Source organism: Diceros bicornis, chromosome 33 (assembly GCF_020826845.1).
Source record: "Diceros bicornis minor isolate mBicDic1 chromosome 33, mDicBic1.mat.cur, whole genome shotgun sequence".
In the NCBI taxonomy this organism is placed as follows: Eukaryota; Metazoa; Chordata; class Mammalia; order Perissodactyla; family Rhinocerotidae; genus Diceros; species Diceros bicornis.
In genome coordinates, this window is record NC_080772.1 from 35,926,075 (window position 1) to 35,998,163 (window position 72,089).

Sequence of the window (72,089 nt, forward strand, 5' to 3'; positions counted from 1 at the left end):
TGGAGCGCACCGGACTTAACCGTTACACCACAGGACCAACCCCTGTTTGGACGTTCTAAGTAGAAAAATGTGAGTACGGGAGGGAAAAGTTATGCAAGCCCCTCTACAAAATCTCCACCTCCACTGAGCACGCCTGCTCTTAGAGATCTGCCACCTGCTATCCTGACCTTTGCCCCCAGGGGGGAGTGTGGGGCTGCCACATCACCTGTGGCACTGCCCACCACACTACAGAGACTGCCTTTTTGTGAACACGCATTAAGAATCGCAGTGTTAAACCAGAGCTCCTAGGAGAAATAGCTGATTCCAGGTCTGGGCAAAAATTGTACAAAATGAGCATGTTGTTACAGAAAGCAAGGAAGTTACCAAAGACAACCAGGGTTACAGCGAAAGAACATGCTGACTGTTTAAATCCACAAATTAATATTTTTTATTTAAAAAAAAAAGCCCTTATTGGTCACTTCAGAGAATGTTATGGAACCAACTCATTATCTGGAAAACTGGTAAGTAAATGGAATGAGCTAAGCATTTATCCTGCCTTTCTTATACGAACTGTAAACTAGGGTAACCAATAGTTGATGTCGAAAAGTTTCTTTTTATAGAAGTATTCCAGCTAATAAATGAAGAAGGAATGATAAACTGGAAAATAATCATTTTGTTACTCTGAATGAAACAGTGGATCTAGGTGGTGATCATAAACGGCTGCTGACATCAAAAAAAAAAAGTGAGAGAAGATGTTACTTGTATCCTGATGGAAATACTCAATACGGCTGTGAAGAGCTCTTGCAAAAAAAATCTAACAGAAAAGCGATCTAGTCTCCAGATCTAACTACCAACTTATAGGAATACAGGAGACAGAGCAAAAAGTTAAATGACACTCAGGATACAATCAGCAAGTTCCAAACCATGGAAAACTCTAGAACTATGTGGCTCAGTTTCTTAAACAGAAAGCAGGGCTAGTGGGAGGGGTGGTGTACCTAAAAGAAAGTTAAGAAACATATGAACCAAATGTAACGTCTCCTCATTCAAACAAACCAAGTGTAAAAAAAATAAAAATCATGTTAAGAAAATTTGAACATTGACTGGGAATTTAATATTAAGGAATAACTTTAAATATTATAATAGAATTATGATTATATTGTTAAAGGATCTTTTAGAGATACTGAAATATTTATGGTTAAAATAATATGATATCTTGCGTTTACTTGAAAATTCAGGATGAAGAGGAAGTGGGCAAGGTTATAGGTCAGAGATTGGCAGACTATGGCCCAGAGACCAAATCTGGCCCACCACCTGTTTTGTAAATAAAGTTTTATTGGAACACAGTCATGCACATTCATTGGTGTATGGTCTATGGCTGCTTTCCCACTACAATAGAAGAGTTGAGTAGTTGTAACTAAGCTGGGTATGGCCCACAATGCCTAAAATATTTACTCTCTGGCTCCATACAGAAAATGCTTGCTGATCCCCGGTAAAGCTGAACGAAGACTGGATATGAGTGGATAATGATGGAAGCTGGGTGATGGATACATGGGGGTTAATTATAGTATTGTTTCCTTTTGTAATTATTTGAAACATCCCATGCTGATGCAAAATAACCAATAACTATTCTACAGATAAGAGAAATAAAAAGTGAGTTTACCTGAGCCAGAGTGAGGATTGTACCCCGGGAAGGCCTTAGAAAGCGTTCCGGAGAAGCACGGTTTTCAGTACAGTCATATCGTATTAGAAGAAAGAACATACATTAAACACACCCAGGATACATTTTCAAAGTTCTCAAAGAGGTATTTAGTTGCAAATTAGCAGGTCAACATGACCCTGATGTCGAGAAATGGACTAATCTGGGCATTACCAGTAAAGTGCAGAAGGGAAAGGATGCATTCTTATCTTAAGAGAGTCTACTCTTTAATGGTTAAGCAGACATATAATGTACATTTGATAGGCCATAAGTCAGGCTTTATTTCAAGCTGAATCAGTTTTGAACCCAAATAGTTACCCCGTATACCTCAATACGTGAGAATCTCTTGTCAACCATAATAAAAAGTTTTAAGGTTAAAAACAAAACAAAACAAAAACAGTGCTGATAGCTTTAGGAAGGGCCCTTGACTTGGTCATTGGAGACGGCACCCTGTGCCCCAAGTGCCTCCTACACAACACTCTGCCTCTGAAGACACGCCCAGGGACTGTGAGGGTGGGCAGGGCTGTCCACCTGGAGAACCACCTCACAGTCTAGTACGGCCTTGGCTTGCCTCAGTCGGCTGCGTCCTGACATCCAGAGGACTGCTCACGGGAAGTAGCCTGGGTCTCCTTTGCTTCCTCACTGTCCCTTGAAGGGCCTACTGCATCTAGACAGAAACCTTTTATTCTCAGGGTAAAAGACACTGGACCTCTCCAAGGACTATCTCCATTCCTTGGAAGACTGAGTTGATCCTCTAATGCTATCAAACTATTGACTCTTGGGAGCTCTTAAAATTTACAGAAAGTCTCGGTAAATCCTATATTCCTATACAGATAAGCATACATACACACACACATATATGTAGATCATGCTACAAAACCACAAAATACCCTCATTCTTCAGATACACTTACCAAATATAGTATTTCCTAGGGAAACATGGAACTAAAGATTTTGTAAGAGCAATTTGAGGTCATTTTAGTTAAACATTTTAAGGATTTTATCTCATTTAATCCTTACAACAAACTATGAGGTCAGTGTCATTATCCTCATTTTATACATGAAAACACTGGGGCTGAGAGAGAGGAAGTAACTTAAACTCACCCTTTCACACTCTAAAAACCACTCTCCTAAACATCATTGGTAGTTTAAACACTGAAATGAACATTTTTATTTCCTTCCCATCATAAGGACCCATTTATAAAGAAGCTCCATATACTTGTCACTGTGATGGGTTCCTCTCATCTCTCCTGAGTTTGACTCCATTCTTGACAAGCACCTTTAGCAGAAATGAGAGTGTGAGGGATCAGAATTGGCCACCCCAAAATGTGTCTCTTTAGCTTGATTATTTTTAAGAACAAATGACTCTGAAAGAAACTTTGACCTTCTCCCTAACTGCCTAAAAGAATTTAAGATAGAAGGCCTGTTCCAGGAAGGAGCTAATACCAGAAGATAACATTGTCTACAGCCGGCCCAACAAACACTTGTTTACCAAACATTTGCTCTCCATCTCCATGTGAATTGCCTTCCTCCTCTTGGAAACCCCAAGCCACTACCCCCAACAACCTCCTTTGTCTTTAGCTGAAGATGATGTTTAAGGTGATGATTTCTGCCGTTCTGGCTAGTTACTCAGTTTTCCTGGGTTTCTCCCCTGTATACATGTTATAAAGCTTTGTTTGATTTTCTCTTCTTATTCTGTCTCATGTCAATTTGATTCATAGACCAGCCAGAAGGACCTAGAGGGTAGAGGAATTGTCTTCCTCCCCTACAAGATATTTTTGCTTCTGCCAGCTTAAAGAGATAATGTGAAGGAAGGGGAATACTGATAGCAGAAAGAGTAGGTGTCTACCATTTTAAAGAAACATGGGAACTTGTCTCTACAGAAATCTAAAGTACGTAAATCTAAAATATGGCAAATTGAAAATTATTTTGTGTGCACACACACATAATCCATTCTTTTTTAAGCATGTAGACATGCAGGACTGGCTCTAGGCAAAACTATGAAGATTTTGTGTTGTGCTATAAATGTTTAACAACTAGCTCTCTCCCCCAAAAATGTGTGTAGAGGTTTATTATAAATTTTACTAATAGAAAGGATGTGTATCACCCAATTTACAAATAATAACAAAATAATACACTTTATTGTAAATTCCATATAGTCTCTCCATTTTCATGGAATGCTTTCATTGATCTTTGTTTGACTCTAATATCTGTAGCCAATCTATGGCTGCAATTGATAAACAAGTATAGCTCCCACATGAAAATTGGCTCATATTTTTATTTACATTAAAGAGTAGGACGAAAGTGAAACAATGAAGACACGTCAGACATAATGTGAGTGACTTCTTTGCTGAATCAGATAATAGTTTTTGAATACTGAAAGACTATTTCTTCAAGTTTTCTGCAATTCACAATGTAACAGCTACAGACACCACACATTTTTAAGTTTGATTCGCTTTACTAACATTTTCTCCATCACTTTCTGAAGTCCAAACAACCAACAATGAATTAAGCCCTGATTTGTAGTATTTGCCTATTTCCATGGTATAAATACTCCCACTGTGGTCAACTTCCAACCACCATCTTGACATCATTAAACTCAGAGTTAAGAAGAGATGCTTGGTAGCATGCCATTATGTAGAATATCTACCAGTCACATACAGTAGACAGGAATAACCTCAAACGCATGAATAACAGTAGAACAATTGGGAAATGACGAGTTTGTTTTTATAATTTATTTAATAGTACATTTGTATTAGTTTGAACTATATAAAATTGCTGATATGCAACCATTTTTTGACCTACAAAAGTGGTAAGTTCACATGATTCAACCCAAAACATATTCAGGGAGTTTGAGTACGTTTGAGTTTTGAGTTGGAAGTCTGAGTTTGAGCACGTTATGGGAGGGGGTGGATAATGATAATGAAATAACCAGAACCTCTACTATTTATTGAATACTTTCAAAGCACCAGGCAGGGCGTTAAGCTACATTGGGTTCTCTGTGATTTTCAATAACTAAAGCAGAATTTACATTGATTCAGTCTTAGCCAGCTTCTCCCAAACAGTTTGGAAATACTAAGACAGAGACTGGAGAATTTCTGGCATTTTAACTTCAATGAAGAATTTCATACAATATATATGAAAGTGAAACGCTATATGTGTAAAATAGCGTTCAGGATACTTGACACAATTTTTGAGCTAAGTATAGGAGAGAACAAGCCCTCCTTTTTGGAGCAGGAAACTCAACAATTCAGTCCTGGCCTAATTAAGTACTTACTATGCTACTAGCTGTGCATTTTGAGCTGCCTCACAGCTTCTGAGACCTGGTTCCTCATCTATGATTCAGGTAGTAATACTATTTGTTCAGATACATGTCTCAGAGAAATCGCGAGATTCAAATGGGAAAAAGAAAATGAAGAGCGACGTGGAAATGGTCCAATTTTGCAAAGGTGGCTTATTATTACAGAATCACAGCGCTGTGCACTTGCGTCCCGGATTGTTTTCTGGGCTCTGACCCCAGACTGGGGTGGGAAGCAGCTACCGGCCTGTGGCAATGTTAGGACATTACTAACCATTTGTTGTGCAAATAACTGTGTGGCTAAATCAGCTTCTCAGGATTCTTCAACCTGCCTGCTGGCACGCATTTGATCTATTTACATAAATTAAAAAAAAAAATAAACTCTCTTTCTTCGTATTAACAGTCCTCGGAAAATTTAGGACCAATGGGATTTGCAGCTGGAAGGTCAGACGGGCGAGGAATGTGGACAAAACAGCGATGTTTCAGGTCTTCCACAGCAAAGCTGGAGGGGCCGCCGCTCCGGGAGGGAGAGCCCCTGACCTTCCCTCTGACCCTCGGCTCTCCTTGCCCCAGGGCTGCCTTGCCTTCTGGTTTACGGGGGCGGTGGGGCTGACTCACTGTTGCTGGGCAAACAGGGCTGAGCCCCGTGTGGAAAGCCACTGAAACCGGAGGAAACCAGTCATGCAAACCCTGACTGTCAGCTGATGGAGGGCTCCCTGATAAGCCCTGGGTCCGGCCGGCGTTTGCCCAGACCAGCGCAAGCCTTGGGGGCCTGAGCGGGACACAGCTGTTGCAGCGCAGACCGGCGCGACCCCTCTGTCCCCATGCTGCAGGGCGCCGAGCTGCACTTCAACGCGGACCACGGCTACCTGGAGGGCCTGGTGCGCGGCTGCAAGGCCGGCCTGCTGACCCGGCAGGACTACGCCAACCTGGCCCAGTGCGAGACCCTGGAGGGTAAGTGCCGCCCCTCGCACGTCTGAAAAGGAAAAGGAGACGGTGGAGAAGGGACTGTGTTCCCACGGCCTCCGAGTCCAGAGCAGGTCTTATTCCTGGAGTCCACCCTTCAGGGACTCAAGTTCCATGAGCTTGGTCGTGGAAAAAAATTACCTGCCTGCTTTGGGCATTCTCTAAGTGGAATTGAGCATTTCCTTTCATCATGAAGGTAGGCAACACATCACAGCGGTTGGTACTTTGTCACCAATAGACATTCAGTATTTTCACATCCTGTCACAGTTCTTGGAGATACCCTGAAATATCCTTTCTGTTTTCACTATTTCAAAATTACACTAGTAAGGTATTTATTCTTTAGTCTTGATCTTTAATGTCTTGAAGTACAGTATTACACATTTTAAAAATATTTTGATAACTGTATTTTAATGTGTTTGGTTTTCTTTGTTATCTTATATATTTTCTTTTCCTTTTTTCTCCCCAAAGCCCCAGTAGATAGTTGTATGTCATAGCTGCACATCCTTCTAGTTGCTGTGTGTGGGACGCGGCCTCAGCGTGGCCGGAGAAGCGGTGCGTGGGTGCGCGCCCGGGATCCGAACCTGGAGCGACAGTGTGGGAGCGCGCAGTTAACCGCTAAGCCACGGGCCGGCCCCCTATATTTTCACACTACATATTTATAAATATTATTGGTAGAAGAACTGCACCAAACTGCCCAGGGGTCTATGGAAGAAAAAAAAAAGCTAAGAACCTAGTCTAGAGAAATTTATTCTATCGCTAGTTTCTCAGTGTCTATTAGTTTGAGAGTTTATTTGTGGTTTGTCTTTAACTGAAGCTTAAGAAAAAAATCAAGAGACAGGCCTGTGGTGAGGCCAGCCCTGGATTCAAAGTCCTGACTTTGGCCTCTGCGGGGTCAGGTAGGCGGCCTGGGCTCAAAGCCGCTGAGCCTCAGATGCCTTGTTTGTAAACTGCAGTGGTAACACCGGCTTTGCCGAGTTGTTTGGAGAAATAAATGAGATAATACAGGAGAGAAGAAGTTAAGAACTTCGAAGAACTTCACAAATGGAAATTATCTTTTTTTAACCACTTTATTGAGGTGTGATTGACATACAAGAAACTGCACAATGTGTACAACTTGATGAGTCCAGAGATAAGTATACACTTGTGAAGCCGTCACCACAATCTATGCCCTAAACCTGTTCATCGCCTCCAGAACTCTCCTCCTGCCTCTTGTTTATTATCATTATGTGTGTGTGTGTGTGTGTGTGTGTGTGTGTGTGTGTGTGTGCAGGAGAGAGAAGGATGCTTCACCTAAGATCTACCCTCTTAGCAAATTTTTAGGCATACAATACAATATCGTTAACCTCTAGGACTTATTCATCTTATGCAACTAAAACTGTTTACCCTTTGACTAACACCTCCCCATTTCCCCTTCCTTTCTGGAAATTAACTTTAAGCCACAGTATTTTCAAAACCTTACCAAAGCGTTCACACCTATAATATGGTATTTTTATTATTAAAAACAGCTACACTCACTCATTTTGAAATGTGCTTATAAACTCACTATATGTCAATAATAAGATGCTTTAAAACTTCCAGATTATTCTAAAAAAAAACAGAAAGTAATAAGGATCAAGACTGCTAGGAAGAGTATTAGAAGGCCAAACAAACAAAACAAAAACTTCTGAAGGTGACTTTGCAGGCTTCTCAAGTAGGACAAGGGTCCTGAGGTCACTTGTTTATGGTTCTGCCAGTTGAAGCCAGAGTGAAGGCAGAACTACCCAAGCTGAGATAGACCCTCTCCTTTCTTTAGAAAAGGAAGCAGCTAGAAAAATCTTTCAGATGATAACTAATTCTGTTAGCTACAAATAATTACAGTATAATCCCAAATCCGAAATCATTTCAGCATGTTACATTAGGAGTTTGGTGACTGGAGAATGTTAATCATGTATAGAAAACCTGCAAAAATTGAGGTAGAAAAATTAAAGAATACAAGGCAGAATCAATGCTTCTTGAATGAGAAGAAGCCGTTTGAATGACTTCTATATAGTTTTCAGTCAAGCTTTTAAATGGACTGTGGAATACAAATTACACACAGACAATACATCAGATATCTTCATAATACAAAGCAAGGTTTAGCCAGCTCACTAAAGAGTTCGGAGAGAAACCATGGGCAGCCATTCTAAAGCCATGTGAAGAATTCTAGAGAATAAAAAGGTGAAAAAGATAAAAATCAGGAATTTGAAAATCATTCCCAAATATTTTCTGCCAGGGGTCCTTTTGACCAATAATTCAGTTAAGGGAGGAGGAAAGAGAAGAGATGGAAGGAGTGAGGTGAACAGATCCATCAGCTAAATAGGAACTTAGCTGAATTTGGTACCCTCAGCTTCAATTTGGGGGAGAAGGAAAGGTTTCAGACCTTTTTGAAGACCTGAAGAATGAACTTTCTTAGAAAAATACACACAGGTGCATACAAACAGAATTTGCCATATAATATCAGGGGGTCATGGACTACCCAAAGCCATCCCTGCACCCTGGTTAAGAAACCCTGCCATATACACCATTGGTGTATTATCATTGTATCTCATGGTTTCTCCCTTTCTCTCCTCCCAATAATGTATTTTTTTCAGCTACTGGTTTCACAACTAAGTTTGAATCTGTGTGCCTGTCTACTGTTTGGGGACTCCCAGGAATATCAAGTATGAGTCATCAAACAATGGATTATAATGGCTGCAGAGAAAATAAATCTAAATAAGGATTTCATGTCCTCTGTTAATGGTTGAGGACACTGAGGCTTAGAATGGCTGTGACCAATCTCACAGGCTGCCAGCAATGGAGGATAGAGATAACGGCATCTCTTTTTCCACTAAAATGTCTCTGCCTCTTGAGTATGAATTGAAGATATATGAATAGGTCCATGTTGATGTCAGCTCCATTTTGATATAGAAAATAATAAGGTCTGCGCTACCTAATTATTTCATAGCATGTTGTGGAAAGCAATGCAGCTGTTGTGTCTGAAATGCGCTTAAAGAGACCCAGCCACCTTCTGAGCTGGGCTGAGTGTTGAAGAGGAGAAATCAAGGACATTTATTGGAGTAGAAGTTAAGGACTTTGGGATTTCTGTTTACTTTTGCACAAGATATGCACTATACCAATTATGGATAAAGAAGTGTAGGTAAAACAGTGTCATTATAGCACTATATGTTGAACCAGGCACTTTCTGTGAAAGAAAAGCTAACTTGGCAAAGATTAAAGATTCCTTTAAGGAACACATAAGGTTTCAGCTAAATTTGGAAGAGAGAAAACAAAGATTGTCCAAAAAAGCTTTGGAAAGTCCTAGTATTCATAATTGGCTTAACTGTGTGCATAATTGTGCCCGTGTGATCAGAAATACTCATCTATTCCAAGACCTGCCCTTGAGTAACAGTGACTTGAGACAGTCGCTAGTACCGTCTGTGACTCAGTCCTTCCCAGAGACAAAAGAGGGAAGCTAGTTCACATGGCCTACGCCACTGGTACTGCTGTATAGAAACTTTAGTCTTTACAAGTGACTTTGCACAAAAATGATAATGTTAAAGAGGCATAAAATATTCTTTTAAAGAATTAATGCTGTTATTTTTTTTATTAAGACTATTTTTTTAGAGCAGCTTTTAGGTTCACAGCAAAATTGAGGAGAAGGTACAGAATTTCCTATATATCCTCTGCCCCCACACATGCGTAGCTTCCCACTACAGTTGTACATTTGTTACGATCAATAAACCTACACGGACACATCATTATCACCCAGAGTCCGTAGTTTACATTACAGTTCTCTTATTGTACATTCTGTGGATTTGGACAAATATATGATGACATGTACTCATCATTGTGGTAACATACAGGGTATCTTCGCTGCCCTAAAAATCCTCTGTGTTCCGCCTGTTCTTCCCTCCCTCCACCCCCACTTCTGGCAACCACTGATCTCTTTACTGTCTCCAAAGTTTTGCCTTTTCCCGAATGGCATATCGTTGGGATCATACAGTGTGTAGCCTTTTCAGAGTGGCTTCTTTCACTTAGTCACATGCATTTAAGGCTCCTCCATATCCTTCCATAGCAACACTGCTATTTTCATCAGAATTGTTTTTAATTACAAATAAGACTACTGTAAATATTCTTTCCTCTTCAAAAAAAGACAGGGTGGTAAAATTAATACTCTAGAGCTCTAGAATTTACTAATAAATGTTCTTTTCTAAAGTATATGGTGAAAGTGTCCACTAGCTCTCAGAGTGAGATGAGAATACTCTGGGTTGAGCCTTTATTTGCCCTCTCTGCTCTAATTTTTTAGAAGAGAACGAGGGGAGCTGATTTATCTCACTAGCAATTACGTCCCTTTCAAGGGACATGACCTTCATTCCCCTCCAGCTGTGCCTTCAAGTGGTAATTAATTCAACGACCATATGTTAAGCACTTTCTAGCTAGAGCCAAAGAAGGAAAGATGAATAAGATATAGTCCCTGCCCTAGAAAGGCTCCCACTCTAGAGAATAAAAATATTGGAAAACTAGGAGCCCTTCATTGGGGCAATGGGCCAGCACCTATCAAAATTCCAAATGCATATACGCTTGGCCTGGGACTTCATGTAGCCTTGTTTGGAAGAGCAAAAATGGAAACAAATCCAATGTCCATCTGTAGGGAACTGGTTAAACAAATTAGGGAACATTCACATAATGGGACATTCTGCAGCCATAAAAAAAGAAAAAACATGAGCATGCCATTTAAGAGAACTGATAGGGAAAGATGGCCAAGATATAGTAAGTGAGTAAAGTAAGGAGAAGAACTATGTGTGGCGAGGTTCTCTTTAATAAAAAAGATGAATAAATTTTAAAATATATCTTCTGTACTATTGTCTAGATGCAAAGAAACTGTGAAAAGATCCAAAAGAAACTAAAAACAGAAGTTACCTGGGGCTAGGAATGAGTGAGTGGGGGAGATGGAGTGGGTGACAGATATAGGAGACCTTTCACTGTTTACCTGTATTTATACCTGCTACCTATTTTTAAATTAAAAAGTACATACAGGAGGAAGACTCTTATTTCAAAGAGCTTTCTCCATGCTGCCTTAGACATTATTTGTACCTCTAATTATAGCACTTATTTTCTCTGCCTTGTGTTAAAAATGCATATCCCGTACTGTTACTTCCCTGTTCAAAAATACTTCTGAAGCCAGGTACCTGAGGGTTACTGTAAATATTCAATAAGATTACCTTTAGATCTTGTTATGAAAAGAAGTTAATCTTGTCAATTTGCTGTTTTCCTGTTTAACCTGAGAGGTGAATCAAGGGTCCTAAGGATTTATGAGCTTGTTTTGCAGAAGAAAAGAATGCCTTCAAGGAAGTAACCAGCCCCCAGCTGTCATTGATGCCCGGAAGTCAGATTGCCCAAGGGCTTATCTGGAGTGAAAGAAATGTGGATTCTCCTTTTTTTTCTCCAGAACTCCTCCTGCCAAGCCCCTTAGCTCTATAAAACCCCCTACTTTCTTTTCTTGTTGAGGCAGATTTCCCATTTTGGCCAACTCAAATAAACATTTCTCCATCTCCAAGCACCCATGTCTCAGTGATTGGCTTACTGCACATCCGGCATGCAAATTTGAGATTAAGAGGTACAGTGTCACTTCAGTGGCTTTCATCAGGCAGAATAAACTTCACTCTTAGTTTAAAAGGCTCAAGCAGTCTGGCTGATCTCTACGTTGTAAGCATTTCCTCAGAGCCCTTCTGCCTTTTCTAAAGTTACTCCTTCAGTCACAAATTCCGTTCTCCATCCTGTGTGCCTGGAGATGCCCATTCCTCTTTAAAGTCTCAACTCCAGGGTTACTTCCTCTGTAAACCCCTTCCTACTATATCTCTCTTGGGGTAGAATTGACAAGCCTTGACTTTGTGCTCTCTTGTGCCTGGTAATGGACCCAGTCCTGTACAGCGTCTGTCACATTTGCAAAGATGTGTCAACCTGGGACAGGACATTTGTCTCACTTGTCTATCTAGCCCCCTGAATTGTCACAGTTAAGGGCTTAACTGGAAGGAATAAATGAATCTATCTCCTCCTATACTTTAAGCTTCTTAAGGGCAGAAACTATCACTATGTGAGGTGGTGGATGCATTAATTAACTAGATGGGGGGAATCCTTTCACAACGTATACCTATATCAAATCCCCACAATGTACACTTTAAATTTCTTACAGTTTTACTTGTCAGTTATATCTCCATAAAGCTGAAATTAAAAAAAAGAGAGAAATATCGTTTTTTTAAGAAGGGCAGAAACTACACCCTATACTTTCCTCTCTCCCAGCTCCCCTAGCCTAAGGTTGTGTTTTGCACATAGTAAGAATCTGAAAATACACATTAGAAATGTCTACATGTTGGGGTTCAAATCCTGGTACTTCACTTTCTGGCTCTGGGATGTTAAGCTTAACTTTGAGCATGGTGCTTTCTTATCTGATACTTAGACGATATCTCCCTGGCCTAACTCCCGGTTACCAGGAGGATCAGAAATTTCTGAAGATGTTTTGTAAACTGTAAATCATAAGAATTCCTGGGAAATCATAATCACCCTCTGAACTGCAGTGTACATACAAGAATTAGTTTACCCTTTCTGCAAGACTTTTGAATTCCTGAAATAATTCTTCCCATTTGGTGGTTATGGTTAATGGTGTTTGAAATATGATTCTGTGTAGTTGGTTCTATTCTCCTCAGAGAACACCAGTTTGTTTTGGAAATATTCTGGTGAATAAGAATCAAAATAAGGAGTTTCAACCCTAGTAACATGCACTAAATTATATAATGAGGTGCTCTGTTACCACTGGTATATTGGTACCAGGTTTTAATCACAAATTAAATCTACTAATATTTGAAGCTCATCTATGTGGTAAATATCGTATTAGGTGAAATGGAGAATATGATAAACAATAAGACACTGTTCACTCTCTAAACAGCTGTCTAGTTGAAAGGACATCATAAATAAGTAAAAACAATTAAAATACAAGAATAGTTTAAACCTACAGACAGAAGATGTATTAGAAAGTGAACCAAATCTTGCAGGACAATCGGTTGGGAAAATGCCAATGAGATGGGGATGGGAGGTGGGGTCAAGAAAGTTGAGATGGCAAACACTCTAGGCCCCCAGGGAAACTAATGAATTACTAATAGGAAAAAATAAAAGCTTATGGGTAAGGAGTAAAGCAGTTTGGCTGCAATACTAGAATACCTGAAGATAAGGCTGGAATGAGGCTGGGAGAAATTTTGAAGAATCTTGAAGGTCTGATTATGGAGCTTCAAGATATTGAATGAGGACAAGAGACCTGTCTGAATCTTCAGTCAAATACTTGCAAGCATGGAAAACATGAACAAGGTTATTTCTCTGAGCCTCAGTTTCTTCATCTGTGAAATGGGGATTCTTGTTAAGGTTAAGAGATAATGTATATTAAAACCGTTTTGTCAGTGGTAAAACACTCTACAAATATTATGAAAGTTGTTTTTAATCTGCCTAAAACTCAGTGGCTCTAAGCTGCTTATAGGATCCTTACAGAATCAAAATAATTCTTAGGAAATATTAAACTTGAGGCAGGAAATGCATGAGGAGAAATGAGCCTGGGAGAATCAATTAGGAGATTGCCTCAGTAATCGAGATGTCAGATGCTCATTATAAACCAGGATGTAAGGAGTGGAAATGGAGAAGACATTAAGGAACAATGTAGAATTTGGAGTAATAAAGCACCGAAGAGAACTTGAAGTTTCCTCACTGTAACAATGGCAGTAAATGAGCAAAAACAGAGGAAGTGTCTGATTTTATAGATATCGATATATTTATTAAAATTTGAGTAATTCTAATACCTGATGATAGATGTCAATATATTGGTTGAGAAAATTCTGGTTTAGAGAATAAAAACCAACCTGCTTAGCCAACTGAATCCAATTATTTTGGAAGTAGATGGGTACAAGTGAGAAGAAAAGAGAGTATTAGGTAGTGGCTTCTGTGTGCTGGCTCTTGGCCTACATCTTCTTGTTAAACCCCCACAACAACCCGAAAGCACAGATGCTACATCCATTTTTAGACGGGGAAAGGGAGTTCAGGAAAGTCAGACGGCTCCCTAAGTTCAGCGCCAGCAGAGAGTCGGGGGTGGGTGGGGGTTGCTCCAGGAAAGCACCCTCTACAGGTACCTCCAACGTGCTTCCTTGGCGTTACCTGCCTGGAGGGTGAAGGTTCTGGAGGTTCACTTTTATAGAGAGCCCCAACGGGAAGCTGCACAGAAAAAAAAATTCTCTCGTCATTTTCTGAAACTGATTTGCCTAACAAATTAATAGAGAGAAGATAACCGTGATGTCCCAGATCGCTGCCCTGCCTCACCAATCAAGTGATCTCGGGTAATTCCCTGACCCCAGAGACTGCAGCCACAGAAGACACACGTTTCCACGATGGCCCTGTGCACACACGCAGGCACTCGTACGTGCGTGCCACTCTGTGTGATGTGCTCTGACATTCGTTATAACAGCCTCATCTAGTCCTTTCATTCTGTTGCTGGTTGGGACCTATACAATTGATGTGGTTGGTAGTGATCTCACGGTTTTGAACACATTCCATTTCATTTGAATTAAAAAGAAAAAACACCGCTGGCACACTGCTTCTCTGGATAAAGAAGTAATTTTCCAAAGTGCTCCGTGGGCGGCTGCACTGTTTTCTAGTGGCTTAGGAGGTTCTGTACCACACTCTTTTCAAAGAAATCACTCAAATTAATGTATTAAAGGCTTTCGGTTCCTACAGTTAAGAAGCCTGTTTATTCCAAATTTAATATTTGGCCATGAAGTCCTATTCGTCACATGTGTACGTAGGTAAGCGCTTGGGGGAATGCAGGGAAAAAGTTCTGTGATCCCATTTTGAAAACTATAAAACTATCAGCATTATTGTTATTACTGGCAGTCCATCATTATCTCAGAGCAAACATTTCAGACTCTAAGAGTTTCTTAGAATCTGAATGCAAGTGGATCATCTTGGTGCTAGAAAAAAAGGATTCAGTTGGTTCTATCCCATTTGCCTCTCCACCGACTACAGTGTACAAGATTCCTATGGGGTCTGAAACACTTGAGACATTTAATTTCAGGATCTTCCTGGCAGCTGAAAGGTTTGGAAATTATTATGCTTAAAAGAAACATATGTCACATAAGCAAAATATCGTGGTTTTGAAAGAAATACCATTTGTGTCCCTTCTGTTGGCAAATATTCCTCAGTGCTGAGAATGCAAACTGTCACGTTGCATGAAAATCTGAACTGCCAAAATAAAAGCCAAACACGACCTGGCAAAAAAGTATAATTTTTAAAAATTAAGTTAATTAAGTAGGTAATTGAGCAAATAAATTCTGCAGTCAGATAAAGAGCATTTCTGATGCATAATCTGCTCCAGATGCTCAGGAAGAAGCCTTGTTTGCTGAATCTCAGATACTCAAGAACCACATTGTAGGGGGCTGGCCCCCTGGCATAGCGGTTAAGAGCCCACGCTCTGCTGCTGGTGGCCCAGGTTCAGATCCCAGGCGCGCACCGATGCACCACTTGTCAGGCCACACTGTGGCGGCATCCCATATAAACTGGAGGAAGGTGGGCACAGATGTTAGCCCAGGGCCAGTCCTCCTCAGCAAAAAGAGGAGGATTGGCATGGATGTTAGCTCAGGGCTGATCTTTCTCACAAAAAAAATAAAAAAAAAAAAAAAAAGAACCACATTGTAGCTAATTGCAAATCCACTCTGTGCTCAGCTACCAGAGCCGTAAGTTCATGGCCTACAGTGGCTCCCGTTATCCTCAGGATACAGGGTGTCGTACCACACCCTCCTAGGACAACCTCTGCTTACCTCTCTGTCTTCATCTCTTACCACTCCTTCTCTTCCACTTGATGCTGCAGCAACACTGACCTGCTCGGAGCTCCTTGCGCGTCCCATACCTGTGCTAACTCATGGGATGCCTGCCTCCCACTCTTACGTAGCACCTGACGGCGCTCATCTCTGGTTTAACCTACTTCAGGGAACTTTCCTAGACGTTTTTGATCCCATCTCTGTGGATATCGCTCTCATTTTCTATGTTCCCATAAATCAGGATCCTTTTTTTAATCACTGAACTTAGTACGCTGTTTGACTCATCTGCTTGTGGTGCCTCCTTCTCCCCAGATTATGAGTTTCCTTGAGGATGAGAAATATGTCTGATCTATCTTTGGGTCTCCTGTAGTTAACAGCACATGATAGATGCTTATTAAATGTTTGAATGAAAGATCCAGCAAGCTCCAGGATGCTATATTGGCTCCAGTTATGTGCTAGATGGTGCCAAAGCCATTTTTGATCTTTAGATATTCATTAACACTGAAGTGTTGAGTACCAAGCAAGGAGCCATGGATAAAAGATGTAACTAAGATAGCATACTGCCTTTTTGGAGTTAACATACTTAAGAATATCTAACATGCTGTCATAGGTGCTATGCTAGAAGTATTATCAAATACTTTGAAATTCAGATGAGTGAGATAGAATATTGCTGCCTGACAGAATTGAGGTTCTACAGGACAATTGATAATCTAATTTAATTGATTGGCAATAAAATACCAATTTTAAATGGCTTTGAAGTCAGATGAACCTGGCTTTGAATCCCAGTTTATAAATATGATCTTGAGTAAGTTATTAACTTCTCTGAGCTTAGTGTTCTGATCTGTAAAAGGGATAAAAATCATTCCTACCTCCTAGGATTGCCATGAATATTAATGAGATAGTATATGCTTAGTACAATGCCTGGTACGTAATAAGCACTCAATGACTAGTAACTGTTATTTTAATGTTATAACCCAGACCTTGAAGGATACATTGTAATGAGCAAATCTGGAAAGGGGTGTGGGTGAGGTGAGTGTGGAAAGTAGAGTGGGGTCAGCATTAATAAAAGTATGGATGCTGGAAAACACATGGTTTGTTCAGGAGGAAGTGACAACAAATGAAGTTGGAATTCAATTCAATTATCTGGCAACCAAAACATTGCCATTTAAAGGATGCCTGACATGGCCTGATGGAAATGATGTTAGATTTTAAGAGTAAGGAGACTCATCTCCTCGTTCAAGACCTACTATTGTATAACTCCACCATTTAGCCCCACTGAGACTCAGTTTCTTCATCTATAATAAAAGGATATTGATGGCTGCCCCTTCCACCTTCTGTACCATGGCAAATATTACTAATAAATTTCTCTTTTCTTTTTTTTTTTTTTGTGAGGAAGATCAGCCCTGTGCTAACATCTGCCAATCCTCCTCTTTTTTTTTTTTTTTGCTTAGGAAGACTGGTCTTGGGCTAACATCCGTGCCCATCTTCCTCCACTTTATATGGGACGCCGCCACAGCATGGCTTGCCAAGCGGTGCGTCAGTGCGTGCCCGGGATCCGAACCGGCAAACCCTGGGCCGCCGCAGCGGAGCGCGTGCACTTACCCGCTTGCGCCACCGGGCCGGCCCCCATAAATCTCTCTTTTCCATCAAGCTAGGATGGAGCCTTAATAGTCTCAACAGTTTTCCAAGCAAGTATTTCCAAACAGCTACAAATAGCTTAGCTAAAACCCGTTTGCCGTATCTGGACGAGACGTGATGCCAAACCTCTTAATCTCAGATTTGTGTGCCTGATGCACAGTAAGCCAATCGCTGAGACTCCAGAGCTTGGACGTGGAGAAAGCTTTGTTTGAATTGGCCAAAATGAGAAGGCGAGAGGGAGGACAGGTTCTCTCAAATCTGCCTTAACAAGAGAAGAGAGCAGGCTGCTTTACAGAGCTGAGGGGCTGGGCAAGAGGAGTTTCGGAGAAACAAAGGGGAAGTCTGTGTTTCTTTCACTCCAGATGAGCCCTTGGGCAACCAGACTTCCGGGCAGCAATGGCAGCTGGGAGCTGGTTATCTGGTGATTGTAACTTTCTTAAAGGCATTCTCTTTCTTCTGCAAAACAAGCTCATAAATCCTTGTGACCCTTGAGTCACCCCTCAGGTTAAACAAGAAAACAGCAAATTGACAGATTAACTTCTTTTCATCTATGTCTGTGCAGGGAACAAGATCGAAAGGTAATCATGTTCTTATTGAATATTTACTGTAACCCTCAGGTACCCATCTTCAGGTGGTTGTTAATGTTCTTTTCTTCAGCTCTGCTAAATAATTCTATGTTTTTTAGGTAATTGAATATTTTTATGTTGTACTAGAATGTCTGTATTGACATTGGATTTTTTATTGCTTTAGAGATTAATGCTCACGTCTAAATCATGTATAGACCTTATGTTAAGGTCTAAGGTAATAATAATAAATATGCATTTATCATAAAGTTACCATAAATTCAATTAATGTTGTGAAGGCTGTTCATGCATGTTCAAAATTTAACCTAATTGGGGGTTTCATTTAATTTCAGATCTAAAAATTCATCTCCAGACCACTGATTATGGCAACTTCTTGGCTAATCAAATGAGTCCTCTTACTGTTTCCAAAATTGACACTGAGATGAGAAAAAAGTTATGTGGAGAATTTGAGTATTTCCGGATTCATTCCCTGGAGCCCCTGAGCACGTTTTTCACCTACATGACGTAAGTGACGGCAGGAAGCCGGATTAATCCCCATGTGATTGCACAATGACCCCAACAGTTACAGGCGGGGTGTGGGGCTGGTATGAGGTGGGTTGACGCTTAAGACCTTTTCTATTGTTTGTGAGTTTGAATACATTCAGATCTTAGCAACTGATATGCTCACAGAGCCGCCGTGTCACTGTTAGAAAGTAGATTTCACTTATTTATAAACATGATCATGTAGGTGGCAGTGGCCTCTGTATAAAACAGTAATTTCAGTTTCATCTGAAAAAATAAGTGGTGCTGAGGCTCAAAGTGTTCTAGCTGTTGGGACTAAAGGTAAATATTACGTGACAGTTTTGGATCACGTGTCAGGGTAGGGTTGAAATATCACAAATTGTTCTTAAAGCCACGTCTACCCTTTCCTGATTCCCCTGGTAACAGGATAAGTAGCTCCCATCGTAGTTATATGTGCTTTATTTTTACCCTTCTCCATCATCAGTGATTCTAATGTTTCAGTGTGAAGGCTCCTCATTCTAAAAAACGTTTGAACTTCCATGTAATAGTAAATTGTACTTCTATTAATCTAGTTAATAAATTATATCCAGTGTTCAAAACTTTGCTCCTTTCCAGTTGTCCTACATGGCAAGCTGGGAACTAACTTCTGCCATAGATGAACTGTTTATTATGTGTATACAATTTAGATGTATTATACAAAGATATGAATAGTAGATCCAGGCCCTAGACTGATTCGGGAAGGTATGAAATAAAAATATTTCTCTATTCCACATGTCCCATTCTTCCCTACTCAGTTTCTCTCCCCAAAAGTAACCACTTCTCAGTTTCTTATATATTTTTCTAGAAAAATATTTACATTTATGTGTATTGATACACATTCAACCCACCCCACCCCCACATTTTAAATTGATACAAATGGAATCATATTCCTTCCACACTTTTTTTGCACTTAATATTTCTTAGAAATATCCTTGTCAGCATTGTTCTTTTTTAATAACTGCCTAGAATTCCGTGTTTGGTATGTACTGTGACTCAATTTACCAGGCATCTATTAACAAATAACTAAATTTTTTTTTCCATTATGAAAAGTTTTGCAACTAGCTTATTACTGTGTAGGTCTTGAATTTATTTCTAAGCTAAATTTCTAGCAGTGTAAGTAGTGAATCAAAGAAATACCCTTTTTTGTAAATTTTGCTAAGTGGTTCTCAACAAAAGTAGCACCAATTTGCACCCCCAAAGCAGTGCATAAGACTTGTGTCCTTCACAGTTACCAACATTGGATATTATCTTTTTAACTTTTTACCCATCCAATAGGTTAAAAAGTTGTATCCCTTTGCTTTAATTTATATTTCTTTATTAGCAAAATTGAACATGATTTCACATTTATTAGTCATGTGTATTTGCTACGTGAGACCAAATACTTTGTCTATTTTTTTATTGGAATATTCAGCTTTTTATGTTGATAAGTAAGGGCTCTTTGTAAATTAAGAAAATTAGCCTTTCATAATATATGTTGCAAACTTATTTTCTCAGTTTGATATAATTTAATTTTTATAGTTTTTGTTTTTTTGCTGTAGAAATATTGAAAATGTTTAATTAGCTATAATCATCAGCTAATTGACTTCTGATTATTGTACCCTGCTTAGGAAGGCCTTCTCCACTCCAAATTCGTAAATAAATTCACCTGTCTTTTCTTCCATTCATTTGTTGTTGATGTTTCATTTTTTACATTTAAAACTTTGGTTCATCTAGAATTTATTTTGGTGTGAGGAATGGGACTAGGGATCCAGCTTAGACTGTTTTTCTCTAATAGCTATGCAGTTGTTCCTGTACCATTTCTGTAAATAAGTGAGTAGAAAAGAAATGACCATCGTTCCAGGCAAGAAGTGATCCTTGACATACCTGAGACATGCGATTGGTGCCTCTGCTCCTCGTTGGTGCCATCAGCCCTCCCATCAACACTGCGGGTTAGGAATTTATTTGTAGGAAAGACACAGGTGCCAACTTTTTTTAAGAATCCACAAATATACAGCTAGTCAAGGATGAAGATTAGACATGAACTTGGGTCTGACCGAGTCCGAAGCCCAAGCACTTTCTTTGAGAAGGACCCTGGAAAGCCTTCCCAGAAGGGCTGACGCTGTTGCCGAGCCTGGAAATGGGCTAGGATTTGGAGATGCGGGAGAAGATGTCTGGAGTTGAAGCATGTAGACGGGAAGATGGGCGTGCGTGATGAATAACAAGTCGATTTTGGCTGGAGTGCAAGAGGCGAAGGGGGGAACCGGGACGGGAGACTAGAGAAGTACGTTCCAGCCAGATCCTGGACAGTCTTCAATGGCAGGCTAATGAAGTTGGGCTTTATCACATCAGAGAGTATTTTTCAACTGTGTGTGTGTGTGTGTGTGTGTGTGTGTGTGTGTGTGTGTTGTTGGTATCTGCAAGATCCTTCCTTAAAAATAAAAATCTTGGGCCACCCCGTGGCTTAGTGGTTAACTGCACGTGCTCCGCTACTGGCGGCCTGGGTTCGGATCCTGGGCGCGCACTGACGCACCGCTTCTCCGGCCATGCTGAGGCCGCGTCCCACATACAGCAAGTAGAAGGATGTGCAACTATGACATACAGCTATCTACTGGGGCTTTGGGGAGAAAAAGGGAAAAAAAAAGGAGGAGGATTGGCAATAGATGTTAGCTCAGAGCCAGTCTTCCTCAGCAAAAAGAGGAGGATTGGCATGGATGTTAGCTCAAGGCTGATTTCCCTCACCAAAATAAATAAATAAATCAATAAATAAAAATAAAAATCTTAAGCAGAAACCCAAAATGTAAAAGACAAAAAAGAAGAGACCAGGTTTGCTCACAGGACTCTTGTCTCCCCATGATGGTTGGGGTGGAGTAGAAAATGCTCAGGTTTTGAACTGGGTCAGATCCAAGTTCATATCTAATTCTCAGTGGCTGCCTGTGAGGGGCTTTGTAAGCAGGGCTGCCTCCGGTGGACATGTCTGGCGTGAGTGATTGTGGAGACATTAGAGACTCCTGAACTGCAAGACAAGATGGCCCTAGTTGTGTGGATGTTAAAATGACAATCAAAATACTAGACAGTATTTACAGAATATTACTGTAAGCCAGGGCTCTGCTAAGCACTCTATGTTGTCTTGGTTAACCCTCCTGACAAGTCTTACTCAGTTCTTATCATCACCATTTTAAGGATGAGAAAACTAAAACTTAAGTGCAGTAACTTGTCTGGGCCACAGATCCAACAAGTGGACAAGTCATGGTTTGAAATGAATGTTAGCATTAGGCTCTATAAAATTATTTTGCTCAGATTTTAGATGAATTCAGAAAATCTGACCCGTGATGATGACAGAGGATAGTCTAATTTTAACTGAGTCAGAAAGCTGCCAGGTTTTGTACTTTTTGGGTTGAGAAACACGTCTCACATGATGGAAATTTGGCCAAAATATATTGGGAATTGCTCTAGCTCTAAGAATGTGAATCACTTGGTAAAGTTTCCTCTTACATAATTATTCCCCAATGTATTGTTTCCTAATTATAGAATCTTTTTTTTTTTTTTTGTGAGAAAGATCAGCCCTGAGCTAACATCTGCCAATCCTCCTCTTTTTTTTTTTGCTGAGGAAGATTGGCCCTGGGCTAACATCCCTGCCCATCTTCCTCCACTTTATATGGGACGCCACTACAGCATGGCTTTACAAGCAGTGTATCGGTACGTGCCCAGGGTCCAAACCGGCGAACCCCGTGCCGCCGCAGCAGAGCACGTGCACTTAACCTCTTGCGCCACCCGGCCGGCCCCCTAATTATAGAATCTTAAACCTGGAAAGAACCTTAGTATGAATTAAGCAAGCATCCTTATGTCACAACAAGCTACCATGTAGATCTAGTTAAAATATATTCTTTCTAAAAAAAGTTACTTAAAATTCCAGATATTACTAGTTATTAGCGATGTTTAAAAGCTGTGTATAATGCGGCGGCCCGGGGTTCGCTGGTTCGGATCCCGGGCGCGCACCGACGCACTGCTTGGTAAGCCATGCTGTGGCGGCGTCCCATATAAAGTGGAGGAAGATAGGCACAGATGTTAGCTCAGGGCCGTCTTCCTCAGCAAAAAAAGAGGAGGATTGGCGGATGTTAGCTCAGGGCTGATCTCCTCAAAAAAAAAAAAAAAAAAGCTGTGTATAAGAGTACAGGCAGTCACAAAGCCCTGGGTAGAATGTTAGTGCAAAATTGGAAGTGGAAAGGTAGTTTTGGTGGTATTAGTGTTGTTGGTAGTGTTAGTAAAAGATGAGCATCTTTTAATTTATCTACTCTCTCTCAGCTGTAAACTCTTTGAATTAGTTCTTTTAGTATCGCTCTCTGGACTCACTGGTACATAATGGGCACAGAATATTTGTTGAATCAATATATAATCCTATATTTAAGAGTACCTTACACAGAGCTGGAAAAATACTTTCAGACAACTCAAGATTCTATATTTTATATAGCACCTGAATGTTGGTTATTTATTGGCCAATATGTTAGAGATAAAAACCAGATGTCATGCCTGCAGATACGTTTTGTGTGACCAGGTCAGTGTTTAAAATAATTTTCTAGGGGCTGGCCCGGTGGCGCAAGCGGTTAAGTGCACGCACTCAGCTGTGGCGACCTGGGGTTCACTGGTTTGGAACCCTGGGTGCGCACTGACGCACCGCTTGTCAAGCCATGCTGTGGCGGCGTCCCATGTAAAATGGAGGAAGATGGGCACGGATGTTAGCCCAGGGCCAGTCTTCCTCGGCAAAAAAAAGAGGAGGATTGGCAGATGTTAGCTCAGGACTGATCTTCCTCACAAAAAAATAAATAAATAAATAATTTTCTAAAATATGTTCAGTCAAGGCTTGCATTCTCCAATTAGCCACAGTCTCCAACACTCCATGTTGTCTTACAATCTTCAGGTATTTAGTTTACTTATCAGACCTCTGAAGATATTTACTCTGACCTAGATGTTTAATGTACATCTCTACACAAGAACTCTGCAAAGAAGATGTTTGTATCTCCATTTTTCAAATTAGAGATACTGAGGGTCAATGAATTAATGAATTTTCTAAAGTCACAATATCATTAAGGGATTTGGGAGGGATTTGATTCCAAGCCCATCCGTCTAGAAAGCTAATGATTTTGCACTGCCCCAGTAGTTTAATAAAAGGCAAGTAAATCAGAAATATCTGTGGGCCTTTAAAAAATAAGTATATTCCTGATCCCTACCCCAGGAGATTCTCATCTAGTCAGCCTTGGAGTGAGGCCCACCTGTATTTTAAAAGTCACCTGGGATATCCTGATGTGCGCCTCTGATTAAACATGTCTCAGCATGGTGCCTCAGCTTTATGACTTTAAAGTCACTTTCTCAGTTATCCTCCTGAGTTTCTCTCCATAGTTATCTACACAGACAGCATTATCGCCCTGTCAGAGACCAGATAGCTCAACTGTGCCAAAACCTAGGTCTTCTGAATCTCAGTCTATCGTTTGTCACTGCGTCATATGACTTGCCAGCCTGGCAACATCCAATTGCTTTCTACAGAGCCTAGAGATGTGTTACCATCACAAAAGGTGTACCTTTGCCGGAGTGGCGTCCCACAGTTCTGAAACCATTTTTTGTCATTTCTCTTCTAGAACATTTTGCACAGTCAAGTGTCTAACTAGCACCCATGAACTTCCATCAGATAGAATTCCTTTCTGTCCTATTGGGAAATGCCCAGGGCATCGTTATGGAAATGATTAAGTCAACCCTAATAGAGATGGTCTAAATTTAAGTTGGTATAATAAATACAATCTAAGCATTGCACATTTGTGTGATATAATTACTGTACATGTAAAACTTGTTTTGAAAATCTGCAATGAATATTTTTAAATGCTTCATAGCTGGAAGATTTGGAGGTTTTGTATACTATAATTATACACAGTAGCATGAAACAAAGGAATGAATCCAGTTTCATTTTAATGAAGAGACTATTTAATATAGGCCTGGGTTGTTTTATTTTTCTTCTCTCCTACTCAACACTTTCCAGCAGCATTTTGACTTCTCATCCCTTTTGAGATTAGCCAGCTTTTGAAAATAATCTTTTAATATTCAAAATATCCCATCTCAGGGGCTATAAATTCTGAATGTAGAATGACCAAGGAAGTATAGTCTTTAGTACTTAGACAATAATATCAACTGAGAATCATAGGTTAAGGACCACACACTGAAGAAATCTTTAAAGGTTCATTCATAAAGGCTAGTCAAAGTTTCTGACTTCTGATGACATATTAAACCTTCTACAATCTTCTCACTGTGCTGTACATTAGGGGGCTGACACCTTGGTTTGCCCTGATGGTTTCTCAGGATGCAGGTCTTTCAGAGCTAAAACCAGGAAAGTTCTCAGCAAACTGGATGAGTTGTTCACTCCATCACATGTTAGTCAAAAAATTAATAACATAGTTCTGAGTCGCTAAGAACTTACATTCTAATGGAGCAAGGGGATGTATCCACAAATGGTGAAAAAATAAGACAGGATTAAGCAACAGCTATAAATAGAGGCTTGAACAGTCAGTTGGAGGAGCCTGGAGGATGGAATAACTAATTCTAATTTTAAAAGATTTTGCAGAGAAAGTGGAACTTGAAGCGATATTTAAAATGGGTATTAGGTTGAAGGAATAACGTGCATTAATGAGACATGAAGAGACTTTGTATTGGGATATGACAAATCATCTTGGATATGGCTGCAGTCTAGACAAGAGCAGGAATGTAGACGGGATAAGAGAGGAGAGAGCCTGGCCAGGTTAAGGGCTTTGACCCCAAGTCTGTACAAGTAAAAATCAATAAAAGAAGGCTTTTCGGAAGGGTGCTGCCATTTGCATGCTTCTTATGTGCTGCAGACTGTGGTCCTCACTAATGGTCGCCACCTTGAAAGGTGGGGCATGTTCTCCTGCTGGGAAGCCAAGTGGAAGAGAACCACTTGGTTGAACACTTATGCCACCTCTGCCTGTGTGGCCTAAAGTGATTCAATGTGGCATTAATTTCTCATCTAAGCAATGCGGAGTACCTGTTCTTAGGGTTATTGTGCACACAGTGTTTGTTCAGTAATTGCTAATTGCAATTATTATGCTTATTTCCTGGGGCATACTTAAAAATAAAGTGCCCAAGACCTTGTAGCTAGTAAGCAGAGAAGCAAAGATGTGACACCAGGTCACTCCAAATAGCATTCCAAAGGGGCCATTTTTTTCTTGTTTGTTTGTTTTTATTTTTCAGTTCTTACTGCTTTGAGAAGTGAAGAGACTGATCTGATGTATATTTTAGGAAGATGATTCTGTTGGTATTGTGAAAGATGCATTGAAGGGATGGGACTTGAAGCAGAGAAACCATAGAGGAAGTTATTTTAGAAGTTTAGACTAGAAATATGGACAGTAGACATATAAAGGAGGGTGCAGTGGTTAGATACATTTGAGAGGTAGACTTAGCAGAATTTAGTTTCTTGATTTATGATGAGTATAGAGAAAACAGGCAATCATTCCTGGAAATTCTAAGCTAAGAAAAGAGAAAATCAAAAAATCACTCTGCGAATATAATTGTGAATCTTAATTTTTCTATATATACTATCAGCATTTTTCCCATGTCAAAACGTTTTCTTTAACATTTATGAATGACTATATAGCCTTCCACCTGGTTGTAAACATTTTAGAAGTGTTGAGTTTTGTGTCTTCCTTACCTCAAAATCTGTACGGTGTTTAATTTGTTAAATTCTGATTTTAATAATCAAATTCCCAATAATATTATGAGATTGACTATTTGATACCACTGTGCATTTGTGATTCTGAATTTCTGGCCAGAAAAGTTCTGAAATCATAAAGATTGCATTGTCTTAAAGGAAAGCTTTTATATCCAGAGATTCCACTTGAATGTTTGATGGGGAGCAAGTGCAGGGCAAGAATGTCTCAACTGTGGTTGCTGATAAGGGCTTCAGCATTTAAAACTCTCAAGCGCTTTGTGAACTGAAAAACACTCGTGCTGTTCTGCAAAAGCAATATGTGGTCTAGCTGTAACTGAATAATATTCACTTAATTAGCATAACATTTATTACGTGACTGTCAGGAGGGAAGATCTATGTTAGATTCTAAGATTAGAGGTGAATTGAATATAGACTTTGTTCTCTAAGCCAGTGAAGAGTTACTTACGGTGCAGATTCCAAGACCATACCTCTAAAAATTATGTTCTAGTAGGTCCTGGACTGTGGTCTATGAATCTGCATTTTTGTTTAATTTAACTTTATTTTATTTTTATTGATGTCATAATAGTTTATAAAATTGTGAGATTCCAGTTGTACATTATTTTTTGTCAGTCACCATATAAATGCCCCCCTTCACCCCTTGTGCCCACCCCCAACTCCCTAGCCCCTGGTAACCACCAAACTGTTCTCTCTGTCCGTGTGTTAGTTTATACTCCACATATGAGTGAAGTCATACGGTGTTTGTCTTTCTCTGTCTGGCTTATTTCACTTAACATAATACCCTCCAGGTCCATCCACGTTGTTGCAAATGGGACGATTTTGTCTTTTTTGTGTGTGTGTGAGGAAGACCAGCCCTGAGCTAACATCTGATGCCAATCCTCCTCTTTTTGCTGAGGAAGACTGGCCCTGGGCTAACATCTGTGCCCATCTTCCTCTACTTTATGTGGGATGCTGCCACAGCATGGCTTGACAAGCAGTGCAACAGTGCTTGCCCAGGATCCAAACCAGCACACCCCGGGTCGCAGAAGCTGAGAGCGTGCACTTAACTGCTACACCACCGGGCCAACCCCAAGATTTTGTCTTCTTTATGGCTGAGTAGTATTCCATTGTATATATATATACCACATCTTCTTTATCCAATCATCTGTCGAGGGACACTTAGGTTGCTTCCACTTCTTGGCTATAGTGAATAATGCTGCAATGAACGTAGGGGTGCATAAGCCTCTTTGGATTGTTGATTTCAAGTTCTTTGGATAAATACGCAGAAATGGGATAGCTGGATCATAAGGTATTTCTATTTTTAAGTTTTTGAGGAATCTGCATACTGTTTTCCATAGAGGCTGCACCAGTTTGCATTCCCACCAGTAGTGAATGAGGGTTTCCTTTTCTCCACATCCTCTCCAACATTTGTTATTTTTTTGTTATGAATCTGCACTTTTAATAAGCTCTCCCAGTGACCCTGATGCAGGTGAGAAATTCTTACAACCAACAAGTGAGCTCTAACCTGCGTCTACAATGTACCAGTTGTGGGGCCCTGAAAAAGTTCCTTAGTCACTCAAAGCCTTGGTTTCCTCATCTAGAACAACAATAATTATATGCAACATAGAGTTGTGAGTTTAATTTGAAAATAGGGCCAACTACGTATTTTGCAAGGCCCAGTGCAAATGAAAATATAGAGACCTTGTTAAAAAATGTGTAGTAATTTCAAGAGGGCGACAGCAGAGACTTAAACCAAGCATTGGGCCCTTCTAAGCGTGGGGCCCAGTGAAACTACAGTAATCCCCCCTTACCCACAGTTTTGCTTTCCACAGTTTGTTACCAGCGGTCAATCACAGTCCAAAAATATTAAATGGAAAAATCCAGAAATAAACAATTCGTAGGTTTTAAGTTGCACATCTTTCTGAGTAGCATGATGAAATCTTGTGCCATCCTGCTCCATCCTGCACCATCCCGCCCAGGTCGTGAATCATCCCTTTGTCCAGAGCATCCACGCTGTATACGCTACCCGCCGGTTAGTCACTTAGTAGCCATCTTGGTTATCAGATGGACTGTCACAGTATCACAGTGCTTGTGTTCACGGAACCCTTATTTTACTGAGTAATGGCCTCAAAGCCAACTTTATTGTTAGTTATTTTGTTGTTAATCTCTTACTGTGCCTAATTTATAAATCAGACGTTATCATAAGTATGTATGCATAGGAAAAAACATAGTATCTATAGAGTTCGGTACTATCCGATGTTTCAGGCATCCACTGGAGTCTTGGAACATATCCTCTGTGGATAAGGGGGGGACTACTGTATACAAATTGCATGCGCATAAAACTGGCTGGTTGAAAAAATATATACATATATAGTATATAAATATATCCACACATATGCATTACATGTGCTCAAAAAATGTAGCTAACTTTATTTGTGCATTAGGATATAACATTCACCTGGGAAAGTGAGAAAAGAGGTGATGCCCGGGCTGAGGCTTGAAGGATGGGACCGTGTTTGCATGTGGACGTGGCTGGGAGGAGGCAAATTCAGCAGAGGGAGCAGAAACAACAAGGCTGCTGTTGGGTTACTGATGAGACGTGACATCAGTGGGTCCGCGGGTTAAGGATGTTAACGTGGTGGAGTGAAAGAGCTTAGGATGCCATCCCTACAACAGGTCTCCCTGCAGTGGGATACAACTCAGGGCCCAGGTGGATGGATATGGCCTTTCCTTTGCTCTTCGTCAACTTTCTGGCTGGCCATCAATCAACCACCAGGGGGCACGGTTGATCCCAGGAACCTGCTTTCCAAACTATTGCTCCTTCCCCGACAGCTGTTTAGTGAAAGAGATTTGAGGCTGTCCCCTAGCCTGGAGAGACGGAAGTGCACCCTGGTACTGATCCACTGCTCTAGTTTTATCTGATTTTATCTTGTTTATTCTTTAAATGAAAAGAAGCACGTGTGTTATTTTTTAAAAGCTTTTATTAAAATTTATTTGTGTTCATTACAAGCCAGCACTTTTATAGTAGTTTTACATGTATTAAATTTATTTAGTATTCACAGCAACCCTGTGAAGTGGCACTAATATTATTCGCTTTTTAGAAATAAGGAAACAGAGATAAAGTAAAGATTATACTCCAGTACCCATCTCCCAAAGCCCAGAGGTAAACGCTCATAAGTTTGATGTATATCTTTCCAAATTTTTTTGTGAAAAAAGTTATATATATATATATATGCATATGTTTCTATGTCAACAAATAATAACTGTGCATATATTCAACTCTACATACATAGTTGGTTTTATTGTTTTAGAACAGTGAGATCATATTATATGTATGATATACAATTTTTCTATTTTTTATGTAATCTACTAAGAATTTTCTGCATAAGCACATATTGATCTATCTTATTTAAAGCATATCTTATATCCCGTTGTGTTGGGTGTACCATAATTTAGTTAACCATTCCCCTCTTGTCTGTCTCGTTTGTTTCATCTCTTTGCTATCTCAAGTAATGCTACAACAGACATTGTTGTACATGTATCTTTGCTTTCCTATGCCAGGATTTCTTTAGGATGGATTTTCAGAAGTGAAATTGCTTTGTCGACAGATATGCGGGTTTTAGACTTTGCTGGATATCAGCAGATTGCTCCCTCATACTCCAACAATGTGTGAAAGTCTTGTTTCTCTCCTATCCTCTCAGCCATGTTTTTTTTTTCTTTCCTTGTCAGAAGAAATAAGATTCTCCAAAACCTGTCGGGACTGGTGTTTTGAATATGATAAAGATGAAATCCACTCACCATGTTCTTGACCATGTGGAGAACAGGCTCTGGTAGACACTCATCGAATGTTTAACCCATCTAACGGGCAAGAAGAATCACTCCGTCGGTGTTTTCCTATGAGTTACCATAATGTTCACATATGTGGCTAGAGAAGGGGTGACATTGGAGCAATCTCTAATATTATAATTCTCCTCAATGGAAAAGGTATAGAAAAAGCAAGGAATAGACAGCTATGACTCCTAGAAAGGATGCTTGGCATAAGAACCAGGTAGCTGGTTATCTTCTTCACTCTCTATTTACCCAGTGGGTATCAGAGTTAACATACTTGTATGGACATAGAGAAAAATGTATTCATTGACTGAAAAAATTATTATGGTGTCCCTATGCTGTGCAAGTGGGGTTCATGCCTCCTTGAGGCCATAAAAAATGTACTGAACAAAGGCCCTGTCTTTAAGGATATTGTAACTAATAAAGATGGGTAAGAATTATCTGTAAATAACTATATTTGAAGTGAACATGTAAAATGACTTACCCAAGAGCACATAATTGAATAGTGGGAGAATTAGTCCTGGAACCCGGGTCTTACTCCATTAGATGTATAAGGAACATTTGTGAATGGATGAGCTATTCCTCATGTTCATCCAGTGTTGTTACTGCCAGTGCATGTTGAAGATTGATTTCACCCTAGGGTAAATATACATACAGAAATTTAGAGAGAGAAAAAACATATTACTTCTAGCTGGAGACATTTTTATTTTTTATTTTTATTTATCTTTTCTGTGAGGAAGATTAGCCCTGAGCTAGCATCTATCGCCAATCCTCTTTTTGCTGAGGAAGACTGGCCCTGGGCTAACATCCATGCCCATCTTCCTCCACTTTATATGTGGGATGCCGCCACAGCATGGCTTGATAAGCAGTGCGTAGGTCCGCACCTGGGATCCAAACCCTTGGATCCCAGGCCGCCAAAGTGGAACACATGAACTTAACCACTACACCACCGGGCCAGCCCCTGGAGACAGTTTTAAAGCTTAATGAAAAGTGTGGTGTTTGATTATAGCCTCAAAGGATGGGAAGGACTTCAACTTTTAGCAATTGGTGGGGAAGGGAAGCTTTTACATCTAGAGAAGAAGAGGAATCAAGACACTGATGTAGAAAAGGACAAACAAGTGTGAGGAATTTTTAATCCAAACAGTTGGGTTAGACCAAGGTTGTAGAGAATCTCCTAGAGAAAAGAGTTTTCTAAAGATTCCAGAACTATTGAGGGTTTGGGAAATGCATAGTGATCAGCGTTCTTGTTCTAAAATGTATTATTCTAGGCAATGCTGACTTTTGAGTAATTTTTCAGTATTTTATTTTGCTAGAAGGAAAGATGAGGGTGACAGCAAAATTAATTGCTTTTTAAAATTATTTTAGTTTTCACTTCCTCTATTTATAAAAAGGAAACTTCAGGGAAGTAACAAATGTTACCAAAAATGTCAAATTTCAAGAGAGAGCAGAATGTTCATGGGGACATTCTAAATCTCAACAATCTATTTTAGCAAATCAGAGTAAATGGCAGGGCTGCCCCATGTGAGCGTATGGGGTTAGTGTTGGATGGAATAAATCTGGGGTATAACAGAAATGTTTACCACTGTAATCAGGGAAAACGTTGATTTGAAAATTAGCACATTGGAAAATACTTCCAAAACGGCCCTTATTTTCCATGTCATAATGTATAACTGTTGGGTTTGTTAAGTGTGGATCAGCACCTTTCATTGAGGAATGAAATAACTTAAAATGCACCAATATATTTCACACACACCCCCAATCCTTTCTGTGAGCAATTACTCCTGATTATGCATTTTGTGTCTCTGTCCCTGTATTTTCCATACGTACAAGTGTGACCTAGCAAACATATCATAGTTCTGGTCGCCTAGAACAGAACTGTTGTCATTGAGAACACTATATTGTGTTGCAGATGAAAGGATGATAACCCAGCCTCTTAGGTAGAAAAGAACCTGCAGTAATCAAATCCTGATACCATGTCGTGGGTCCTGTGAGGAAGCCAAATCTTAGTCACGATGCTTTTAGATAATGAATCTATTGTAATCACCAAGTTCACCAAGTTATTTGCTATCCAATCAGCCCAAGGGGAGAAGTTCAGACTGAGTCTTGAAGAGCCTCCAGCTAACAAAGAGGTTCAGGCCTTCTTATATATATATGCAGCTATTGTTTATCATAACTAGTTAACCGGCATCATTTCAGGATTAGATTACATTCCCAAAGAGATAACATTAAACTTTTTCAAGTTCAAATGGCTTAAAGGAAGCATCATATGAAATAATGAGGAACTCGTGCTCCACTCCGGTGGCCTGAGGTTTGTGGGTTCGGATCCCGGGAGCAGACCTATGCACCGCTTACCAAGCCATGCTATGGCAGGCGTCCCACATATAAAGTAGAGGAAGATGGGCACAGATGTTAGCCCAGGGCCAATCTTCCTCAGCAAAAAGAGGAGGATTAGCAATGGATGTTAGCTCAGGGCTAATCTTCCTCACCAAAAACAAAGATTATGTGGCTTAAATTTTCTGCTCTCATTCCTCCAAAGTCCAGTTTATAGGAAAATATTTTCCTCTAAGAGTGTATGACCCTCTTTATTGAAGGCATTCTACCAGTGCATTCATATGTATCACTAATCCTGATGTCCGCCATTAAAATTTGAATAAATATTTCCAATCTAAGACTGAGGAAATGGAGCTCTTGTTAAACTGGTTTTTAAGTGACAGAGCTGGGTTTAGAATTAGGCTTATCTCTTTCAAAGCCTGGGCTCCTTCTACTGTGACAGCTTATGATTTACAACCTGTTCTCATGTGCATGATTTGATTTAATTTGCACAGTGACCCTGTGAAGATAGTGATATTCTACCCTTTCCCACCTCTTGATGCGAAACTTCTTAAGAAGGGTAGTCTATACTCTATTTTCTCACCTATTTACTTAACCCACTTCAGTCTTGTTTCCTCTCCATCATGCCATCAAAACCACTTTGGTTCCTAAGTCCAGTGGACAGTTTTCCAGCCCTCTCGTAACTCACCATGGTATTCAGAGCTGCTGATGTCCTTGTCCTGTGCATTCTGTGATGACACTTTCTCTCTGTGCTCCTTTTACCATTCTGACCCTTCCTCAGTCTTCCTTGCAAAGTGTCCCTCTGCCTCTGAAGTTTTTTTGGAGTCCATCCTGTTCTCTCTTCTAAAATACATACTTTCTTTTTAATAATTTTATTCACACCCATAGCTGGAGAAGTAATCAGAAACCACCTGGAAAAAGGTTTTGTGTACAATGATGAGAAATTTGTGTTTTATCCTAAAGGCAGAAGGAAGCCATTGAAAGTTTTAGTAATGAGGGTAGTGATGTTGCTGATGAAGGTAGAGATTACAGAAGAAGGAGAAAGATTAGAGGCATTCGGGTTTTGAGGTAAGGTGATAGAGGTGTCTATGAGAAAATCAGCTAGCCATATCTACAAACAGGAAGTAGAGGAGTATGGATCTGAGGCTGGGAGAGAGGTCTTTTTTTTTTTTTTTTTTTTTAATTTAATTAATTTATTTATTTTTCCCCCAAAGCCCCAGTGGATAGTTGTATGTCATAGCTGCACATCCTTGTAGTTGCTGTATGTAGGACGCGGCCCCAGCATGGCCGGAGAAGCGGTGTGTCCGTGCGTGCCCGGGATCCAAACCCGAGCCGCCAGCAGCGGAGTGTGCGCACTTAACCGCTAAGCCACGGGGCCGGCCCTGGGAGAGAGGTCTTGACTGGAGCTGAAGATTTGCAAGTAGTCTGCTTCTACGTGGTAGAAGCAAGTGTGGCTGTGGGTGAGGTCTTTGAAGTGGAACCTACTGAGTGGGAAGATTAAAATGGAACTCTTGGTTAGTATGTGTGTGTAGCTATATTTCTTTGCTGTCGGCTAAGAATGCCTAAAAGAAAAGACACCCTAGTAACAAGCCCACCTATAGCTCAGATCTTGGTTTCTAATACCATTCTCCCATAAAAGGAACCAATGTTCCCCAGAGAAATTGCTGATTCTAGGATTGGGACAAGAAATGTACAAGATGAATTTGAACTCTCTTGTAGTGCCAGAAAATAAGGAAGTGAAAAAAAAACAAGAACCCACAATGACGATGGTGTGTCAAAGGAGCACACACAGGAGCCAACTGAAAGACCTCCCAGCGGCCAAAGCTGGAAGAATTTGAGCAACAAAATAAAGGAAGTTGTACTGAATTACCACCCAAAGTTTAAAATAAATATCCATGAGTCCATACTGGTATGAATAAATGACTGAATAGCTTAATAAACAAGGGAGAAGAGACAAATCTCCCTTGCAGAATAATTTGTGTAGATACTCCATCCTCAAGGAGGGGAACCATAAATCCCCACTTCTTAAGCGCAGGCTGCACATAATGACTTCTTTCCAAAGAGTACAATGTGGAAAGGGGGCAGTAATTTTACAGTGGGGAAACCTGACAAGCACTACCTTAGCCCGGTGACCAAGATCAGCATCAACGGTCATGAATTATACTAATCGTGTGTACCTTTGATATGGTGTGATGAAAATGGATCCTCCTGCTTCTGCTTAGTTTGTGGAGAGGCAGAAATAGTCTGCAGGGGCATCTGGGGGTGGGTGTGCAGTGGGCACAGAGCCTTTCTCCAAGCAGCTTCCAGTTCTTCTCTCTGCATCCTTTAAGATTAAGATTCCCCCCAACTCCATTCTCTCCCTCACTCCTGGCACTCATTTTGCACAGCAGTAACAAGTCCCAAAATGAGAGGAGCAGAGGCGAGAGGCTAAAAAGGTATTCAAAGAAATAATGACTGAAAATTTTCCAAATTTGGCAAATGACACAAACCTACTGATTCAAGAACTTAAGTGAACCCCAAATAAGAAAAACTCAATGAAATCCAAGCCAAGACATAGTGTAATCAAACCTCCGAAAGACAAAGACAAAAGAGTCTTGAAAGCTGTGAGAAAGAAATGACACCTATGGGGGAAAAGCAATTTGACCGATAGTAGATTTCTCATTAGAAACCATAGAGTTCAGAAGGAAGTGGCATAACATGTTTTAAGTGCTGAAAGAAAAGAAATGTCAACTCAACGTTCTACATACAGGGGGGATATCCTTCAGGAGTGAAGGGGAACTCGGGACATTCTCAGTGAATGGAAATGAAGAATTTGTCGCCATAGACCTGCCCTAAAAGAATGGCTAAACAAAGTTCTTGAAACAGAAAGGAAATGATAAATGAAAGAATCTGGAAACAACAGGAAAGAACAACAAAAAAAGGAAAAATATGGGTAAATACAATAGACTTTCTTCTCTTGAGTTTTCTAAATTATATTTGACAGTTGAAGCAAAAATTATTACGTTGTCTGATGTGGTCCTCAATTGTTGCAGAGGAAATATTTAAGATAAAAATATAAATAGGGAAACTAAAGGGACTTAAAATGAGGTAAGATTTATACACTTCACTAAAACTGGTACAGTCACTCTGGAAAATAGTTCAGCAATTTCTTGAGAAATTAAACATACCCTTACCATACAGCTCAGTAATTGTACTTCTATGCATTTATCTCAGAGAAATTAAAACTTACTTTCACACAAAACTGACACGCAAGTTTTTATAATAGCCAAAAACTTGGGGGGGGGGGGCGGGGATCAAATATCTTTCAATAGGTGAATGGTTAAACAAACTGTGGTAGATACATACCAGAGATACTCCTCGCCAATAAAAAGGGGCAAATTGTTTACATGCGACAACTTGCTTGTGTTATATGTATCTCAAGAGCATTAAGTTGAATTAAAATAGCCAATCTCAAAATGTCACATAATATACAATGCCAGCTACATGTTATTCACAAAATGGCAAAGTTACAGAGAGTGAGAACAGATTAGTATTTGCCAGAGGTTAGGGATGGTGGGTGGGAAGGGGTGAGTGTGATTGTGAGGGGTGGCACATTGTAGATCTTTGGATGATACAGTTCTGTGTCTTAATTGTAGTAGTGGTTGCACAACTCTACACATGTGATAAACTCACACAGAACTACACACACAGTACCAATGTCAGTCTTCTAGTTTTAATATTGTACTGTAGCTATGTAAATGTAACCCCTGTTGGAAACTGGGTGAAGGATCCACAGGACCTCTCTGTACTAGTTTTGAAACTTTGTGTGAATCTATAATTATTTAAAGATAAAAAGCTTTAAAAAATTTATACTGTGTTGTTGTGCCCACATACTAATTATAGTAATAATAACTCATATAAAATTTCTTTTAATATCTGAAGCCTATGATCACAGGAAATGAAAACAAATTTATATTCAATTATATATATAATATATATAGAGAGAGTTATAGAGAGGCATAAAAGACTTTCAACATAAAGGTATAAATGTTACATTAGAGTAAATTTTTGTTGAAGAATTGGAATGGAAATAAGATTTCGAGAAAAAAATAAGATACACATAATTTCCTTCTGTTATGTATTTGTAAATGAATAGTGGTGGTATGTTATGAGCTCAGGCTGCCATAACAAAGTACCATAGACTGGGTGACTTAAACAACAGGAATTTGTTTCTTACAGTTCTGGAGGCTGAAAAGTCCAAGATCAAGGTGTCGGTTGATTCACTTCCCTGATGAGGGCTCTCTTCTTGGCTTTCAGACAGCTGCCCTCTTGCTGTGTCCTCACGTGGCAAGTTCTCTGATGTCTCTCCTTGTAAGGGCACTATACCGTCATGAGGGTCTCTCCCTCAAGACTTCATTTAAACCTAATCACCTCCCAAAGGCCCCATCTCCAAATACCATCACATTGGGGGGTAGGGCTTCAACATGAATTTGGGGGGAACACAATTCAGTCCACAGCAAGTGGGTATCCAGATACTTCATTGGATAATTCAGTTTGAGTGATTTAACAGTTTCACTTTAAATATTGACATTCACGATGTACCAGAAATTATATCCTTTGCAGTATTTAAACTTATGATAAAAATGTTTACATATCCACTTAAAATATATGAGGAGTGCATAGTTTTCAACAATTATTTTATGGAGTTCCAAGGCAACAGTCTTCAAACTTGCTGCCTACCGCACGTGGGAGATCACTTCTCTAGGAAGTCATTGTAGTTAATTGCCCTGACTCCTTGCCTTACAGCCATTCCTCGTGTCTGTTAGTCCCAACTCGACACTTTTCCTGGAAATTTCCCAACTTTTTGGCTTCGGTGTCGTGTGTACATACTGACCTGTGACTTCTTTTGCTCTAATCCATCGATAAGATTGTGTTGTTTTAGATAATCTAGAAATTTATTAAAATCTCTGGTTCCCTCGCATCCCCTCATATCACTCCAGTGATGAATGTCTTCCTTTTCATATACCTTGAATATCAATCTGGTTTGGGGAGAGCCAAATAACGCCTATGTAAGCTCACTCCAAGATCTGATGACAACCCTGAAAGGGTTTGTGAAATCCTCCCATTTTGCCTGTGCCCGCCATCTTGGTAGCTGTGTCTTCTGAAAGGACCTGACACCTATCTTCTGAATTTGTTTTAGCTTCACCAAACTGCTTTCTCAGAAGACATTTCTCTTTTTCTGTCTCATGCCAGAGTGCTTAGCGAATGATAGTCATTTTTCAGCTATTGCTAATGACACTTAAGTACTTAAAATTTTTATCCGTAGAAAATGGATGGAGTTAGAATTCCTTTAACTCGCCAAATTATGGCTCCGTGTTATTTGTCCATTTAACAACTGTTCTATCAGCCCAGAATTTGATAGTTATTATACAGGAAACGTATTTTAGTTCCAGTCAAGATCTTTAAAGAAGTTGGGAGCAAATGGAGAAAGAACAGCTCTAAGACCAAAAGGAAACATTAAAATATTGTCTGGCTTGACCTGTTTTATCTGAATCTGTTAGATTCAGATCTGTTAGATCCTTGTTAAGGAGCCAGAGTTTTGGCCTTGGGGTCCCAACTCTGCCTCTTTGCAGCTATGTGACCTGGGGCAAAGTATTTCGCACCTCTAAGTCTCAGTTTCATCTACGTAAAGTGGTGATAATAATACTCATTACAGTGCTGAATTGTTGTGAATGAGAACATGCATGTAATGTTTGGCACATAGTGAAAACCTCAAAAAGAGGCGGCATTTAAAAAAATTGTTATTTTCACAACCTAAAATTTTTGAAATTGAGTCATGATTTACTCCACCACAATTTTAGGTAGATTCATGATTTTCACAGATGCCAATATCAGAGTCATAGAATAAAATATTTATTTATTTATTTTTTGTGAGGGAGATCAGCCCTGAGCTAACATCCGTGCTGATCCTCCTCTTTTTGCTGAAGAAGATCGGCTCTGAGCTAACATCTATTGCCAATCCTCCTCCTTTTTTTCTTCTCCAAAGCCCCAGTAGATAGTTGTATGTCATAGTTGCACATCCTTCTAGTTGCTGTATGTGGGACGCAGCTTCAGCATGGCCGGAGAAGCGGTGTGTCGATGTGTTCCTGGGATCCGAACCCAGGCCGCCAGTAGGGGAGCCCGCACACTTAACCGCTAAGCCATGGGGCCGGCCCAGAATAAAATATTTAAAAGGGGCTAAAAATGAGGATGTTTGCCCAGACCACAAGAAGGAGAAAAATTAATGTGACTGAATGGGCACTAATCCTGGCTCTGTCATTACTTATGAGCACAATTATCTAAAACATGAGGAGTTTGAACTAGGTGAACACCCAGGTGCCTTTAAGTTCAAAAATTACTCAAATGACATTGGCAAAGACTTCATTCCTAACCACCATATGCATGGCCCTGGAGGTCTACAAAGATTATAGTATGGAAAAAATAAACTGTTTCTGGGCACATTATCCCCCTGCCACCCCAAACAGCCAATGATTATTATATCCCTGATGCATATGTGTGATGGGGGTGAGGGAGGGGACAGGAAAGAGACCCCCCTCCACCCTTGCTCTCTGCCATGGGCTAAGCCCTAGATTCTCACTTCATTTCCTGAACATTATGAGAACTGGTATTATTGTCCCACCTTAGAAACAAGGCCACTTAAATAATGAGTTGAAATAAAACAGAATCAAATCCCTGTAGCCCTTGTTCTATGCAATATGGGCCTAGCCTCTCTACAGGCACAGGCTTGATTGTCCCATGTGGGCTAAATCCTTACTCACAGCATTGACACTGGTTGCCCATCAGCATTGGTCTAACAGTCCTCTGCACATTGGGAATGTTGGCACCTCATATGCTTTTACATTACAGGAGTGCTAAGGGAAACAATTAAGTGTCTAGAGCCTGCTAAGGATTATTAAGTGCTGGCAGTTCCCATCTCAGGTAATAGCTTTTGAGCCATAAAGGGACAGTTAAATAAGCACTTCCATTTTAATATCATTTTCAAGAGATAGAAAAGAGTCTAAAATTCCATTATGTCTAAATTTGGTATTGCTCTTTGGGAGGTGAAGAAACTTTATAGACATGTGCTTTTCATAAAGGGATAATTTCCTGCTTCAAAACTTCTTCAGATAGAATTTTTATTGGGGCAAATTGTCAAAGCTCCACAATGAAGGAAATTCTCCTTTCCAGCTGGAAATGCATTCTTGCACAGGCAGTCAGTAACCCGTGCAGCCAGACTCTAGTGACGCTGCTTCTAAGTGGGGAGGTTAAGCTTTATCCAGCAAAAGGTGTTAGTTTTCAAGCCTGAATCGTGGCAGTGGCTGAGTCCACTGGCTTGAAATTCATCAATTGGCTGTCCCTCTGCTCTTCTGATCCACAGCCTCACCCTCTCAGCTGCCTCTTTCCCCCTCAACACTTAAACATGCTCACTTCTCTCCCATCTTAAAAAATTAAACACTGGGGGCCAGTCCAGTGGCATAGAGGTTAAGCACGTGCGCTCCGCTTTGGTGGCCCAGGGTTTGTGGGTTTGGATCCTGGGTGCGGACCTACGCACCACTTGTCAAGCCACGCTGTGGCGGTGTCCCATATAAAGTGGAGGAAGATGGGCATGGATGTTAGCCCAGGGCCAATCTTCCTCAGCAAAAAGAGGAGGATTGGCAACGGATGTTAGCTCAGGGCTAATCTTCCCCACACAAAATAAATAAATAAATCCTAAACCTGAAAGTCAAAAGCTCCCTTGCCTGCTGGGTCTCCATATAGTTACCTTCCCCTTCCTTTAAGGTCAACTATTAGTTGAACTTTTTTTTTTTAAACCTCTTTACTTCCCATTCATTTTAAACACACAGTGATCATGGTTCTGCCTTCTTCTCCTCTTTCCCTTCCACAAACAAACTCCACCTAAAGTGTTTTCACGGGGTTCTCAGATGACCTCTTAGCTACTGCTTCCCACAAACACTTTATTTCATATCTGCCTTGACTTCTCCATGGCCCTTGATACTCTGACCACATCTTCCTAGAACTCTTTAGAACTTGTCAGGATTCTCTTCCCTGGTTTTCCTCCTACCATCTGGTCATTCCTTCTCGGGCTGCACCAAGGCCCTTAAATGTTGGGGTTCCCCAGAGTTCTCAGGACAGAACTCTTCACATACACTCTGGGATGTGACCCCAATCATTCCAAGACTTCTGCTTCCATCTTTAAGCCACCCGCTCCTGACCTTCCCGCCGCCCCACTGTCTCTGGTCCACAGCTGTCTTCAGCACTCAGACTTCTGAGGCCTACTTGGCACCTCCTCTTTGGTATCTCCCAGGCATCTTGAACTCACTCTGTCTAAAACATCCACTCCCACTGCGACCTGCTCTTCCCCCAGTGCTCTCACCTCAATAAACGGCTCCATGATCTAACAGTTAAACCTGGAAACCTATGTGTCATCCCTGACGACTACACTAAACTCTTAATGAGAGTGAAGAAGGAGATTCCAGAAGAAGACTGCCTGAGCTTGATTCTCTGCTCTCTCATTCGTTAGCTGTGTCATCATGGGTGAGATTTTTACCTCTCTGGGCCTCTGTTTCCTCATTTGTAAAATGGAGATAATAATATTTCTGTTATCACCACGGCGTTGTTATCATGATCAAATACAATAACTTTCGTAAAGCACCTCACGGTGTAAGTATTTGTTTACCTGTTCTCCTGTTTTAATCCATATTCTACATAGATCATAATATCTCCTTCTGCTTAAAGGCATTCAGTATCTTCCATCGCCCTCAGCGTCCAAATTCCTCGTCTTGTCTTTCAGGACCCTGCATGCTCAGCCTCGGCCACACCGCCAGTGCTCAGCCCCAGGCTAAAGAACGTCCTTGTGCTCTCATCTCTGGGCCTTCCACAAGCTCTTCCTTCTGCCTTGAAGCACTCTTTCCCCCAATTCCCAGCCCTTTTGCCTGGACAGTTCCTACTCATTCTGCAAGTTCCAGCTTGAATGTCACTCCTAGGAATTCTGATCCCAGACTGGTCCAGTGCCCAGCCCTGATCCCCATGGCACCCTGTAATTTCCTGTGCAGAGTATGTATGCTTCAGTGCAATTTACTGTAACAGAGTCTTTGTCTGGTTCCTGCCTTAAACTGTATTCTCTGTGAAGGAAGGGACTGTGTCTCTTTTACATCTTGGCCTCATTGCTTGGAATATTCTGGGTGCTGAGTACATGAGTGAACAGGCACACACACCCAGAATATCCCGGGTAGAGCTTATATTGAGGAAAGAAATCACATAAAATATGAACCTACAGACTCTTGGGGTTCTGGATGGAGAAGGGCTAGAAAGTTCACTATCTGGTCTCAGGAGGAAAAGAATACAGAATATTTTAATTTTTTAGTAAAATAGTTAATATTTTAATATTAAAATTGATAAATAATAAATATTTTATTTTTAAATATTTTAAACTTTGAATCCTCAGTGATGGGCTTCATCACAGATTTAAATAGTTTTTAAAGTAGAATTAAATGTTCTAGATCTGTGTTTCTCAATTTTTTAAGCCCATAGTCCATTATGAGAAACGAAACAATTTCACACCCTCACCGGCACCCCACCAGATTTGACAATTACAGCATAGGAGTCAGCTTCCCCATTTTCCCACTAGTCAGTTAGTTATTATAACATTGAATATGGTTTTTCAAACTGTGATACCTCCAGAGAGTCAGAAATTTTATCCCACCCACGTCTCTCAAACTCCTGAGTTTAAAATAAAAAGAAACTCATGCATTTCTTTAATGAAAGGGCATATGCCTGAACGGTGCGCATTTTCACCTGTGGGATGCTTCTTATTCTCAGGCAGTGGTTTTCCTAACGACTGGGTCTTCTTCTAAACCAGATGCAGTTACATGATCGACAACGTGATCCTACTGATGAACGGGGCACTGCAAAAGAAATCCGTGAAAGAAATTCTGGTGAAGTGCCATCCACTGGGCCGTTTCACAGAAATGGAAGCCGTCAACATTGCGGAGACACCTTCCGATCTCTTTAATGCCGTTCTGATCGAAACCCCATTGGGTATGAACACATGAGTAATTGTATAGCTGCTGTGTGTGTTACCCCAGGAATTAGAAAATGTCCATTCAGTTCACAATTTTCTCCCCGAATACAGTGTCATACTATATAGATTCCTAGATGTGGAAGGGGCGTTAAAGAATCATCTAGTCCAGCGCCCTCATTTTTCAGATCAAGACAAGTGAAGTAACTTCCCAGGGTCACATACGAACCACCTGTACCCGAGAAGGAGCCAGGGCTCATCTCTCAACCTCCAAAGCCTTGTACTTTGTACCAGATCATAGCAAATAAATGATAGAACTTATAATTTCTCAAAAAATTAATTTTCTAGCTGGATTTTATATGGTTAGTTTCTTATCCTTTCATTTTAAACTTCTGTCTAAATAAGGCTACATATAGGAAGCATTGTGTTTTGGGAAGTTTAAGAATGCCATTTTTCTGAGATGCTCAGGAGCATCTGCCAAATGACCTGAAGCAGTGATGAAATGAATGCTAATTTCATTATAATTCCGCACTAACAATAGTTCTAGCATTCAAAATGATAATGAGATAGTTTTATATGCATTATTGTCAGGAAACCTAGATGGTAGCAATTCACCATTGATCATTTGTCAAAATAGTTGTCATTTAAAACAAACTTTAAAAAGAAAAAAATTTTTTGTATCATCATTAAGTGTCTGATGCTAAGGGAGGATAGCACAGTGGGAAGAGCACATCCCTTCCACATCGTGAGCACGAAGCCAGGCTCTGTCAGGTCCCAACAGGGTGACTTGGGGCAATTCAGTTCACCTCACTTTCTTTGTTTTAAAAATAACAGTATCTTATAAACCAATGTTACTGCAATAAAAATGAATAAATAAAAAATAAAAATAAGAGTCTCTCACTATAACAGAGTTTTTTGTTTTGGGTTTTTTATTGTGTGTAAGGAAGATTGACCCTGAGCTAACATCCTTGCCCATCTTCCTCTATTTTATATGTGGGACACCACCACAACATGGCTTGATGAGCAGTACATAGGTCCATGCCCGGGATCCGAACCTGCGAACCCTGGGCCACAGAAGTAGAGCAGGCAAACTTAACCACTACGCCACAGAGCCGGCCCCTATAACAGAAAACTAAATAAAAAACTAAATAAGACACGGTTTTAGTACAACTCAATGCTTGGCACGTAGTAAGGTTGCAAATAGTAAATGTTACTGTTAGCTAATAGGGGATGGGGGTGCTCCCAAAAGTAAGCCATAAAGTGAATAGTTCCAAGGTGTTGTGAGGATTAAATAAGCTAAAGTATATCCAGTGTTTCGTGTAGGGCTCACACTCCTATTGTCATCGTTACTGTTGGCCTGTCGAGTCTGGACTGCCACCCCACAGTGTCCTAGTCTGTGGTGAGCACAGCTGGTGGGTTCAGGAGACGTTGTCTACAGTTTATCATCATGCTTTTGACTTATTTATCTTGTATGGTAATTTCTGCTTTCAGCTCCATTCTTTCAAGACTGTATGTCTGAAAATACTCTAGATGAACTGAATATTGAATTACTACGCAATAAACTATACAAGGTAACTGTTTCCCCAAATGTTATGTTTTTCTTTATTACATAATACATCATAACCAGAGTTCTTTATGAAATGTTACTTTGCCCATTAGCCACCTTCTGCAATTATGAAGCTGTGCATACTTGGAATATAGCTCTTATACTCCTGGCCCCCACCCAGCAAGATTCTTGAGAGGAGGTAACACACCCCCGTCTTCTCTGTATCCCTAGTTCCTTGCATGGTGCCTGGAACATAAAAGGCATCATTGGATGGGTGGGTGGTGGGTGGATAGATGAGTAAAGTGAACCATATCAATCTATTTTAAAGCAACCAGCGTACATAGTGAACCTTCTGTTATGCAGTGTCCATCTCTGTCCTTGATCCTGTTATAGAGTCCCTGGATGTCACAGTTAACCTATGACACACAATTTTAATCTACTGTCACGCAGCACACCAAGATGACCAAGTTGTGGACGCTACATCATAGGTAGCACTGTGTATAATCTGGCCAACTGTCTGTCTGGATTATGCTGCCACCATCTGAGTAGCTATATGTAATATGGGCTGAGCAAAATCAGTCCATTTTCACTCAGCAAACCGCAGCATCTTTGGACAATCTCACAGAGTAACTGAATGAGTATATACTGCCATGCCATATATGTAGCATGTTATGCTGAAACATGTGGTCCTTTCAAAACCACTGCATTATAGGCAATTTTCCTTTTTATGGAGAGTCTTATGGGCTTAGAGGAGGCCTCCTTGAGATGTAGCTAACAGAAGGCACTGTTGTAAGCAGGTTATAGTATTAACTCACTAAACCACCCAGCAAAACTACGTGCTATCCCCATTCCTCAGATGAGAGGACTGAGGCACGAAGAGGTAATATTTACTTGGCAGAAGTCAGTTAGCTGATGAGTAATAGAGCTGGGATTCAAACACAGGCAGTCTAATGCTGCAGCCAGCCTCTGCCTTCCCAGTGCATCTCCCGTGCTCAAAGCCGTCACAAACGTGTCTCCTAAGCACCAGGGAGATTAAATGTCAGCATAGGACCAGATATAGAATTATCTGTTGAGCTCATAGAAGAGTTTGGCGCTCTTGTTAGAATAGCAAGAATTGACCATGTGAAATAATCCAAGAACCATGCAAAAAAATGCTTTTTAAGTAATTATAAGGTATGATAAGTATGATTTTGTTCCTTAATGGAATTCTCTTTTTAGGCTGTGCAACATGCTTCAATGTGCAAGCTTGTACCAAATTTATTATAAAATATCTCCTATGGGAGAAGTAATTCAATTTCCATTAAAACATTTAATAAGCCATAAAAAGCTGATCCAGAAATTTCCAAAAGGAAAATGTATTCATTTTATTGTTTTGTGATCTTTCTTCAAGTCTTACCTCGAGGCATTCTATAAATTCTGTAAGAATCATGGTGATGTCACTGCGGAAATTATGTGTCCCATTCTTGAGGTAAGAAAGAGTCTTTGAATTTCTTTATGCCAAATAATGTGTTTATACATACTTTACATTTATATAATCCTATTTATATTTATTTGTCTTAGAAGCTCCTTTAACATAAAATAAGCAATATATTTTATTATATATATCATTTAATGTCTTCAGTTAAAAGTGGTATTTTCCAAGTTTTCTAGAGTTATTTTGGAATTAGGAAAGAGTAATGCTTATAAAAGTTTGGTGATGATTCATTTTGATGTAATATGAAGACAGTAGATTATAATTAGCTATAAATCTGGTATCCTATGGGCAACTGTGGACTACAGGTACTCATAATAATCACTCAACTTCCCTCCAACGAGGGAACCTTGGGCAGCTGGAAACTCTCACAGCTTGGCACCAAAGTCCACTGTGGGCGTTGTTTTCTATATAAATCCTGAAATAAAGGCCTCCCCAAGGAACCCCTGAGCATTCCAGCTTGGGAAGACTCCTTGGGTTGTGAGATTCATGGCTGGTGTGCTCACTTAATCGTGTGTCAAATGCCACCATTGGTTCCTAACTCTTTAATTGATGTTATACTTTGTTTAATTCCTCTTTATCATCGCAGATTTCATCTGTGCTCAGAAGTCCTTTTGCTTGTAAATGTTGATCTACAATCGCTGCATGAGAGATTCAGGCCATAGATCACAAGGAATGCGGGCATAGTTTGCACTGAGTGTTTTATACAGATAGATATCTCTTGCTGGCTTCCTAATTCACTTGAATTTTTAAAAAAAAATACCTTTCTGGGCTTAGAAAAGCCCTTGCTTTAGCCTGTGAAGCTAAGTTTTGTCTAAAGAATATCTTTAATTGTTAGGTTATCTGTTAAACTTCATTGGTGAGTAGGTATTTAAATAGTTCAGTAACTTCTGATTTCAAGAAAAGCCTGATAAGAACTACCGTTTAGGCAAAAAGGATGGGGGAGAAAAACCTTGATTAACTTCATCTACATATATTTTAACACAATGTTCTGAAACTGTATATGATAAAACTAGTTCCCCTGAAAAAACATCTAATCACTAAAATTTTGCAGTTAAAGATACTTTGCTATCCCCTCTTGAAACTCATAAAGTGAAAGCAGTACTTGAAATAAAAAGTTTATCGCTGGAGAACTCCAAAGGATATTTTTTGTCCTTATCAATATTACACAGAAAGTAGGCATCGATAAATAAATAAGTGTTTTTTCATGGCATACTCAGTGTCAGAAAGTGAACTAGTCTCTTTCAGACATGCTGATGGAGACTGTGTCTTCATAAATTTAACTGCTAGCCACTCTATAAGAAGCCATACTATCCGTGGCTCATAATTACAGTTTCTAGCATAGAAAGGCATAATTCCTGTGGTTCAGAAATGATTCATGTACTTTATATCCACAAAACCTGTGAAATAGAGTTATGTTAAAACTTGTAACCCTACAAAAGGTATACAGTGGCACTACTAGCGTTTATTATGCACCAGATACTATCCTAAGTGCTTTATATACACGAATTCCCTTGGACTTCAAAATAGCACAATGAGATAGGTGGTTTAGTACTTATTTCTCAAAAGGGGCAACTGAGGCACAGAGAAGGCTAGTAACTAGCCTGATGTCACACAGCTAGTACGTGGTAGTGTCAGAATTTGAGCCCAGGCAGCCTGGCTCCAGTTCCTACATGTTTATCCACTATGTTATATTACCTCTACATTAAATTCACCGTTCACAGTTCTTGTATAAAAGTAAGTGCTAATTCGTAAGCAAGATCACACTGCATGGGCTATAAAAATCAGAAACAGATAAGAATTATGTCTTCGATAGATAAGGAGAACAGATTGGTGGTTACCAGAGGGGAGGCGGTACAGGGAAAGGGTGAAAGGGGTAAAGGGGCACATGTGTATGGTGACAGATGGAAACTAGACTTTTGGCGGTGAATACGATGCGATCTATACAGAAGCTGAAATATAATGATGTACACCTGAAATTTACACAGTGTTATAAACCAATGTGACCTCAATAAAATAATAAAAAAGAAAAAGAATTATGTCTTTGTAATCTCGGTGAGGTTAAAAGAACAGCGTAGAATTAAAAGAATACTTGTCACGAAGAGTATCTGCTCAAATAGCTCTATGCCCAGCGTGCCCGTTATCCCTTCCTAGACCCATGATACTACCATATCAGAGGAGATTTTGTTCAAGCTATGTTAAAAATAAAAGTCCACTTAACTATCTTTATACATTTATATAGAAACATCAGTTACACATGGCATGTAATTATAACGTTTCTAATGATGTGATCAGAAGAGATTTATGTTTTACATAATTATATCAGATCTTATTACTACCTCCCTTTTATCTGTGCAACTATAGAGCACTTAGAGTTTATAGTTCTTCCACGTATATTCTCATTTAATCTCATTTGACAGGAGACTGCAAAACACTTCCTATGATGGAAGAGAGTATTAACCTAGGCTTGCACATGAAAATGTGACCTAATTACAAGATTGTAACTTCATATTTAAAGAAAAAGAATTGACTTATGTTCCAGGCACATGCACTACAGTGTGCTGTTTGCCTTTTACTCCTGCTCTTCCGATAGTCTATAAGGTTAATGAAACAGTGAAGACAAGCACAGAAGGTTTCCTCTCCTTGGTCAGTGCACGTGCTGACAAGGCTGGGCCTGATTCAAGGTCACGCCCCTCTCGTCCATTGCCATCTGCTCCTCCACTCACTGCCCTGACCAGGTATCCCCTGCCTCCTGGAGGGACCTGGCAGGAATGTGGGCTCTGATCAGCCCAGCTCTATCGTGTGCAACAGTAATGATTTTGAATAAGTCAACAGTACATTGTTATCTTTTGCAACAACAAGAACAAAAGAAGTTGTGGTTTTATAATGAATGAGTGTTTGCAGGGCAGAGTGAAAGAACAGATACGGGACAGCTGACATCCACTGTGCAGACAAGATGCCCACCCTCTGTCGTGACACAGGGCTTCCGTGAGACTAGTCCTACCCGCTTACTCTCCTCCACAATCAGATGTGATGGCAAACTGTCTGCCTGCGGAAGGCCAAAGACAGGAGAGCCATTTCACAATCCCCAAATTGTAGTGCTTTTCACCAAGAGAATACACACACACACACGTGCACACACAAAGAGCCTCTAGACTGGAAGAAAGTAGTAAGATAAATATACAGAGTTACGATAAAGGGGAAATGAAAGTATAATAAAGGGTCAAAGGAAATCCTATCCAGTTAGGGAGGAAATTAAAGGGCTTCTTAGGAGAAAGATCGCATTTGATGGGACCCTCAAATGCAGGTAGGATTTCCACATGGAGAGTTATGGGAGAGAGTACATGCACATAAGCAAAGGGAAGAAGTATTAACAGAGACAAGAAGTTAGAAAGTGTATGGAGTGTTCAGGTGACCTGTTGTATGAGTTGAAGTCCTCTCTTCTTGGCGTGGCATGGGAAGCCTTGCGTGTTCTCTTCCCAGCTACCTATCCATCCTCCTTCTCCAGCTCCTTCCCCAGTGTGTGAGCTATGACCATTCCCCCAGAATGTCATGCTTTACTTCATGCAGCTTCCTTCTCCAATGGCCTCTGCTGCCTTGCATGTCCTCAGCAGTGCCTTCCCCACCCTATTTCTCTCCTTAAAATCCTAACGTGTTAGAACTAGAAAGCACATTGAAGAATGTCGGGGACAATTAACTCCATTGTTGCTCTTTCTGCCCTAATTTTTATCAAGGTTTCTTATTGCCATGAAGTCTCGTTCTTGCATTTCTTCTCTTATCCCTGGAAGGTCTAAAATTGCTGGAAGGACTGGTTATATTCAGTAGCCAGAGGCAGCTGCCTTTGCTTCCAAATAAGGCCGCTCCCCGCTTCTGGCTCACCCATACTTTCCATGAGAGCGATCAAAAGGGTCAGGAGGAACGAACTCTCTCCTGATAGGAAACACCTGTTCTAACAAGACTTCCAGTAAAATCTGTTGCAAGTCTGGATTTGTTACTGGTTAATTAGTCAAAAATAAGTCGATCAAAGGATATCGGAGAGCAATTCACGTCAGCTTTCATGTGCATACGAATAACCTTGGAACCTTGTTAAAAGGCAGATTCTGGCTCAGTAGGTCTGGACTCTGGCCTGAGACTCTGCATGTCTGACAAGCTTCCAGGTGACGTCAAAGCTACTGATCCATGAAACACACCTCGAGGAGCAACATTGTAGAAAATATTAGAGAATTTTAAAAGTAGTAGAATCATAGACTTTTCTGTTGGATTCGGTAAACAGTTAAGATCTTCCTATGCGTCAGGCACTGGATATTCAAAAATGAACAGTGAACAAGAGAGACGTGATCCTTCAAAGATTTTACAGTGTAATAGGGAAAAAAATACGTGCTGGTTTTAAAATAATGTGAGCACAAGGTGCTTCAGGTATATGAGAAGAGGTCCTAGCCCAAGGACACCATGGCAAACTCCCATGGCAGACAGAGGAGCCCATGAAGGACAGACTGTGATGGAAGGGTCAGAGCAGGTAGGAGGAGAACCAAGGGATAAGAGAAACATAGAGACCAGAGGAATAGAAAGAAACTTCAAGAAAGAGTGAGCGTTAGAGGAACTAGAGAGGCTGACCTGGGGCTGGGAGCTCGGATGCCTAGTGGTGCTTACCACAGAGAACATGGGCCGTGAGTATATGGACCCCCTGGAAGATCATGTGGCCCAACCCCATCATCTAACAAGTAGGGAAACTGAGGCCCTGACGGGAAGGTAACTTGCCCTGAGTCACATAGTTCTTAGCTACAGAGTTAGATTTATTGATATCTAACCTAGGACTTTAAAGAAGAAAACCCAAACCGTGAAAATACAAACAAAGGGTAAGTAGCACAAAGTCTCCTTATGTAACAAATCACACTGACATCCACGATCAGAAAGGAATGTTAGCATGTATGACATTCGTCTTTTGTTCCAAACACCCTGCCAGGCACTTCCACTTACATTATCTTGTTCTATCCTTGAATGGACCCTAAGAAGTAGATATTATTCCCATTTTTATGGAAGAGACATTTGAGACTCTAGTGGCCTATGTGCAGAGTGCCTGGGAACTAAGGTTTAGTGGGGTTTCAAGAGTCAAAGGCTGTTATCACTGCTGTGTGATCCTTCTCTGGCAAGCAAGTTACTCTGTTGTGAGGCTAAGGGAACAGTAATAACATGTGTCTGTATTATAATTAGACATAGATCTGGAAAGGAAAGCAAATCCCTTCGAAATGAATTTGTCTACTTAGGGTTCTGTTTATAGCATTTGGTAGATGGTAGATTTCACTGATTTTATGTCTTGCAAATGCAGTTTGAGGCTGACAGACGTGCTTTCATCATCACTCTTAACTCCTTCGGCACCGAATTGAGCAAAGACGACCGCGAGACCCTCTACCCAACCTGTGGCAAGCTCTATCCCGAGGGGCTGCGCCTTTTGGCCCAAGTGGAAGACTTCGAACAGATGAAGAGAGTAGCAGAGCATTACGGAGTACGTGCTGAACTGAGGTGTCACGTCATAGAAGCTCACATGTCAAATTGACACTTCTTCTCTAAAGCAGTTGTCATGTTTGTAAGGTAGAAAGCAGTGTCTCTTGCAGTAATGGCCCTCCCAAAGAAATGCTTCAAGTTTCTGACTCAAGCTGGTGTTTTATAAGTTTCCTGCCAAGCAAGTGCTTGTTGAAATCTCCAAGGAGCGGTCATCTGAGCACTTCTTGTGAAGGACTTGATAAAGCCAGCTCCCCAAGGGACTGGTGCAGTGTTCTGGAAATGTAGGCACGTGTCCAAGTTATGTAAAACAGCCTGACCCAGCCGTCTTTTCAAGTGCCCCTTGGGTAAACAGGGTTAGGGACAGATGTTCCTCTGATGTCCATATTAGTTTATACTACTTGCTTTGCTCGATGACCAAAATTAGGGAAGGGAGAGAGGGCTGCCGTGTCCTTCCCTACCTCGGCATCTGCTTGCTCTTGCAGAGCCTCCAGTTTCTCATCTCAAGGTTACACACCTCATCCTCTGATTCCACTCTTCTGACTTACCCACAGTAACGTAATTCCCTCCAGGTGACTTTTCCAGAACGGGAATAACACTCCTCCTGTCTTCTGTGGATTTCTGAAGCCCTCCAGGAAGAGAAAAGTCAGCAAATGATGCATAAACCTTTGTAATATCTCATAGGTCATTACAAGAGGCTCCTTAGCAATACTAAAATTAGAGCTTCTCCCCAATTTCCACCTCCTCCACACTTGAAATTCTGAGTTTTATCAGTTGTCATCTCAAAGAACTCATGAGCCCCTACAGATCAAACTACCAGCATGCATTGAGCCTCTGTGATGCGCCTAGCTAGTCCTAAGAACTGAATGTGGAAATTGGCTCCGACAGTGTGGATTGAGAGTAGAATTGCTTTTGCTTCTTGCCTTGTGGCAGTCTGAATAAGCCAATAGGCTAGAATATCATCTACACTATCTTGTTATTTGGATTTTTTTGGTATTTCCTCAAGAGGCCAAAGATCCTACAAAAAACATTTATTCCTTCCAGATAGATTTTTTAAAATAGATGTACAATTTCTCTATTGGTAGGAAAATATATTCATATATATTTATAAGAAATGAGAACTTGTTAAAAAATAATCTTTTATCTTTGTTTTTAAGGTGTACAAGCCTTTGTTTGAGGCTGTGGGTGACGGCAGTGGGGGAAAGACATTGGAGGATCTGTTTTATGAGCATGAGGTATGATACAAATGGAAATGCTATTAGCTTATATACTCTTTTTCTCTTGCTCTGGGTTTTAAATATTTTCTTACTTTGGGTTTTGTTTTTACAGTTGATCAGGCCAGTTAATTAGGCAACTTCATAGTTTGACAGTCAGTGGGGTATGGGCATCCCGCCTTGGAGAGCCAGAGCCCTGTGGTTCACATATGATGGCTTCTGGTGGAATTGTCCTATCCGGACAGACGTGCACACTATGGAGCTCTGGAAGTAACACAGCTATTCCATGATTAAATAGAGAAACAGAGCCGGGACAGTCTCATAATCATGTGTTGACTGTCCTCATGGTGCTCACTCTGTTAGGTTCATCTCACTCCCTCTCCATCCCTCTACAAGAAGGATTTGTCTATGGTTATAACTCATGGGCACAATTATAACACTTAGGAATTATTTGTATGGAAATCCATCCAGAGAGTCTAGATTATTCTCTTTCCCTAAAAAGGGAGAAGAGTACTTAATCCGTTTATAGCCGGTTCCTGGGCTACTGAACTGTTCAACAAAAGGACCTTTTGTTTTTTTTGGTTTTTGGTTACCAGGTAAGATTCCTCAAATCTCGAGAATTATTCTAGTGTATTCCATTCATGTCCCTAAAACCACTGTACTTGCATCTCAGTCTGATTGGAACAAACAGAGAACCGTGAAATTTACCCAAACTTTAGGATCAGGCTGGCTCCAGAAAGCCGTGTGGGGGTCTTCCTGTAAGGCCCACTCTAGACACTCACCAACAGCTCTCTGGAAAGAAGTGGAAACAATGCAAGTTATCCCACGTTATTAGGGGTGTTTTAAAATACCACACGATTGCATTACTGCTACAAGGGAGCATTAAGGAAGCGGCTCGTGGCAGGAAAAAGGAGTGTCTGTTTGTGAGAGCAGGGGCCTCCTTCCTGGCTACTTTGCTTGAGATCTTTGCTTGAGAACTGCACGAGGGCCTCAGCACCTCTCCCTCTTTTTTCAAAATGGAAAATAAAGGATTTGTTCTATTTTAGACTTTACTCCAGTTAAAAAAATTTTTTTTTGAAAATTTTCTTTTACTGATCTACCTTCTGCAGAAAAAAAACATTCAACTGTATGTCGAGTTGCTGCAGAGCATCCTAAGAAAGTTCATAGTATCTCCAAGGGGATAAATTCTAGGGGCCTGTGACATTGCCCTGGAAGGGTATTAGATGGCCTAAAAACCCTTTACAAATTTTTTAAGTTGTGGTCAAGGAAAAGTACTTTACCTAAATGAGATAAGCCCACTAGCTAGAAGTCAGATAAATATTACTACAAAATTACACGCTCACACACACACACACATACCCCAAAGTTCTCCCAAGAATCTTTGTGCCAGCAGTGCTGCGAAGACGTGGAGCTTGTTCTGTTTTTCTGCAAGCTTACTTTTTACACTACTCTTGTCTACCTTTATCTGCAGAGTGACGCTCTCCCTTTAGACTTGCTGAGTTGCTACTGTTTTCCTCTATTTGACCCAATTTGGACATCGTCTATTTAAATATAAGCAGTGCACAAGCACAGGCCAGGCTAATATTATTTGGTCAATGTAGTGCGCTCCAGATAAGTTATGGTCTGTGTGGTCTTGTTTGGTTTTTCTTCCTCAGGTGCAAATGAACGTGCTAGCCTTCAACAGGCAATTCCACTATGGCGTGTTTTATGCGTACACAAAGCTGAAGGAACAGGAAATGAGAAACATCGTGTGGATCGCAGAATGCATTTCACAAAGACATCGAACTAAAATTAACAATTACATTCCAATTTTATAACCCAGTGAGGGGCCTCAAGTGCAGAAAATCGTACGTGTTAAGAGGAAGTTATTAAGGAAAATGAAAGGAATTGTGTTTTATTATCTAGGATACACCAAAATAAGCCACACTGCACCTTTGTGAATTGCAGACTCACTGGAAACACGGTAATCCAGCCCTGAAAGAAAGTGTTTCTTTTTCTTCCAGCAGCCTTAAATCTTGTTTCCACATTTATATCTCATTCTTCTCCTGGCCTTAGACGTTAATTGTAATTAACCCTATGGTACTTTTTCTACTCTCGTTTGGTTATATTAAAAATAGTATCCAATAAATATTGCTTCTCTTGCTTCTCCACAGGCCCAAATACTGAGTGTCTGTTTTACATTTTAGTTGTCTGTTCCTTCCTTAGGTCCACAAAAATTCAGAGCAGTATGTAGCCAACACGGTCACGTGTCATGGGAAATATTCTATTTTTTTTCCTAATACACTTCAATCTGGATACAAGTAGTGTTAAATTTGTTATTGAGGTTATCGCTTACAACCTACTTTCTCACAACGTTCTTTAAATAAAACGTATATCTCTCTTTCTTCCGATTCCTTTTGCTTTGCCCAAGAAGAAAATAACCCCAGGAATTGTATTTTATTCATTCAGAAGCATAAATCACAGATTCAGTTTTCAGGATATGGATTCTCTATTAAACTTCAGTGAAACTGGTGCATAGAACTACCAAGAAAAAAAAAGCAACAAACACTGCTTAAGTCCTTTCTTTAAAAATAAGAGATTCCTAAATAGAAAATCTGTATTTGTTATGTATTTTGAAAATTAAACATATATACATATTTGAAAGTTCTTCAAGTGAGAATATTTGCAGTGAATACTGGATTCTGGAATTAGGTGCATAGACCAAAGAATAAATAAGTTTTTCTGCAAAAATCCAACATTTTGCAGAATATTTTAGTCATTTTAGTGATAGGGACTTTTAAGCATAAGGAAAAACAGTGGCTCACCTGTGCGGGAGGCCCAGCCCACAGCCGAGTCCTGATGGCGCCGAGGGTCAGTGTCCTGTGGAGGGCTCCAGTACAGACCCCTCAGTTGGACCCAAAGAGCCTACTTCCCACTGCAGCCCCTGGTCTGGAAAGCCTCCTCTCTGACTTGCTCTGGCCACTGCATGAGGCTGCTGTCCTTCCCTTGAGGGAGCAGAAGACATCTGAATTCTACATTTTAACCTCTGCTGTCTGCAGTGGGGGGTGTGACTTCGGGCTTCTTCAAAGGTTGAGAGCAAAGATGCTGACAGGAAAGAGGCAGCTTAGAGAAAGTTATCGAGATGATTCTCAGACTAACCCCTTCCCGGCCACCTCTGTGTGATGTGGCTGGGAGCCCTTAATGGGCCACAGGGCCACAGGCTGAAGTTACTTCTCCCTTTCCCTCCACATAGCAATGAAGGCTCCAACCCCCTGAACCCTTCCGCAGCCACCAGGTCTAACCGTTGTGTGAAGACATGAGACAGGAACTTCCCGACAACCCCATGAGGCAAGTAGAATGTGCCCCTGTTAGAGGAGGATACCCAAGCTGCAATTTAAGGAATTCGCCTTCAACTTCCATAGCTTTTAAGTGTCTGAGCAGGGATCTGACTTCTCTGTCATACCTCAGGGAACTGGTTTACATTAGAGAACATGGACTTTTGAAAAACATTTTAAATTCTCTAAAATGAGGCCAAAAAATCAGGTATACAGAACAACACAGAAAACGATGAGGCAAAAAATGTATTTACTTTTCTAAGGGATGAAGTTGAAGCCCCTTACCATCCCTTTGCCATCCTCTTCCCAGCAATATTTCATCAATCTAAAACTCCCACCCCCATAGTTGGGCTTGGAGCACCGTATTCCCATGAATTCTGCACCCAGAATTGCTCGCAGTCTGCAGCCCGTGCAGTGGTACCGACGTCCGGCCCTCCCACTCGTCCGTGTCCCGCTCCCTTACGCGTTGCTCTCCTCAGTTCACATGTCCTGTCTCAGTCTATCCATGCGCAGGAGCTTACAAGATCTCTAATAAGGTTTTGAAGGCAGGAGAATCTGTGGTGCTCTATGGGATTCAAAAGTAACGGTTGCAATTCTCAGGAACTTGAGAGAACATCTAAGAAGAAATGCAGTCGTTTCATATGTTCCGATGCTTTAGGAATGAGACACATGGACTGAGGGCAAATGGAAATGACCACTCTGGCCGGCCCCATGGCTTGGTGGTTAAGTGCTTGCGCTCTGGTGCTGGCGGCCCGGGTTCGGATCCCGGGCGTGCACCGACGCACCGCTTGTCCGGCCATGCTGAGGCCGCATCCCACATACAGCAACTAGAAGAATGTGCAGCTATGACATACAACTAACTACTATGGCTTTGGGGGGAAAAAATAAAATAAATAATATCTTTAAAAAAAAAAAAAGGAAATGACCACTCTGAATCTGGGTGAGTTTGAACCAAGGCTAACTATTGTTGGACAGTGAAGGGATTCAGTTAACTGTGTCCACTCCCTCCCCCAGCATGGTAGCAATGTAGTAAGACATTGAGAAAGTTACATAAATCTTTGTAGAAGGAAGAAAGACTAGATGATGATCAGATTTGAGGAGTTTCATTATTAGTAACTCTTAAGTTTACCACTTAATGCTGTTAATGGTGTCAGATCTCACAGATAAGATGTCGATATGGGAAGGATACAATGACAATTTCACTCTGTTTTGTCTGAGTTTAAGGAGCAGACAAAATTCTCCTTACTGTCTGATTGATTTCAGTCATTTTGAGTCATTTTCTCTTCACTTCAGCAAAAGGAAGCATTAATACTTACATGTATGGACTAGAATTGCTCAGGAACATACGTGACATTATCAGAGGGTATCATTCTCAGTGACATCATCCCTTATGTCTCATAATAGCTGATTCCAGGAGTCTTGGTATCATTTTGTATTGCTTCATAGTCATGAAATGTATAAGCTTTACAAATATGGAAACAGGATGTAGAAACTACAAGGGCCAAACCACCTGCCCTAAGCAATTTGCCATCCTCTTTCTCCTCTTTTCCATCTTCGTTATTCCATGTGGCCTCCCATCAATGACTTCTCCACATCCCCCCTCTTTCTCCTCAGTCAGTTGGGCTGCAGTTGTCAACTTCCACCACCAACTGAAGGCTGGATCACTGACTGATCCAACTCATCAGAGCACTGCTCAACACAGACCATATCCGGCTGCCTATGCAAGGGAAGGCAAGTTGAAATTCTCTTTGGAGAGAAAGGAGAATAAGCTAAGAAGATGCATGTACAGACTAGTGTAAATCAATATATTGGACAGGAATTGTCCCCAGAGAATTATCCCTCCAAAAATATCCACAAATGCCATTTAAAAGCTAGGATCATTGACAAGCTGTAAAAGCACGTGAGTAGTTCTGTGACAATAGTAGACTTCTGATACCCCTGAGACTGTTGTTATGTTCTAGCCAGTGCAGATCTCTTGTTGACAAAGTTGGAAACAAGCTAAATAAATAAATGAGAAAGTATTAGGTCTCCATTTCAGGTAACAAGTACTAGGCCCCCCTTCGATAGAGAGGGCTCTCATTAGGACTGGCTGTGGTGGTTTTACAATATGTCTGCACATTCTTTGACACTCCTCCCACCAGGAGGTGGGGTCTTTGTCCCTTCTTGAATTTGAGCTGGGCGTAGTGACTTGCCCATAACCAACAAAATCCAGAAAAAGTGGTGGTATGTGACTTCCAAGGCAATGCAGTTTCCTTTGCTTACTGGATTTTGGAGTCCTGAGCTACCTGGTAAGTAGTCCAACTTCCTTGAGGCTCCAATACTGTGAGGAAGCCAAGCCACCTGGAGAGGCCTAGTATAGACAAATATGACAGTCCCAGTTGAGTTCCCACCAATAGCATCAGCTACCAGCCATGTGAGAGAGCCATCTTGGAAGTCTGGCCCAGCCAGGCCTTCAGATGCTAAAGCCCAAGCCCAATACCTGACCACAGCTGCATGAGAGCCCCCAGGTGAGAACTATCTAGACAAGTCCTTCCTAAATTCCTGACCCGCAGAGTCCTTGACATAATAAAATGGCTGTTGTTTTGGAACTACTAAGTTTGGGGTAGTTTTATGCAATAATACTAAATGGAACAATGGTGCCCAGCAGTCATCATTGAATGTGTCCAACAGGTTTTTGTGGTCACTCTGAAGTCCTTTCTAAATCCTGCCTGAGTCGTCCACTCTCCAACCATCTTTGCAGGTGATCAGGTCAGAGATAGTTCTCTGCACGTATCACCTATGAATGAGTTTCAGCTCTGACCTGGAAGGACAATCTCTCTACCACTTGAAGACAGAAAGGTCATCCCCAGAGCCAGATATGAACAAGCAACTCCTGTTGACGATGTAGCCATCTTGTTTTCCAGTAAGAGTCGGCAGCACCAGACTCACTGACATGGAATCTAGCTCTTCATGGGCAAAAGTCATATTACCTTTGTCATTGCTGCTGAACAAACAGCAATTCTAGACTTTAAATAATTTATACATTTTCAGATTCGACTTATGTAGGTTTTTAAATTAAAGCACTTAATTCTTCTCTATTCAATTGTTAAAGCTGAAATGCGTATTTCATTCTATAAGATGTTCATTGTTTTTAAATTTTTCATTTGTTTCAGTTTGGGTTTTGCTTTTAATTTTCTGGTTTTTATTTAAATATGAGTGGAATACTCACATATTACAGTTTATTTCTGCAACATCAGGAATTTTTAAAAATTAAAAGATTTTATTTATTTTTTCAGCTTTGTTGAAGTATAATTGACAAATAAAATTATAATATTTAAAGTGTACAAAGTGATGATTTGATATACATGTACATTGTGAAAGGATTCCCCCCATCAAGTTAATTAACACATCTATCACCTCACATTTACCTTTGTGTGTGTATGTGAGAATATTTAAGTTCTACTCTCTTAGCAAATTTCAATTATACAATACAGTGTTATCAACTATAGCCACGATGTCATACATTAGATCTCAGAACTTACCTTATAAGTGAAGGTTTGTACACTTTTACCAACCTCTCTCTATTTTCCCCAGCCCCCAGCAACCACTTTTCTACTCTGTTTCTATGAGTTTGACTTTTTCTTTTTTTTTAGGATTCCACATGTAAGTGAAAATTAAAAGGAAATGTATAGCTAAGATTTTAATAATCTTCATGATTAGATATTTTTTAAATTCAATAATCTATTTCTTAAGATTTGTGGAGGCACGGAAGAATGGGTGACCATGAATCCCAGCTCCCAGTGTCCAGATCACGTGGTTTTGCTCAAGGACTCACCCTGGCATTGTGATGAGTGGTTTATACCGAATAAATCTGTCAGACCCTCAAAAGCTTTTCAGTAGAGAGATCGGAGGAAAGTCATGCAAGATCCACATGTGCAAATAAATAAACAGAAATCATATTATAGGGAATTAACACTTCACAGGATTTAATTTTGTGAAATACCAGGATTATCTGAGCCATTGAACTTAACATGAGTCGTTAACAGTGGCTTTAATCATTTAGGTTCACATAACCCTTTAAGAATTTGATGAGCATTATGGACACCTTCCCTCAGAATAATAGACATCTGTACATTCACCCCAAATTTTGCATAGTAAGTAAAAAGACTACGGACTCTCTAAAACCCATTCAGAAGCAACCTAGAGGTAGGTAGATAAATTAGAAACCTCCATTGCACAGGCTGAGGAATGAAAGAAAATGACATGTTAGAAAGTAATGGATGGGAAAGGATTTTAATTTGAGAAATAAAATATAGTTATTCATATTCCCTTCCCATCTCTTAGAAGAGTACCCTGTTCAGCTGAGCAAGCAGTTTTGGGAAGGGGGCAGCTGTCTTGGTGGAAAGAGTTCCTGACCTGGTCAGCGAGTTCAGTCATGTCAATCATGGAGATGATTGGGGGACAGAGGTCACAGTCAGTTCACTGTCACAATAAATTGAAATTATAATCCAAAGCACCCAACACTACTTCTTAAAGCTATTGATGTTCATATCCATCAAATGCCTTAAACAATGCTAATGTTTTCGGCAAGAAGAGTACATGAAAACTTTGTGGATTGGTTAAAAATAAATGCTAACCCATAAATATAGTCAACTGATCCTTGACAAAGGAGCAAAGGCAATACAATGGAGCAAAGAAAATCCTTTCAACAAATGATGATGGAACAACTAGATATCTACATGTGAATAAATGACTCTAGACACAGACCTTATACCTTTCACAAAAATTAACACAAAATGGATCACAGACCTGCATGTAAAATACAAAACTATAAAGCTCCTAGAACATAACATAGGAAAAAACCTAGATGACTTTGGGTATGGTGATGACTTTTTTCAATACAACACCAAAGACACAATCCATGAAAGAAACAATTGATAAGCTGGACTTCATTAAAATTAAAAATTTCTGCTTTGCAAAAGACAATATCAAAAGAATTACAAGGCAAGCTAAAGACTAAGAGAAAATATTTGCAAAAGACACATCTGATAAAGGACTATTATCCAAACTATACAAAGAACTCTTAAAACTCAATGATAAGAAAATAAACAAGTGGATTAAAATATGGGCCAAAGTCCTTAACAGACACTTCACCAAAGAAGATATACTGATGACAAACAAGCATATGAAAAGATGCTCCACATCATATATCATTAAGGAAATGTGAATTAAAACAAATGAAATACCACTACACATCTATCAGTATGGCCAAAATCCAGAACATGGAAAACACCAAATGCTGGCAAGGATGTGGAGCAAAAGGAGCTTTTTTTGCTGAGGAAGATTCGTCCTGAGCTAACACCTGTGTCAATCTTCCTCTACTTTGTATGTGGGTCACTGCCACATCATGGCTGACGAGTGGTGCGGGTCCATGCCTGGGATCCAAACCCACAAACCTGGGCTGCCGAAGTGGAGGGCACTGAACTTAACCACTATGCCATGGGGCCGGCCCCAACAGGAAGTTTTATTCATTGCTGGTGGGAACATAAAATGGTACAGCCACTTTGGAAGACAGTTTGGCAGTTTCTTACAAAACTAAACATACTCTTACCAGACGATCCAGCAATTGCATCCGTTAGTATTTTCCCAAAGGAGCTAAAAATTTATGTCCACACAAAAACTGGCACATGGATGTTTATAGTAGCTTTATTTGTAATTGCCAAAACTTGGAATCAACCAAGATGCCCTTCAGTAGGTAAATAGATAAATGGTGGTACATCCAGACAATGGAATATTATTCAGCGCTAAAAAGAAATGAGCTATTAAGTCATGAAAATACATGGAGGAACATTAAATGTATATTACTAAATAAAATAAGCCAATCTGAAAGGGCTACATATGATTCCAACTATATGACATTTTGGAAAAAGTAAAATTATGGAGACAATAAAAAGATTAGTGGTGGCCAAGGGTGGAGGTGGGAGAGATGAATAGGCAGAGCACAGAAGATTTTTAGAGCAATAAAGATACTCTGTATAATACTCTAATGATGGATATACGTCATTATACATTTTTCTAAACCCATATAATATGCAACACCAAGAGTGAACTCTAAGGTAATTATGGGCTTTGAGTAATTATGATGTGTTAATATAGGTTCACCTTGGGTAAAAAATGTACCATTCTGGTGAGTGATGTTGATAATGGGGGAGATTATGCATGTATGGGGGCAGGGGTGTATGGGAAATCTCTGCAACTCTCTCTCGATTTTGTTGTAAACATAAAACTGCTCTGAAAAAAAATAAAGTCTTAAAAAAATAAATGCTGACCAGCTGATATTTCTTGAAGCTAATCTTCAGGATTGAAAGATCAAACAGGAAAGACTACTTTTAAGGCTTCATCTTTGGTGAAATAGAAGAAAATTGTTCTCTCACATTCCCTCATGGCACCTAGAAATGAATCATCTCTACCTTCATAGTCATGTTTTATTGCTTAAAGCCAAATAAAAGTTAAGTCAAGCGGAATAGTAAAGACTGGGCAAGACAGATGCATAACTTCCTTAATAAATACTATAAATCCAGGAAGAACAGGTGGACATTTAAATCGGTGTGTTTCCTAGAAGGAAGCATATATCTCTATGTTCAGGATGAGACCATGCTATCCTGCATTGACGAGGCCGTTTCCAGGCAAGACTGTGGAGAAAGTGACTGTGTGTAAATTGAAAACAGCTGGACACGCTGCTAGCCCCCTCCTGAGCCACATGGAAAGCATAAATTGACCTAACATAGGAATAATTTTAAAATATGGGATGGCAGCAGCAAGGAGAAAAGGGATACCTCTGTAAAAATAAAGCAGAAATCAGCAGTCAATTCAGAGAAAATGACTTTTTTCAAAATTAGCTCTGGGTCGAAGCTGTGAGAATAGCCTACTTTTGAGAGATAACTCACCTGAGGAAAAATCAGTAAAAGCAAATGTTTCATGAATGTTGAGTGATGAGCATACTCTTTAAGTCAAATTAATGCTTTAACCTTTTTCCCGTAAGTTCTTTTAGGTTTTTCCCTATGCATTTTCCCAGTGGTATATAACTACATAACCACTGAATTTAATCAGGAAAGAATAGGATCAGAACAAGAAAATAAATGCTGATTTCAACTGTAACTCACAGCCACTTTGGAAGTAACAGGGTTTAACCCCTTAGAGACCAAGGTAGGGCAACATGACAGCTTTCATTGAACATTCAAAGGACCTACCATAATAGCTACTTAAGAGTTCTGCATAGTTTAAGAAGGCTCATCTCAAAATCAACAAATCATTAATTGAAAGTGATACCCCGCGTCTGGCATTCCATAAACGTGGTGGCAGGCACAAAGGAAAACCTCCTTTTTTATTAAATAGAAACTATAAAAAGTCAGTTTTTTGTAGAAAGCTGATTTAAATTGAGGGTCTTCCTTTTCGAGCTTGTGAAAGTGCTAATAGTCCTATTAAACTAAGTTTTAGGGACCAAATGATACTGCCAACTGATGTAAGCCCAAAGCCAGAATTCAAGAAAAGGGATTTTTGAGCATTCATTTAAAAAAAAATTAGTGGGGACATATAAGTCAGGTATATGTTTTAAACCAGAGTTTCTCAGCCAGTGTGTCAAGGCACACAGCTATGCCTTGCGTGGGTGATAGGTTAGAGATGTTGATTCCTGCAGCCTTGGGTAGCTCATGGCCTCCTGTCTCCTTTGACCCTCAGCAGTTTTTCCCGCTTACCCCCGGATGCCATGCAAAGTCTATCATTTTGCATGTACACAATGATGTGGAAAGTAAGGGAAGTGCTGTTTTAACCAGGCAAGATAGCAGACGAGTAACACATGGTATATCTCCAAAGAGATACGAACAAGACTAGTAGAGCCCATTTTGATATTTTTATGATACCCTTTATGGACCTCAGAACACCTGGTCAGTGCAATTTGGTTTGTATGCTCCCAAGAGATTGGCATTCTGCACATTCTCCTTAGCTACGTCCTCTTCGTTGTATGGCACAAATTCAAACTAAATATCAGCACAACATCTCCATAAATAAGTTGACATATGTGTAAGATCCATTTTTCTACAGTAAATCTATCTGCTTTAATGGTCATATCTTGATCTGACAACCTGAATACATTAGGCTGAATATTCTTTTGTTTCCTTATTCGATATAGTCATCTAAGAAACACATCTTTATTTCCTCACTGTGTATCTATCCTAAAAAGATCAAGAAATAAGAGTTGATTTAAGTTGGATACTGAAATATAGGCATAAAACGGGTACCCAGAAACAGAATTTCAGAACAAGAAAGGACACTAGTTTTCCAAATAAGGAAACTATAGTCAGAAGAGCTAAGAATAGAAGAATCAAAACTGCATCTCAAGTGTCCTAACTCTTCCATATTATATATATATGTGAGTATGTGTGTGTATGTGTGTGTGTGAGTGTATTTTACCTTCTTAGTGGTGGTTTCATTTTTTCTTTTCCCTTTAAGTTCTAGCCTCCACTTAAGACTAAGGTCTTTGTTTAGTCCAAATACATTCTGCAAAAAATGACAGAAATCCCATTAAGCTAGCTTAAAATACAAAAAGGAAACTTATTGTCTCATGCCGTTGGGAACTTGAAGAGCTCATGGAACTGGATCCAGGGCTTCAAAGATTTCATTAAGAATTATCTCTCTGTCTTCCCCATGTAGCATCAGAGATGAGCAGCAGCAGCCCAGAGTCACATTCTACCAGCGACCCCGCCCAGCAGAAAGTGACTCCTTGTCCAATAGCAGCAAAAATGTTCGGGATTTGATACTCACTGATCTGCCAAGGCATTTCATATAAACCATTGCAATTATAATATTTATTATTCTACTAATATTTGAGAAATCAGGAAGAATTATAAAAATATATTAATTTACTTTTATAAATTATTAGAATAAGTAGAAACATGACCTACTTTATTTAATCATCTAATAAATTCCTGAGCATTCATTGAGTACCAGGCCATGTCATGCTCAGTGTAATTTAAGACTTCTAGTTGGAAAAAATTTTGCCATTTATTTAATTTTTTTATTTTATTTATTTATTTTATTGGCTTATAACATTGTGTAAATTTCAGGTGTACACTATTATATTTCAGTTTCTGTATAGACTGCATCATGTTCATCACCAATAGTCTAGTTTTTAATCTGTCACCATACATATGTGCTCCTTTACCCCTTTCACCCTCCCACCACACCTTTCCCTTCTGGTAACCAGTAATCTTTTCTCCTTATCTATGTGTTTGTTTATTTTCCAGATATGAGTGAAATCATACGGTGTTTGTCTTTCTCTGCCTGGCTTATTTCACTTAGCATAATACCCTCAACATCCACCCATGTTGTAGCGAATGGCTGATTAGTATTCCATTGTATATATATACCACATCTTCTTTATCGATTCATCCATTGATGGGCACTTAGGTTGCTTCCACATCTTGGCTATTGTGAATAATGCTGCAATGAACATAAGGGTGCATAGATCTCTTTGAATTGTTGATTTCATGTTCTTTGGATAAATACCAAGTAGTGGGATACCTGGATCATATGGTATTTCTATTTTTAATTTTTTGAGGAATCTTCATACTATTTTCCATAGTGGCCACACCCATTTGCACTCCCACTAGCAGTGTATGAGGGTTCCCTTCTCTCCACATCCTCTCCAACACTTATTTCTTGTCTTGTTAATTACAGCCATTCTGACGGGTGTGAGGTGATATTTCATTGTAGTTTTATTTGCATTTCCCTAACAATTAGTGATGTTGAACATCTTTTCATGTGCCTGTTGGCCAACTGTATATCTTCTTTGGAAAAATATCTGTTCATATCCTCTGCCCAGTTTTTGGTTGGTTTGTTAGTTTTTTTCTTGTTGAGTTGTATGAATTCTTTATATATTTTGGAAATTAACCCCTTGTCGGATATATGATTTGCAAATATTTTCTCCCAGTTGGTGGGTTGTCTTTTTGGTTTGTTCATGATTTCCTTTGCCTTGCAGAAGCTTTTTAGTCTGATGTAGTCCCATCTGTTTATTTTTTCTTTTGTTTTCCTCACCTAAGTAGACATCGTATTCTAAAAGATACTCCTAAAATTGATGTCAAAGTGTGTACTACCTATATTCTCTTCTAGGAGTTTTATGGTTTCAGGTCTTACATTCAAATCGTTAATCCATTTTGAGTTAATTTTTGTGTATCATGTAAGAAAATGATCTACTTTCATTTTTTTGCACATGGCTGCCCAGTTTCCCCAACATCATTTATTGAAGAGACATTCCTTTCTCCATTGTATGTTTTTGGCTCCTCTGCCAAAGATTAGCTGTCCAGAGATGTGTGAGTTTATTTCTGGGCTCTCAATTCTTTTCCACTGATCTGTGTGTCTGTTTTTCTGTCAGTACCATGCTGTTTTGATTACTGTAGCTTTGTAGTATATTTTGTTTATTTATTTATTTTTCCCCCAAAGCCCCAGTAGATAGTTGTATGTCATAGCTGCACATCCTTCTAGTTGCTGTATGTGGGACGCAGCCTCAGCATGGCCGGAGAAGCGGTGCGTCGGTGCGCGCCCAGGATCCGAACCCTGGCCGCCGGCAGCAGAGTGCACACACTTAACCGCTAAGCCACGGGGCCGGCCCTTTGTAGTATATTTTGAAATCAGGGATTGTGATACCTCCAGTTTTGTTCTTTGTTCTCAGGATCGCTTTGGCTATTCAGGGTCTTTTTTTTTTCCATATTAATTTTAGGATTCTTTGTTATATTTCCATGAAGAATATCATTGGGATTCTGATTGGGATTGCATTGAATCTGTGGCTTGCTTTAGGTGATACGGACATTTTAACTGTGTTCATTCTTCCAATTCCTGGGCATGGAATATCTTTCCATTTCTTTATGTCTTCTTCAATTTCTTTCAATAGTGTCTTATAGTTTTCAGCATATAAGTCTTTCACCTCCTTGGTTAAGTTTATTCCTAGATATTTTATTCTTTTTGTTGCAATCATAAATGGGATTGTATTCTTGACTTCTCTTCTGCTAGTTAATTATTAGTGTATAGAAATGCAACTGATTTTTGTAGGTTGATTTTGTACCCTGCAACTTTGATATAGTTGTTGAATATTTCTAATAATTTTCTGGTGGATTCTTTAGGGTATTCTTTATATAGAATCATGTCATCCACAAACCGTAAGAGTTTTACTTCTTCCTTTCCAATTTGGATCCCTTTTATTTATTTTTCTTGCCTAATTGTTCTGGCTAAAACTTTCAGTACTATATTGAATAAGAGTGGCAAGAGTGGACACCCTTTTCTTGTTCCTGTTTTCAGAGGAGTAGCTTTCAGTTTTTCACTGATGAGTATGATGTTGGCTGTGGTTTGTCATATATGGCGTTTATTATATTTAGGTACTTTCCTTCTATACCCATTTTTTTGAGAGTTTTTGTCATAAATGGATGTTGGATCTTGTCAAATGCTTTCCCTGCATCTATGGAGATGATCATGTGATTTTTATTCTTCATTTTGTTAATGTGGTGTATCACATTGTTTGATTTGTGGATGTTGAACCATCCCTGCATCCCTGGAATAAATTCCACTTGATCATGGTGTATGATCTTTTTAATGTATTGTTGCATTTGATTTGCTAATATTTTCTTGAGGACTTTTGCATCTATTTTCATCAGTGATATTGACCTGTAATTTTCCTCTTTTGTGTTGTCCTTGTCTGGTTTTGGTATCAGGGTAATGTTGGCCTGGTAGAATGAGTTAGGAAGCATCTTATCCTCTTCAATTTTTTGGAATAGTTTGAGAAGTGTAGGTACTAAGTCTTCTTGGAATGTTTGGTAGAATTCACCAGAGAAGCCATCTGGTCCTGGACTTTAGTTTTGGGGGAGGTTTTTGATTACTGTTTCAATCTGTTTACTTGATTGGTCTATTCAGATTCTCTATTTCTTCTTGATTCAGTTTGGGGAGGTTGTATGATTCTAAGAATAATTTGTTGGCAGACAGCTTTTCAAAGTATTCTCTTATTATCCATTGTATTTCTGTGGTATCTGTTGTAATTTCTCCTCTTTCATTTCTAATTTTATATATTTGAGCCTTCTCTCTTTTTTGCTTAGTGAGTCTGCCTAAGGGCTTGTCGATTTTGTTTATCTTCTCAAAGATCCAGCTCTTAGTTTCATTGATCCTTTCTACTGTTTTTTTAGTCTCCATTTAGTTCTGCTCTGATTTTTATTACTACCCTCCTTCTGCTGACTTTGGACTTTGTTTTTTCTTCTTTTTTTCTAGTTCTTTTAGATGTAGTTTAAGATTATTTGAGATTTTTCTTGTTTGTTGAGGTAGGTCTGTATTGTTATAAATTTCTCTCTTAGGACCTCTTCTGCTGCATCCTATAAGAGTTGGTATGCTGTGTTTTCATTTTCATTTGTTTCCAGGTATTTTTTTATTTCTCTTTTTATTTCTTCATTGATCCCATAGTTGTTCAGTAGCACGTTGTTTAGTCTCCACATATTTGTTACTTTCCCAGCTTTTTTCTTGTAGTTGATTTCTAGTTTCACAGTATTGTGGTCAGGAAAGATGCTTGATATGATTTCAATCTTCTTAAATTTATTGAAACTTACTTTGTTTCCCAACATATAGTCTATCTTTGAGAGTGTTCCATGTGCACTTGAGAAGAATGTATATTCTGCTGTTTTGGGGTGGAATGTTCTATATATATATCTATTAAGTCCATATGGTCTAGTGTTTCATTTAAAGCCACTGTTTCCTTGTTGACTTTCTGTCTGGATGATCTATCCATTGATATAAGTGGGATGTTGAGATCCCCTACTATTATTGTGTTGCTGTCATTTTATCCCTTTAGGTCTGTTAATAGCTGTTTTATATACTTTGGTGCTCCTGTGTTAGGTGCATAAATATTAATAAGTGTTATGTCTTTGGTATAATGTCCCTTTTATCATTATATAATAGCCATCTTTGTCTCTCATTATCATTTTTATCTTGAAGTCTGCTTTGTCTTATGTAAGTATGGCTACATCCACTTTCTTTTGCTTGGCATTTGTTTGGAGTATCATCTTCCATCCCTTCACTATAAGCTTATGTTTGTCTTTGGAGCTGAGATGTGTTTCCCAGAGGCAGTATATTATTGGGTCTTGTTTTTTAATCTATCCAAAAGACTCTGTGTCTTTTGATTAGTGAATTCAATCAATTTACATTTAGAATGATTATTGTTATATGAGGGCTTAATACTGTCATTTTATCCTTTGTTTTCTGGTTGTCTATATTTTCATTATTTCTGTTCCCTTGTATTTCTGTCTGCCATTTCAGTTCTGTGGTTTTCTGTTTTCTCTTTATTTATGATTTGTGATTCTGCTCTGATTTTTTGTTTTGTGGTTACCATGAAGTTTGCATAAAAGATCTTATAGATGAGATATTCCTTTTTCTGCTAATAGTATCTTATCTCCATTAGCCTATGCAGGTTCTGTCCTTTTCCTCTTCCCCTTCTATGTTTTTGTTGTCATAAATCATCCTTTTTTGTGTTGAGGGTTTGTTACCAATTTGAAGTGGTTATAGTTATTTTTGATACTTTCTTTCCCTTTAGACTTTATGTTATAATTGTTTACTAACATATTCTGATATAGAGTTGAATTTTCTGATTCTAACAGTCTATTTATCTCCTTGCTCAAAGCTTTGTAAACCTCCTCCTTTTTTGTTTCCGGTAGGAGGGCTCCTTTCAACATTTTTTGTAAGGCAGGTCTAGTGGCGATAAACTCCCTCGGCTTTTGTTTGTCTGAGAAAGTCTTTATTTCTCCTTCATTTCTGAAGGATAACTTTGCTGGATAGAGTATTCTTGGCTGATAGTCATTGTCTTTCAATATTTTGAGTATATCATCCCACTCTGTCCTAGCCTGTAGAGTTTCTGCTGAGAAATCTGCTGAAATCCTGATGGAGGTCCTTTGTAGGTTATTTTCTTCTCTCTTGTTGCCCTCAAAATTTTTTCTTTGTCATTGACTTTTGACAGTTTTAATAGTATATGCCTTGGAGAAGGTCTTTTTGCATTAATGTAATTAAGAGTTCTATTGGCTTCATGTACTTGTATGTCCACTTCCTTCCCCAGGTTTGGGAAGTTCTCAGCTATTATTTCTTTGAATGAACTCTCTGCTCCATTCTCCCTCTATTCTCCCTCTGGGATACCCATAATCCTTATGTTATTTTTCCTAATTGAGTTGGATATTTCTCAAAGAATTTCTTCATTTTTAAAAAATCTTAGTCCTCTCTCCTCCACCTGAAGCATTTCTAGATTTCTACATTCAAGGTCACTAATTCTCTCCTCCATAAGATTTGCTCTATTTTTTTTGCTTTCTACATTATTTTTTATCTCATTAATTGTGGTCTTCATATCCAGAATTTCTTTTTTTTTTTTTTTTTTTTTAGGGCTTCAATTTCTTTGGTGAAGTATTCCTTCTGTTCATTAATTTTATTCCTGAGTTCATTGAACTGTCTTTCTGAGTTTTCTTATAGCTCCTTGAGTTTCTTTATGGCAGCTATTTTGAATTCTCTGTCATTTAGATTGTAATTTTCTGTGACTTCATGTTTGGTTTCTGGAGGGCCGTCATTCTCCTTCTGTTCTGCAGTGTTACTGTAGTTCTTCATGGTGTTTGATGAACTGATCCTCTGCTGGCACATTTGTGGTAGTAATCACCTTTTCTTATTTGAGTAAAGCTTTGGTTACTTTGGTTCTGGTCACCTGGGTCTTGTGTTCCTCCACTGGTTTTCCACTGGCTTGGATGCTGCTATCCTGTGGGTTGCCTCGGAGGCCTGGGTGCACCACTGCGAGGGGTGCTGGGTTCATGGGTCTCACTGTCACCAGCAGGGGACTAGGGACCCGAGGACTTGTATACAGCACCCGCTGCTGGTGGAGCTGGTGTCAAGGTTGCCACCACTGGGGGCTGGGTCACTGGTTTTGCTGTGGTTCCTGTTGCTTCTGGTCATAAACTCCACCTGCCACCACTTGTGGGGGGCAGGGACTGTTTTATCTGTTCCCACCCCATCTGCTCATAGCTGTGCCAGTTGGGCCACTCTGCATTTCTGTGGGCCCAGTGCCAGCTGCCTGACAGGGCACCTTCTCACAGGCCGAGGGGCTGAGCTGCCACCACTTGGTGGGTAGCATTCATGTGGGTGGGTCCACTGCAGTACAGTGGGTGCTCCAGGAGGCCAGGCTACCCCTCCGCAAGTGTTCACACATGGGCCAAGCTGCCCCCACCTCTACTCACAGTTGCACAGGCAGTTGTATGAGGATCCACAACCTGGATCGTTGCTGCCAGAGAGGGAGAGAGGGCCACTCACATCCTTCCACTTCTTCCCAGGGATCCAGTCCCCCCACCTTCAGATGCATGGCTGTGTGGATCTCTCAGGTGTCCTGTCATGCTGTGAAGGGAATCCTCTGTTGGTTAATGGATGTCCATTTAGATGTAACTTAGAGGGGAGAGACAAAGGGAACAACTCACTCTGCCATGATGCCGATGTCACTCCCTTTCTGCCATTGTTTAATGTTAAGTGCCAAATACATAAAATCATTTGGAATGCAAGCTACCAAAGCTTTGGTTTAAGATTTTAAATTTAAAATGTTAATAATTAAGTTACATCATGACATCTTAATCTCCCCCATCCATCATATACAACCCATCAGTAAATTCTCCTAATTCTCCTAACAAAAATATGTCTTTAATCCAACATCCAAATCCAATTTTTTATCATCGTTTGTGTAGTTTAAGATCATAAGCCTCTAACTGGTCTCTATTCTGTCATTATCCCCATGACAACTGACAGAGCTTTTAAAAACCAGAGACCTTATCACCCCCTTATTTAAAACTCTTCCATGGCTTCCTGCTGCATTGAAAATAAACTCAAAACTTTACTCTGACCCACCAGGCGTAGAATGGTCAGGGCTTTGCCACCTTTCCATCCTCTTCTCCTGCTGGCCTCCCCTGTCCACTATCCCACTCTCACTACCTTTCTTTCTGATTCCCAATACCCTGACTTCGTCCCATTTGGGGGCCATCATGCATGTTCTTCTCTCTACATGGAATCTTGTTCCATTGAATTTTCACATGGCTGGCTCCTTTCCTTCAGGTTTTAATGTCACCATGTTGCCATGTTGCCCAACCCCAGCCGGCACCTTTCATATCTCTGGAATTGTGCAAACAACAGTACACAACAAAAAGGCACACTCACCTCCTCTAAGAGGTCCTCTAATGTTAAGGAGGTACCTTATATTGGTCTCTCTCCAAGCACCCTGTTCTTCACCTCATCATCCTACCACACTTTGTAACCATAAATGTGTTTGTTTGTTTTGTAATGTTGGTTTTCCCCATCCAACTACACTCTATGAGAGTACAAAATTTATCTTTTTTTGATCACTGCTGTATACTCAGTATTTGGCACAGAACCTGGAATATGGTAGTATTTAATGTATATTTGTTTAATGAATGAATGAGCAAATTCTTCCACCTGTAAAATTCTATGACTCAAATCATAGAATTGCTAAAAGATAAACTGAGGCATATTAAAAATTTTGAGCTTATTTGAGCAAGAATCAATTCCAATTGAGTAGCTCCAAACTGGAAAT

General features: G+C 39.9%; 1 protein-coding gene across 2 annotated transcripts; it reads left to right on the top strand.

Moving 5' to 3' along the window:
* Positions 1-5,475: 5,475 nt before the first annotated feature.
* ATP6V0D2 (ATPase H+ transporting V0 subunit d2) lies at positions 5,476-54,534 on the top strand. 2 transcript variants are annotated; one of them, XM_058528969.1, is made up of 8 exons: positions 5,476-5,926; positions 18,338-18,509; positions 42,263-42,441; positions 43,913-43,992; positions 45,358-45,435; positions 50,765-50,941; positions 52,095-52,172; positions 53,807-54,534. In XM_058528969.1, the coding sequence occupies exons 1-8, from the start codon at positions 5,797-5,799 to the stop codon at positions 53,966-53,968; spliced, it is 1,056 nt and encodes a 351-aa protein (XP_058384952.1). In that variant the 5' UTR covers positions 5,476-5,796; the 3' UTR covers positions 53,969-54,534. The 2 variants fall into 2 exon arrangements, with proteins under 2 accessions (XP_058384952.1, XP_058384953.1); XM_058528970.1 differs by lacking the exon at positions 5,476-5,926 and adding an exon at positions 5,933-6,134.
* Positions 54,535-72,089: the final 17,555 nt, after the last annotated feature.

Bases quoted from the DNA above. Each gene is read 5' to 3' on its own strand.
- ATP6V0D2 (XM_058528969.1), top strand. From the start codon at position 5,797: ATGCTGCAGGGCGCCGAGCTGCACTTCAACGCGGACCACGGCTACCTG. The intron at 5,927-18,337 runs GTAAGTGCCGCC...ATTTAATTTCAG, and splicing joins CCAGTGCGAGACCCTGGAGG to ATCTAAAAATTCATCTCCAG. The intron at 50,942-52,094 runs GTACGTGCTGAA...TTTGTTTTTAAG, and splicing joins GAGTAGCAGAGCATTACGGA to GTGTACAAGCCTTTGTTTGA.